At 34.7% G+C, this 72089-nt stretch overlaps 1 protein-coding gene across 1 annotated transcript; it reads right to left on the bottom strand.

Moving 5' to 3' along the window:
• Positions 1-17145: 17145 nt before the first annotated feature.
• On the bottom strand, positions 17146-63366 carry LOC117332583 (sodium-dependent dopamine transporter-like). Its single transcript, XM_033891555.1, is given in 16 exon segments — positions 17146-20978; positions 21756-21923; positions 24305-24405; positions 25036-25135; positions 25987-26115; positions 27525-27637; positions 29438-29562; positions 30852-30913; positions 30915-30956; positions 32516-32650; positions 32826-32964; positions 33458-33779; positions 34436-34570; positions 34851-35009; positions 43664-43769; positions 63203-63366. Coding segments are annotated over 15 exon segments (1899 nt in total). The 5' UTR covers positions 43728-43769; positions 63203-63366; the 3' UTR covers positions 17146-20873.
• Positions 63367-72089: the final 8723 nt, after the last annotated feature.

Below are 72089 nucleotides of genomic sequence, written 5' to 3'. Positions count from 1 at the left end.
GACGGTTCATACATTGACAATGTAGCATATATCGATATATATTGCCCGATATTATTGATGCATTGTCGATATATTTGACGGAGGGCAAGGTATTTACTGGTCCGGCAATATAGTTGTAATATCGACTGCTGATGTTTTATTGGACGTAGGCTACGCATATAGATACATTTACATATACAACCATGTATTTATGACACATTCAAGCCTTACATGAATCGTTGTTAGTTGAGCGTGTTTGGTTAAATCATATATGCAGTGCAACATAAACAATATTATCACAGTTAAAAAACGCGACAAGACATTTAATCTGAGATTGCTATGGTTATCAGCAATGTCGTTTTACTTATCCCTTGTTATATGGAAAGTGGGTCAATAGATATCTTCCTAACTTGGAGTCCAGTTTCTCGTTAAAATGATTTTGTAGAGGTTCACTATTGTAAGGTTCTGAAGAAAGACCTTGATATTTTCCTTTGTTTCCTGCTTACATTAGCATTGATGGCTGCTCCTCAGCATATGTTCTTGGAGTCAACTTCCTGTTTTCTCGTTGCTATGATTTTGTAAAGGTTCACTATTGTAACGTCCAAAAGTACAAACTTGATAATTTCCCTTGTTTTCTGCTTACATTACCATTGACGGTTAATCCCCAGCATATGTTGGAAGGAAAGGTGGCTTCCGGATCCTCTGGTACACAGGGGTCTATCTTGAGGACTGAATCCCTTTGGCAACCTTCGGTGACCCTCGGTGCTGTTGGGCATGGGCAGTCATCATCGTTTTCCCCCTTTCCAGCGGCTCCTTTTTAAAGTGTTGCTCGGTGATTGGCTTAACTTACCCTTTTCGATCTCTCATGCTTATCGATTCCTGACAACACAAGTTAAAAGGTTTCACTTTGAACTAAAAAAGACATATCATTTTTGAAATGGTTTGGAAATGTTTCCTGTGATAAATAGATATCTTTCGGTCACCGTTTCCATGCAAGAGGCAGACATTTTAGTTGAAGTCTTCTTGGATGCTTGACTGGGGACCAGTGACCATAAAAGCGCAGTACCCGTCAAACCGGTTCCCATTCTAACATTGAACGCTTAACATGCAACTATATGCGCTGAGTATCGTAAACACACCTGACCCGACAACCCTCTTCTGAAAATAAAGATTTTTTTTTTATCTCAAAATGAAAGGTTTTTTTAACTTGCGTTGTAAGCTTTAAATGACCCTGGCTGTTAATAGGACGTTAAACAAAATAAACCAAACCAAACCATCTCTAATCTCAGTTATGATGCAGACATTGGACATTATTAAAACTTCATTTAAAAATCTTAACCTGAACGTATTAAGAGAGAAATATTTTGTAAAGATTATAAAGAAAGAGGACTGAAAAAAATGATTAACATATTAACTAATAGTCTAAAATCGGGAAATTGAAAAGATTGTTGAAAACTAATCAAAAATATTTAAATCTATATCTTGGACGCTAACTGTAAATGAAGTGGTGACAAAGAAAATATCATCATGCAAAAAATGTATCAAAACGTGAAAAGTATCATTCTTTAGCTAATATATATATTCAACAGTCAAACCTTAACCAAAATCTATTCCATTATTTGAATGTTGATGTGAGATTAGTAAATTGGTGCTGTCTTGGGGGTGAAGACTACGAATTTGAACAAGCTAAAAACTGTTCATATAATTATCGGTTTGGCATCTTATACTTGTAGAATTCCTTACACTCTGAACACGTGTAACAATGACTTGCTTATCGTCCTTCTAGGAGGAAACTGCAGCTACATTTCCAGGTGTTCATCAAGTTTGAGAGGAATTTTTTCGTTCTTCAGGTCAAGCGCAGTTTTCAATTCTGGATACCCAAGTAGCTGATAAACATCAGAGCACGCTTTGTTGGTTTGTTCAAAGACACTTGGGTGGATGTTTTGTCTCCAAGCCCTTGCAGTTTTTGTAGAATTATATCTAAGAGTACTGCCCGGATCCCCTTGTGTTGGGGAGGCAATCCTTTTGGTCAGAAGAAGTTTGTCCTCTGCAGTAACTTGATAGCCTACAAAGTTGTATATTTTTTTCAATGTTTCTATAGGATTTTGTGCCAGATCCTCGTAAAAAACTGTATATAATCTCCCAGGGTAATCTCTTTGTGTTTTCATGGATTCCTGATAATCATTTCTCATTTTGTTACATAGGGACCGTGCGCTACCTGCCACAGTCTTGACCCAAGAAAGTTTATATCTTGAATTTATCACAGCTCTTGGATCTCTCAAAAGATAAACTATTTTCAGATGAGGTAATTCGGCTAGAAGCTTTGATGCCAATCCGATACTAGTCCTAAGAACTTTACTAACTATTGTTAAATTAGTTGAGCACTGATTTACAAATTTCCTTAAGCAAATCCTGCTATTTTGTTTGTTGCAATTCTTAATCATTCTTGTAGGTTCCATAGATTTAGCAACTTGCCATGGACTTAAAAGGGGCAGGTATTTTCGATTGTCACATGTGTATATCCCTCGGATAATGTCCAGTATTTGGTCATCAGTCTTGTTGTGTTTGCTGTGGAACACAAAACAAAAGACTTGTCAACAATTTGGTCTCGATAAAAACAAAAACAAACAAAAAACAAAACAAAACAAAAATGTTGCAAAATATTTTCAGGCGTTATCATGCATCTACGATTTCCCTAAATTATGTACATTTAAAGTGTCCGCATTCGTGTTTTGTAAATGCTAAAACCATTTCATAAACATTAAAAATAGTAACATAATACAATATAAGGTCCTACTAAAATACATATGGCCACCACTCACAGAACGATGGGTTGTCTCAAGTCACTACCACCACGTGACCCAATTCAGATGTCTCCGTGTATCATTTTTTTCATAAACAATAACTTAGCTCAAAATCATTTTAACCCGTCAATATATAAGTTTATCCAAAACAAATTCTACGGTATTGACTCGTGTATTACTTATGCTATATCATCATTTCATCATTAATAAGATACAATAAGTGTTTAAGAAGTATGAAGTCCAGTTAAAGTCGCTCGAAAAATGGTAAATTTGACAGGAAGCTTCCATAGGTCAAAGTTTAACCAAAATTGTGAATTAAACTCCCAGATATGGTATAATCAAATACCCTTCACAGATAGAAAGGTTTTAATGTCCTTTACCAAAATTTCATGACCCTGAGGTCTCATGGTTTCCCTTGGGAATGGGATAAAGTTTACTAAAGTTTAAATTGGGAAATCACATTTTTGACTATCATTTGTTTGATTCATTATAATTTGGTAAACATTATCAGCATGGGATGACAGCTCGATGGTATGCACATATTGGTCCCGACTCACACGCTAGACTGATCGGCGAGGCCAAAAAGTGCCAATTAAATTAAGTTAAATACTTTTAAACTCATGGGTCTTGTTAAATAAAAAGAATGTTATAATTTGTTTTAAAATCTACTGAAAAGATGATAGATAAAAACCCACCTGGAATTTGCGTCTTGGATATCGTCTTGACAAATACATATACAAATCTAAACACTAACATTTCATTGCAGTGCTCATTAGATTGATTAAAATAAGGCAACTAACCCGCAAGTCTCGTCCAATAAACTACATTCCAATCCTTGTTTGAAATATGTAAATGCTCCCAGCATGTGTAACGGCTCATATAGATAGAAGCTTTGATTTCTGAATCCAAGCAGTTCTCCTGTGAACGTAGTTCCGCCTCTTATGTAGCCAATCAGCAATACGTCATATGGCTTACTGAGCGTACAGAAACAAAGAAACAATAACACTAAAGACATGGCAAAATGAAACAGTGGTTTCACTCGAAATCAATAAAACGATGGAAAATAAGAACTAAAAGCAACACACAACGACGACATCAATATATAATTACATGGCGCCTTATGTCAGTTATTGCGTCAATCAATCAGCATGTGGATGCTGTCGCTTTTTAATTAATATGCATACCTGTACAAAATGCAAAAAGAAAAAAAATGACAATAAAGTAGTTCAAAAAGTGTACATACCTACGAAAAGCGCTCTTAATAATTTGGATGTTGGTAAGTTTTGAACATATATTTGCCGTTTTGTTAATGAATGGTCCAATATCTCCCCTGTACATATATAACAGGACGAATAACAACGTCATTATACAGGGGAAACCATATATCCGTATTGTTCCTGGGCTTGTATGCAACATTTCCGATACCAAGATGATATGCAGTGTAACGGGTCAATGTACTTCGTGTTTGGGCGAACTTTTCTCCGAAAGAACGATGTTCCTGTGTCAAAAGGTCTCGTGTATATATGTTATATAGTCTGCCCGTGCGTGTTATTCATGCATCACTGCCTAATCGGCATGCAGTAAAGTGTTTGTATTTCGGGAATGACTAAATGCGAGTCAAGATCTTTTATCTGATTACACGTTGTAATCCTTCCTCCCAGCATAGGCATTTCAATAATCATTAGGCCCATTTAATGTGGACCACGTTAGATGAAAAGGCTGAACTTATTTTGACAAAGCAAAATTTCGATATGTCTAACAATATGGTAATTCAACTGACATAAATAAAACCGCGAAATTTTCTATAACTTCTCGTCCAAACGAGAGTCAGGTGTGACTTGCATTGTTTGTTCACATTCACCTCCGGTTCGTATTCAAACTAAATTTGGTTCATAGTCCTGTAACCCGAAACGGAAGCGTAATTAAGCATAACAGGGCAATAACATGAACTACAGTAATGAGTCAAGTTCTATCTTCTCCTGTTATTTAAAATTCAATATCAGGCAAACTAGTTTTACGTCTATTTGAAAAAAAAAACTGCATTTTGTTCCATTAACCGTTTGTGACCAATTTTCCATAATAAATCAATTGAAACAAGTTTCAATTTCTCCGTTGGTTGCATACGATCAAGACATAGATGTTTCGTCAGCAAATAAAAGACCAAGCACTGACCCTTTGGACACTCCTGCTTATATATTTTGTGAGAATGATTGACTAGATGTAATAAACAAATCTTTGTTTTTTTACATAATAAGTAACTTTTGGACCAATTCAAATTATTAGCTGTCACACACCGCTGCCAGATTTAAACTTTTTGTCTCTCACAACGTCAATATTCTACTTTAAATCGACTAATAGCCTGTAAATAGAGCCCCGTATATTGATAAGGGTGTTTTGTAGTACAGCTCTGTGTCGCTTTTCTTTCGGTGTTCTTTCCAATCTTTGATGTTCATTTAGCTTTTGGTCTCACACACACACACACACACAAAAAAAACAAAAAAAAAAAGAATCTGCCAAAGCGTCTCTGTCAACCTCTCCTTTATTACATGGTGTCCCATTATTTCCATACTCTAGTCTGAGGAGGAAAAAGAAAAGATAGAGTGACTTGTCGAAACAATTATCTGCTTGCTTACAGAAACAGGCAACATTTAGTTTACTTTCAATAGGTTAAAATTTTATAATATTGTTCAGAATAATCTTATTTGTATTTTCATCCTCTATTTCATGAGTGCCATAACATTTCTCCTACTATACATTTTAAGACCGTCCTTTTTGTTTCTTAGGTCATTCATCCTTTGGTCCCTAATTTCGAGCTCATTTTGCAAGGCCTCAAATTTCAGGTTTAATTTTGAATTAACCGCATCGGCAGTGTCATCTTTGGGGAATTCAAATGACTTCATGTGTAATTGGTGATAAAATTCGAGGCCCCTTCAGACGCACGAAATGGACGAAGGATTACGAGATTAGCGACCGAGATTTTTTTTTCCTTTCTTTTTTTTACAAAGTATCGGGTGTTATTATAGACTTGTGTTGAGTTGGTTTTGATTGACCTAGTTTTGTTCGTTCCTGCAATAATCTAGCTGGCACGCCGCTGCCAGTTTTGAACTCTTTCTCTCTCACGATGTCAATATTCCACTTTAAATCGGCTAATAGCCTGTGAATAGCGCCCCGTATATTGATAAGGGTGTTTTGTGGTACAGCTCTGTTGCGTTTTCCTTTTTGTGTTCTTTCCTATCTTTGATGTTCATTTAGCTTTTGATCTCGCACTGCAGTAAAAAAATCTACCAAAGCGTCTGTTTCAACCTCTCCTTTATTACATGGTGTCCCATTGTTTCCATACTCTAGTCTGAGGAGGAAAAAGAAAAAATAGAGTGACTTGTCGAAACAATTATCTGCTTGCTTACAGAAACAAGCAAAATTTAATTTACTTTGATGTTTATGCAGTGCTACAGGCACCACATAAAGTTTCCTTTTACGACACCATAGCCCTACAGTAGACTTACAGTAGATTTACATAGGGGTTGACGAGATTTTATTTCGGCGTAAGCATACCTCGGAAGATATATACTGCTATCTATTGCCGCAATGAACATTAACAAAAATCCATTCAATTTAAATATTTACAATAGGGTGATTTTAAATAAATATATAAACTTCATACTTATTTTAGAGAATTTAAACTTTTGATAGCTACGAAAAGATGAAAAATTAATAGAACAGCCGGTGATCCCGCCAATGAACCATGCCATCGTTTACCGTGTCCGTCTTCAGTTTCCCGCAATTTTCTCAAAACAAAAAGGCACCAAATAACATCAAATACAATAATTTATTTTAAGTGAAAAGTTTGTAACGAAAAAACAATATACGGAAATGAAACAATGCCTATTTCTCTGGCATATCAATATCCCACTGATGAAATGTGTGAAATTAGCACGTGAAACGATGTTTTCATATTGTATTCATAATGTTTTTATAGTCAAACGTTTGTTGTATTTACTTGGTATGTTCATATAAAGAATCAACACAGAATGTAATCCATTTTCTTGTTGTTTCTTTAGAGTTTGGGTATGACATACCAGGTGTCTCCGGTTGTGGTAGGTCAGACATTGCTGCTGTCTCCAGTTCAGGCAAGTTACCGGTACATATGGACGATGCAAAGCATCCTATTTCAATTGAAGCAAGTATATCATTATCTCCTATATCGAATGTTTCATCAAAGTCAATGCTATCAGGTATTTCCACCATGACATCTCCGTGCATCTTTTCATCGTTGTGTTTTCTTCTATGTTTTAATAACAATTTTTAAGAAATATAACATAATAATTTGATCCTATCTTTAATCATATTTTCATCTGCAATACAAAAAAGGTTACTGGAATAGATTTTGATAATTTTTCGCCCCAACGTGAGTTTATTGTAAGCTTAGCCATTGTTTGTTTACATTCACGTTCTTATTACTCGTTTCGCTTCATAGTCTTCGAACCGAATCAGACTTTAGCCGGTTCATACATTGACAATGTAGCATATATCGATATATATTGCCCGATATTATTGATGCATTGTCGATATATTTGACGGAGGGCAAGGTATTTACTGGTCCGGCAATATAGTTGTAATATCGACTGCTGATGTTTTATTGGACGTAGGCTACGCATATAGATACATTTACATATACAACCATGTATTTATGACACATTCACGCCTTACATGAATCGTTGTTAGTTGAGCGTTTTCAATACATCACTTAATTGGTTAAATCATATATGCGCAACATAAACAATATCATCACAGTTCAAAAACGCGACCAGACATTTTATCTTTAAAATGTTGTTTTTGTACGGTATGAGATTTTTATGGTTATTAACAACGTTGTTTTACTTGTAACTTATTATGTGGAAAGTAGGTCCCCATTTACTATAATAAGTATAACCGCCCCGAAGCATATTAGCCCCATGGCTATCATACCCTATAATGGTTGTAATTCTTTGATCAGTTGGGTCCTTAGTAAAGTTTGATTTCCTTAGTTTTTCAAGAATTTCTATTTCAGTAAATTGTGGCGCCTATAAACTGATTTTAGATACATTAGTTATACCGAGTATAGCCATAACGAGTAGGTTTTCCGAGTCCCTTTTCTCAAAGATACTCTTTTTTTCATTGAAAGTTAACTGAGCCTACGGTAAATCACTTATATTTTGCGAGTACTTTATTTCGCGAACTCACCTCATTCGACTTATTCGCGAATACATAATTTCGCGAATTCTGATCTCAAAATGACTTTAAATTCGCAAATGACGTTACAGATTGGCGATATTTCCATGTGGAGAGTGAAGTGAGCTATTTTCAATGTAAATAAAGCTTTCACGCCCGTTCATATGTAGTGTTTTGTGTTATGAAATTACAATATGATATTTAAGTATATAATCTATCATTACTTTAACGGCGATGTCTGTTCACCAACTAAAGATTACGGTAGATTCAAAATGGACGCCACTTATTCTTATATAAATATTCGCGAGGGATTTGAATTCGCGTTTGACTCTCCTCGCGAATTAACTCAAAAATAAAATCCACGCGAAATATAAGTGATTTACAGTATTATTTTTACTTGCTGAACAAGTTTGATCTAATGACATAATTTCATTAGAGGTTAATTGGTTTAAGATGACACTTTCCTATCAGCTATTGGACAAACTTCAGAAAACCGTGTTGGTTCGTTAGTTGTTACCTTCCACAAACATTTGCCTAGATATTATTTTTTGAAGACAAAACAGTTAAGTTTTTTTACCCATAGGCAACCTAAGTCATAATACAATCTTACACCTTGTTTGATCAGCCAATATTGCCATAGGGTATGTTAACTCCTTCTGTTATATAAAGAAAGTGTTTTTACATTCTATCCTGCCTATGGCGAATGAAATGCTAATAATTCCATCGACTGGTATACCTTTTCCGTTTACAGCTTGTAAATTGACAGTGCTTTTTCGTTTGCTCTGTAGGCTCGTCTGATCATTAACTCCGCTACGGAGTCTACTAAAACTCTTAGTCTCTGATATAGCAGTTTAACTGTACAGGAATTAGGGCTACCTGCTAGTTCTATCTTTCTCGTCCACTCCCTCTTTACAAGTCCCCTCATAAAAGTATTCTTTATTTTCCCTGAATGAAATAACTAAGATGACCTTTACTTCGTTGGAAAGCTGCAAGGTTTTGCTTTTCCTATATCAGGATCTATGGAATTTGCATATTTTTCTATGGCCCTAGTCCATGTTTTGAGTAATAAAGGTTCCCAAGAAAATAGTCTGAAGACCTGTGCAATCCCCTGAAGTTCTAGCATAGATAGTATCCTAGGCAACATTGAATTCCTGAAACAATAGAATGGATCACTATTTTGTCATTTTGAGAGCTACTTAGGGTAAAAATAAAACCAATGTCACCTATCTTTTGTTGTATTGCCACAAAACACGCTTGACACATTAGTTTGTTGGTTTGAAGTTTATTCTGCTTTCCTTGTGAGATCGGATGTCGTGTTTATGGCGTCCATGACATGTGTGTGTCTATGTCTGTGTGTGTGTCCCATTATCTCGGTCGAGGTCAGATTTATGAGGGTAACTTTGACATTCGGCCACTGAAACCAAAACCAAGCTACTTTAGATTTAATACTTTTTAACTTTTCTGTTCAGCACTACACTCACATGAGGTGCTGCACGAGGTCAGATTTATACGGCTAACTTTGCCACTATGGTAGTATATGACAATTGGAATTAATATCTTTTCCCGTGTAATTAGTTTGATTGAACTGAGGTCCTGGTAACGCTTGACCTAGACTCCTCGAGCTATCTATGGCCGTAATCAACTGACATATATATATATGTGTATGTGTGTATACTTGTTCCATGTTGTATGTGTATATGTGATCGTTTGTATTTTACCTGTGTCTTGATAAAGGGGCAGATTGTCTCGAAAATTCGACAATATACTTATCTGTACTGTTGTTATTACTACTTTGACAATTATCTTTTTCTAGTAATACGCATACAACGATCATTTGTTTGATAGGATCCAGTACTTATATTGGAAATATACCGTCGTTATTACTTACTAGACCCTATATATCACACGATGTGATACGCATCATAATCTAGGCTACCTATAATGTGATCCGGTGTTTCCAATCCGTTATTTTTGTTGATGTATATTTTGTTGTCTGTCTGTGTACCGGTATTGTCCCAATATCACCGTATTTTGTTCAGTTTACATTATTTTGCATAAAGCCACTGTTACGACAATAATGGCCCCTTTAGCCGTGTATAAAACAACTTAGAAAGAGGTCCTACGAGTAGCTAATGTACAACATCACCTTATTAATTACAACTCGTACCTACAGGCAGACATCGTTCCTAAACCTTTTATTTATATTATTTATTTGTTTACTTTTACCATCTGTACACAACCTAAGATTTTTTCTAATTAACTACAATAGGCCTTCGGCGAATATCATTGTCGGCCGAGGGGATCGTTTTCACAACATAGCGATATTTTTTATTGTCGTTTATACCTACTATATTTGTGTAACTGTTCCATGTTGTATGTCTATATGTGATCGTTTGTAATTTACCTGTGTCTTGATAAAGGGGCAGATTGCCTCGAAAATTCGACAATTTACTTGTCTGTACTGTCGTTATTACTACTTGACAATTATATATACATGTGTGTGTGTTTATATATATGAAGTGTAACTTAGACGATATTATTGCTGTCAAAGGGGCGTGACTCGTGTTGCCTTAAACCCATGAATGTCTTTCATCAAAACAAATACGATGGTTTTGTTTAATTGAGTGTAGATCCATCAGCATGTGTAGAGTGCTTTATAGGCCATCAAACCAGTAGTATTTTAAAAGCCTAAAACTCACTGCTCTGGTGTAACTTGACAAAAGTAACTTGGTCAATTGTCAGTATGTTACATAGTTAACCACACGGAGCTTGCTGTTGTCTTATGTTTTTTAATCTGTTTGTAAACTTCGACAGATCTTACGAATAATGCATATTTCAATAGAATATAATTAGCTCATCTGTTTGTATTACATGTATTCCACAAATCAGCCATGTCGATTTGCTCATAAGTGTCTTAAGCACGCAAAATTCGCATTTTCTGGATTTTACTCTATACGTATATACATGTAGGAATATCAATTACTTTTTACCTTGAAATCTACGGCAGCGTATTAGGGCCAATATAAAACAAATATTAAATCGTACGTACGATTTACTTATTCGTACGTACGGATTACTAATTCGTACGTACGGATTACTAATTCGTACGTACGATTTACTAATTCGTACGTACGAAATAGCAGAGACATATATAGAGAGATTGGCAGCTCTCTATTTGCCCTTATGTCTACGTGGTGGCCCCTGACCTTCCCACAATCCTTTGCAGTCGCTCTGTCCAGTCTTCTCCTAATGCCATAATGGAAAAAACTTGAAAACCAGACACACAATTATGGATAATTTCTATTTGAAATCATCACCAAGATCCAATGGTGTGCTTTAATTGCATTAATAGCAAAGTGCAGAAGTGTCATCAATATGGAATATATCACATTTCTGTCAAAGTGTTCGTATTTTGAGTATGAAAGTCAAGCACACCACAGGGAAGATGGGGTTTTCGAAAATACGGATAAATGACAACAATGTGCATAATAAACAAGACCATATACCATAAGTATGATAGTTTTTGGATAATGTAGTAACTTTTGTAGTGGCCTAAATAAAACCATGTGCTTTTTGTGTGTATTGAAAATTGACGACGATTTGGTCTGACGTAATGGCGGATTACCTAGAACATGTTGAATAAGTTCCAGTACATCGATACACACATGCGCTAAGCCCGATTTACCTGTGCTCGCGTGTGTTTGATGGGACAAGACGCTCTCGATAAGGGATATGCTTTGAGTGGTCACGAATAAATAGCGATGTTACTTATCTCTCTATATATGTCTCTGGAATTATTAAATCGTACGTACGAATTAGTAATCCGTACGTACGAATTAGTAAATCGTACGTACGGATTAGTAAATCGTACGTACGAATTAGTAATACGTACGTAAGAATTAGTAAATCGTACGTACGAATTAGTAATCCGTACGTACGAATTAGTAAATCGTACGTACGATTTAAAAAATTTTATAGTGGCCCTAATACGCTTCCGTAGAAATATGATATATATGAAGTCATTTGAATCATCAAAAATGCTCATATGATACACTAAGACTCGGTTCAGACAAGACCTTTTTGGGGGGGAGGGGATATTGCACACAAACGCCACATATTAAAACTACTTCTCTTGAAAACAGACTTACAATGAACAAATGTTTTAATAGAAAGGCGCATTATTAGTTGAAAAAAATATTTGTACAATATTTGTGTAATACTTGTCATTTCAAGTTCAAAATACAATAAACGTGTGTGCCTTGGATTCAGTCAAATCGGGCCACGCGAATGCGAAAGTTCAAATACGAACGGATGTGTAATTTGATGATCTTCGCGTATTTTGTTATCTTGTTCGGTCAAAAGATGTTCATTAGTTCCTTTCAATAATTGCGTTGATATCTGTTAAGTAATTAACAAAGAGAAATTAGCAGCAGTGAGACATATAATGCTCAGCATTCAACGTTATGTATATCAAGGTAAAACAATGATTTAATTGAAATTTAGGCATCAACATTCACCGGAAGTCTGTGATGGATTTTAAAGGAATGAACAGCTCAAACTACACAAAAACACATGCATACGTACATAAATTACATAGATATGCAGAAGTTGACATTAACATAAAATCAATACTGATTAGATATATGGTAGATGAGCGATATCCATCTCACTCCTTTTAATTTGGAGAAAACAAATCCTATCTTAACCTCTGGACTCAAGGTCAAGCTGGGCTTAATGAGGAAGTAAATTCGTCGTACCAATATGATGTATTTTCTCGGAGATATAAGAGGAAAATATACCCTACCTGGTCACTGTCAAAGAAATGATTCTGTAGTTGGAAAACGGGAGTCACATGGAAAGGATGCAATGCTTATAAGAATTTAAGAGCAATGGGCGGGGCTTAACACGATTGATCATGGTTCTATTGTATATCAAAACATAGTCAACATCCAATCAAAACACCCGTTGCAAACGAATTGTGTTAGAATGCATATTAGAAAGACTCAGAACCCATGTTCAAACCCCTCTTTGACCAAATCACAACATATCAGTTATAAATATAGATAAGAAGCAGGTAGAAGATTAAGGTGGTTATCTAATTAAAGAATAAGAAGAGCGAGCATCGAGTCATTGTCTAATTTTGTGGTATATTGTTATATAGTATGTAATCATTTTATATTAGTTCATGCTGGGTACATTGCGTTTTAAGTTATAGTTCTGTTGTAATTGTCTTGTCATTCATTAGAGCAAACGATGTTGGCCCTCATCCTAGCATGATACTGGTCAAATAGCATGTATCTGGGCATCTGGGATTTTGGGAAGAAGTCGAAGCTGTGAACTATTTACGATACATAGACGACTCACAACGCCGGACAGGCGATCACAATAGGTCACTTGAGATTTCGTCTCAGGTGACATAGAAGTGTCAATTCCACAAGACAAAGTTATAGTTCTGTTGTAATTGTCTTGTTAATCTCCAAAATCGATGTACTTATGTAGTTTGAAATGCTGTAACTAAGGTGGATACCAGCAGAAAACTGACAGTATACTCACAATTCATAAATAAAATCATTTCGCGAAAGATTTACCAAAATATTTTATTATATGAATAATCCCTTCCAAAATATGTTATTCGCTGAAAACATGGTCTCAATTAACAAAAAAAATGTTCCAAAAAATGTTGCAGTTTGAGGATTGATAGATCATCATTAACCGTATCGACTAGATAGACAATATAAAAGCATTATGATAAAAAAAACTGTCAGACAAACAATGCAAAATATGTTTACCAATTTTTACTAAATTAAAAAAAATTGTCTGTAAAGTTTATAAAAACATTTGCATGGTAGTGTATAACAGTCCCAGGCGGAACATTGTAAAACTGAAACAGTTGTTTACAAGAGAAGGCAAGGCAAAGATTGTTTTTCTCCTTGTAAGTCCAAATGATTTCATCTGCTATAAAGTTCTACTCGACCGAATTGCAAAAGCACGGAAAGTTTAGATGGGCTAGTACAGAATTTGAATAAACACTATGCCAACACTATAATCATATCGAAAAAGTTGGATGTTTTCTATTCCATCCTGCACAACGTTCAACATTTACTGATTGAGACAGGTATCTTAACAAAGAAGATGAGTTGTGTTTAAAACAGTTCACCTATTTAAGAGTCTCTATACAAAGTTCTTTTGGGTCATGTTATTGTTTTGTGTGGAGTCTTAATTAGGGATTTTTTGTCTCTGTTTGTACTCATGCAAATCTTTTATCGTGAAATAAACACGTGTGTTCAAAAGAGTTTTGTTGAGTAGAACTATGCAATTCTTACCTGCAGTGTTAACATGTCTCAGTTGATTCTGTATTCAAAGGTTTTGTCCCATTATCATTGTGAGAGAAAACTGACGGAGAAATTCTCGAGTTCGATTTTGATGAAGATAAAGCGAAAGATTATGGTCGACATCGTGATCTCATATTTGAAAATATTCTTTTTCCTCATGAAATTATGAAGTCAGACGTGCCTGATACTTTTTGATATGATTAATGGTTTCGTTGTCATCACCCTAACTCTCATTTGACTAAACCCGCATTTGACCTAGATTTCTATGACAGGTGTCACTGATGAAGCAAAAGACGCTTACTCTTCTGAAGCAACTGATCCTTGTAGTTTTTCAGGCGTCTCCACGCTAACTTATATTTTTGTTTATAATTTGCTCTTGAATAATTTCGAGTTTTATTTTAAATTAATATAGTTTCGTTATTGTGTCTTTTTTTTCTTCTTCTTTTTAATATGTGCGACGATTTATTCATTTCGTGATGCGATTTCGTATGCTTGTATCAAAACGCATTTTTTTTTATTTAACAATTGATGTTTTTTCATATTATTATGCATTTAAAGGTTTTACTGTGCTTGCATGGTCTCAACTAGCACAGAGAGGTACTTGCTAGTTTAGTTTTTTGACACGTTTTTTTTTTTACATTTACATTTAAATGCAGAAAAGAAAATAGACTAATTTTAGTTTATGTGAAAATGATATTATATTATGATATTATGTGAAAATGATATTTTTTCTGAATTGTTAAAGGAAATGTTAAAGTGTATGCGGATGGGTGCGCCTGAGATGATTTAGATTTGTGTCATATATTTATATGTATATCAAAGGGTTAAGGAATATCAAGTCCATTTGAAAAGTTGAAAATCCAATGATATAGTACTGTATTGATGTGGGTTTTTTTATTATTCATAACGTGTTAACATTACGACAAATTTCGTTTTTTAGATACACGTCAAATTTGTTCTGTTACTGGTAACTATAGCATAACGTATCTATGTTGAGTTTTTGTTAATGCAATAATACGTTTCTGATGTTCTGTTTCTCGTTCTTGCTACTACTACAAAACGTTTTCTTTGTTCTCTTTCTCGTTACTATAATAACATGTTTTCTGTATTCTGTTTCTCGTTACTATATAAACACGTTCGATGTGTTCTCTTTCTTGTTACTATAACAACACGTTTTCTGTATTCTGTTTCTCGTTACTATAGAAACACGTTCTCTGTGTTCTGTTTCTTGTTATTATAACACCACGTTTGCTGTATTCTGTTTCTTGTTACTATACGTATACGTTCCCTGTGTTCTCTATTTGTTACTATAACACCACGTTCGATGTGTTCTGTTTCTTGTTACTATAACAACACGTTCGATGTGTTCTGTTTCTTGTTACTATAACACCACGTTCGATGTGTTCTGTTCTTGTTACTATAACAACACGTTCGATGTGTTCTGTTTCTTGTTACTATAACAACACGTTCGATGTGTTCTGTTCTTGTTACTATAACACCACGTTCGATGTGTTCTGTTCTTGTTACTATAACAACACAATCGCTGTATTATGTTTCTTGTTACTATACCAACACGCTCGATGTGTTCTGTTCTTGTTACTATAACAACCCGCTAGATGTGTTTTGTTCTTTTTACTATACAAACACGTTCGAGGTATTCTGTTTCTTGTTACTATACAAACACATTCGATGTATTCTGTTCTTGTTACTATAACAACACGTTCACTGTGTTCTGTTTCTAGTTACAATAACATCGCGTTCTCTGTGTTCTGTTTCTCGTTACTATAACAACACGTTCTCTGTGTTCTGTTTCTTGTTACTATGACAGCGTGTTCACTGTGTTCTGTTTCTTGTTGCTATAACAACACGTTCGATATAGTCTGTTTCTTGTTCCTATAACAACTCGTTTATGCTACATGCATACAATATATAGGCGGTTTCAAACAACTGGCCCAAGGGCCTTAACGGTCACCTGTGTTCTGATATGTACGCTGAAAGATTGTTTTGAACTTAAACATAAAACACATCTCAACCCGGTAACCTTGAAAGTGGGTCAAGATCATCCATTTGAACCAAAGTGGTAGGCCTTCATGCTACTTGCCCGTTATCATATTCCTTGGCCTCCTGCGGATTGAAAGAAAAAAATTGTTAAAAGATCTTCATTATAACCCATTTGACATTGAAAGTAGATCAAGCTCATTCATTTGAACCAATTTGTAGACCTTTATCCCAGAATACTACTGGCCTGATATTATGACGTTATGGCTCTTGGTTATTGAGTAGAATTAGGGCTTAAGTCTTAAAACCCCTGTGATGTCGGAAGTAGAATAGGTCGTTTATTTAGATTTGGTAGGCATTCATCCCAGCATACCGATTGCCTTATATCATGACCCTGGGCCTCTTGGTTATTGAGAAGAAACCGTTTAAAGACATATGACCTATGTGACCTTAAAAGTAGACCAAGGTCATTCATTTGAGCAAAGGATGTTGGCCCTCATCCCACATGATACTAGTCAAATAACATGTATCTTGGCATCTGGGGTATTAGGAAGAAGTCGAAATTGTGAATTGTTTACGATGCATGACAGACAACTCACGACGCCGGACAGAAGGCAATAACAATAGGTCACGTGCTATTTCGTCTCAGGTGACATAGAAGTGTTAATTCCACAAAAAAACTATAAAATTGCAGCTGTTTCTTTTAAATAGTCATCCGTCATCTGTTTCCAATAGTTTTAAGGGAATGTGTTTCAGACAAAACAAATGCTCTTGATATCAAATCTTAAATCACATGTATTTATGCAAACATAATTAACAATAAATGGTTTTTTGTCATTTTTTATTCCGTGTTGTGTACAAAATTCTATAATATGACACTGATAGAGTCCATCGATACATATTAGTTTATATTAACACGCAACACACATCACTGTAGTGATATGGAACACTATTACGATATACATTCTACACTATTTCATCAATCATGTGCAAAATCGCATTCAATATCAATATATTCTGTATCAATATTCAAATATACATTATTTTCATCAGTTACAGCTATTATGAAATACATTTTGAATCAAAAGTGTGCAATTATGATTATTTTCAAATTGACTTTTAAATGCAGTTAATTGTTGAAGTGGTACTACAGGTTATGTTTAAAGTAGATATGAAATCACTATTTTTAAGACAATTATTTGATTTTAATTACAATTATTTAATTACAATTATTCAATTATAATTATTTGGTTCTTACATTTTTTTTAAATGAAGGCCATGTATCATGTATACAAAATTCGGTATATGATCTAATTAACTGTCACAAAGCTTGTTTTGTTTTGTTTTGTTTTTTTACTTAAAATATATAGCTTGAACTCCTTGATAGAAATATACAAGATTTGAAGAACGTAACTGTAAGCATGACGACGACGTCATAGGTATATGTGACTTCATAACGCTTATGGTGTTGTCTGAATATAACCACGTAGGCCTGTAAAAATCTAACCCGTAGTTTTATTGCATTATCGGAAATATATTTATGTATTTATATTTCATTCGCCATTTTTTTAATATCTTCTAGAACTATGAATTTCGATTTTAAAAGAAAAATGTTTTAAAGAAACATAAACTAATATGCCATCGATGGTTACGTTTGAGTGGTTTATTTGTTCATAATCAGATCTATATTTTAAACATGAATACAGCCATAATAATGATATTGTCTATTACGTCATACGTTGTTAAATTATTGCACAAGCCGTTCAAAAGTCGTCCAAAGGAACACAGTTAATCACTTATGATATAGTTAGTTTGTGGATATCTGCATATATATGTATAATTTATCCATTTATCAAAGTTTATGATATAGAATTAGTTTAAATACCTCCTTATAGATATATATTTCAATGACGTCATTTTAAATGTCATTTATGTTATTTTTTACAATAAGATACATATATACTGGATTGATATAGAAAAAATACATTGTTCTCACAGTCATACACGCTACATATTCCTAAAATGATATAAGAATATGGATAGTTAATTAGGGCGTAGTATGATTCCACTACGATTTGTTGCATTGACGTAATATCAAATGTAAAAAAAAATGACGTCACATTTTTATTAAATTGACTTATTGATACGATTCTGTGGTATAACTAGATACATGATTTTTGTATAATATGTCATATGTAGGTATATAGATGTATATTATGTATCATCTTATTCTCTCACAATATCAAACCCAATTTTTTTAAATTACAAACACATATGTACATAATTTTGCAATGTATTTACAATGAGTTACAATATTGTAATCTACATATATCAAACATTACAACACAGTTTACGAGCAAACAGTAACATGTAGTGTCTATTTCACACATTATTGCCATCCATACAGCATATTGATGAAAATCATTTTTGGGCGAGTGATATACCTGATGCAAGACAATGCCAATTAATTATATATTGCTGCATTTTCAAGGAAAAACTCTTAATTTCTATTCCATATCATATTTTTTTTCAAATGGAAGCTTTCTATGCGTAAAACTACGAAGACAAAAAAATCACAACTTAAAGATTTTCCTTTCCGTATACATTTGTTCTACTACATCATTATGGCTCACCAGCGACACTCATATTCAGTTGATTATTTAACAAAAAAAAGTTAGAATAAAAAGATTTGTATGCTATATTATATATAATCCATCTCAGTGTAATGTATAAATAGTATAAATTTAATCCAATTGTTTTCCATTAAATAAGATATTTGTTACATTATCCTCAATATTATGGTACACGTTTGAGAAAAAAAGAATATCTGCTTATTGAATACTAAACAAAATTTACTATTACTGAAAACAACAATTTTTGGAAGATACTTTTTTTTTGTTAAAACATTTGTGAAAATCAAACTCATCAAATGAACAGATATTTCCTTGTTGGCATACCTAACATTTGCAATATAATGCAATAATATAATCAAATACATTTTCTCGTCTGAAAAATCTGTGAATGTAGCATTGGCCTATAACGTATTCTTAAACAACCTTACTATAATATATCTTGAGTTCTTTATTGGTGCTGGTTGGGGAGTGGTTAAGGTGTCCCAACACTTTAACCGCTAGCCCTCAACCTATGGGTCGCGAGTTCGAAACCCGCGTGGGGCAGTTGCCTGATACTGACCGTTGGCCGGTGTTTTTGTTCTCAGGGGACTTTGGCTTCCCTCCACCTTTAAAACCTGGCATGTCCTTAAATGACCCTGTATGTTAATTGGACATTCAACAAAATAGAACTAAATAAAGCTAATACTCATTTGGTGTTGCAATTAATTGATAGTTACGGAAGTAAATTCATGTATTATGACAAATGCAGTGTTATATAATATGTGAGGTAGCACATATCTGCAACATAGAATTTGAAACTGAAGCTGTATTTGAGGATGCTGAGATGTAGCTATGCGACACCATATACTATTATTATAACTATTGCCATTGACACGTAGTTGGAAATCAGTTAATAGGCTAATTATATATTTACATCTCATAAAATCCAATTGTTTGATCAGCCTCACACATATAGCTGACAACACACTGCTTAAACACCACAACTTTATACATGACATCAGATCATGGTTGTCTAAGAATCACACCTGGTTGTGTATGACGTCACGCGATATAATTACAGCTGATCAGGTGATGATGATCTTTTTCACGTCACATTGTCACGCTTAATGAAAGAAATATTTACGCGATAGTAAGTGAAGGACGTCTCATTACAAATAATTGACGTGATATTGTACAGCTGATGATCCATGAATGACGTCACATCGTGTAGAAAGACGTCACACGATATACCTGACGGCACGATTGTATAGTGATGATGTTCCACAGTTTATACAAAATGCAGCGCACGACGGAGTGTAAAATGGTTTAATGACGTCACAATATGAATGATGTCATATTGAATACGAATGACGCTGTTTGAGGCCTAAAGTCTATTGGTCTTTGCATAACTACACAGCTGCATAGTACTACAGTTACAACACAAATCTATCGCCTACTGCTACTACGATGTCCGTCCATTTTAAAAGACGTAGTCTATCTAATTTTCCTCCAAAGAAAGGTAGACCTATTGCTGGTACTGCAATTTTACTCAATCCTCCGCCACGTTCTCAAAGGAGTAATCAAGTACACTTCATATTCATAAACTCTACATAAATTGTCATCTATCAGAATTTCCCCATAAGTCTCGGTTTTGATGACAAATATGTTCTCCTCTAGAACCACTTTTCACTAAATCCACTTAAGAAATGCGACTAAATCTCAAAACCGCCATTAAAGGATTTTCATTACGACCTCCCAACAAGAACGGGAAGTTCATCTTTTCGTGGATATCTCTTTATAATAACGAGTGTAAATATATCTCCCTTCCTTATGGTTTTTCCGCATGACAATCCACGATGGGATGATACTTCCAGGCACATTTGTCATTGTTGTTGATGCTACGCTGTTTTGGGTGGCTTTTTATGAATCATGCCCACGATTTATACTCGGTCGCCAATCGCCCCTCCGTTCAGTCTCACGTCAGTCCAATTTGATGCTGTCTGACGATTTCTATCATTCTTAGGCGTTAACAAAATATGTATTCTCTGAAATAAATATAACTTGTTGTTAATCATAGCATTAGGTTTACATTTTAAAGCTCAAAAACAGAGAACGCAAATGATAAGCCTCCCCCTATTTCAAAATACAATGGCATTGTACGCTATTGTTTGGAACATAAGTTCTGAATTATGAAATGTTAAACAAGGTTATCAACATATTTTTAATTTGCTAAAGCCATAGTAAATATTTCTAAAAGGCTATAACCATACTTTATAATTTTCTGGAATAACCATTCCTCAATGTATATGCATGTATAATGTATATGTAATTTAAATAGATCTCCGTTGTGGAGATTGGGAATGATATATGGGTGTTGAAATACTTATATGTTTGCTTTTTTTCTCCTGGTATCTTATTAATAAGATAATTCCTTAAAATGTTGATTTTACGTATATAAGGATATATCAAGTTGGTACAGCGAACAAAACTCCTGGTATGATAATACATATGGTGCATTATCTATATTATAGGAACATTGATATCAGTCCATTTCCAGAGAGAATGAAAACATATTTGGATATAGACGAAATGAGTAAGACATGACATTAGCAAATTACAAGCTATCTACAGTACTTATTTTACCTCTACATTAGAAGTTAAAAATCTTTATTTATCATACTTTCAGTAAAACCATGTAATATGTAATGATCAAAAAAATGAAAAATCGGTTATTTTTATTTTTTCAGATAAAAGTGCTGCCATACAATTATGCAATACTGATAACCGTAAACCAAGGGTGGTGGGAAGTATCATTGACTTACCTCAGACAAGGTACCGGGAGTTGTTATTAGTCCAAAGATCGCAAACCCAGGTATACATAGGATAGAGGATAGAGCTACACACCAGCCAATCATGTTAGCAGGCCATGGGTACACGTAGTCCTCGTATGTAAGTGGTTGGTACATCACTAGGCCGAATATCATGATGAACTACAACATGTTAGAAAGACAGTGACTGGTACATCACTAGGCCGAATATCATGATGAACTGCAACATGTTAAAAAGTCAATGACTTGTATATTGCTGGGGCAAATATCATAATGGACTACAACATGTTAAAAAGTCAGTGACGAGTACATCACTTGGCCAAATATCATGATGGGCTACGTGTAAAAAAGTCAGTGACTGGTACATTGCCAGGGCAAATATCATGATGAACTACAACATGTTAAAAAGTCAGTGACGAGTACATCACTTGGCCGAATATCATGATGGGCTACGTGTAAAAAAGTCAGTGACTGGTACATTGCCAGGGCAAATATCATGATGAACTACAACATGTTAAAAAGTCAGTGACGAGTACATCACTTGGCCGAATATTACGATAAACTTCAAAATATTGAAAAGTCAGTGGCAATTGAGCTTGCCATCGACAAGATTGTTACCGATCTATTCGGACGTACTTAATTCGATTTGTTTAGTAATATTGTTTCTTAAGTATGTGAGACAGTAGCATATATACTTTAATGCCCTGTACATGAGGTTAATTCTAGTATTTCTGTTATAGAATTGGAATATAATTGTAAACATTCGTTTTCAACTCGGGATCGCGCCAGTAGACTTCTCGGGTTGTGGACATCTAAAAAGGCGCTTTCTGGAGTGGGCCTTGACTACGTGAGTTTTATTGTTTTTATTTGTATTTTCGTATAGCTGATTATGTGTTTTTGTTCTTTTGACTTTTTCATCGACTTAATCATTTAGAAAATGCGGTCTATAATCAACAATCGCTGATTTTTTATACAACTTATTCTACCTCCGATACTCGATACATATCTACGATGTAACAATCCTGTAATACTTATTATAGTTGGTAACAGATTTGTTTTTTTTTTTTTTTTTGCGTGCTTATATCAATTAAAATAAAGTACGAAGTAGTTCATTGTATGGATTTTTGTATATTTAATATTTTGATAAGTCTAATGTTCAGATGTAAAATATATAACTTCTGAAATTCTTTTTAGCAGTAATTTCAGTCATGTATGTTTAGTCACAGTGTATGGATTTCACACCACGGCGAGTAGCAATGTAGTGTCTGTTGTTTTAAATAAAACATCATTCTCTGACATGTTTTCATCAATTTTTGATTTTAGATAAAACTCTACTGCCGGCTATGTTTCGGAGACACTACATGTATCTCGCCTTCATGAGGCCAACACTTATTTACACAAGGTTCTATGATGTCACTGTTACAGTGATGTCAACAATTTATTGGTCCATTTATGACATCATTATTTTAGAGGTCCATCTATGACGTCTTATTTACAAGGTTAAATAGTAATGCCGTTAAATGTTTCCTAGGTTATATGCAAGAGATTGGTGTACTCGATTACATGTGTTGATTAAGTCCAATATGATGGGACAGTTTATTTTTTTCTGTATTCCTATCACTCCATGATGTTCAAGGTTGTGATTTTCACTGTTAAAATGATTCAGGACAAGTTCCGAGATAATATTTCTTATTCTAGATAAGTGATTCTGCATTTCCTGTTTCCCAAGCATTGTTAATATCATTACAATTGTGACATATTATTTGCGTAGATGATATTTACCGTTCTGCAGTTGATGGTATTAATTAATTTTATATTAGATTCCAGTCCTTTCCATCAAGTTTCCTGTTTCCCTGGGACAGACATCGCATCTTTTTTAACATGTCACGCTTTCCTCCGTCGCGGTAATTTAAACAGTTGGCTATGTTTGTAATTAATAAATTTATATTAACCGCGATCAATTGTATAGCATGCGCTCAAATGTGCGAAAGCCTTTTTCACCGAGTCTGCACATCGTACAAAGTTTCTGCGCACACCGGCAGACATTATGTGTGAAATCCACATCGCGAAATGTTGTGCGACCCTACAACGGTTGTTCACTAAGGCGACGTACACGATTAGGTGACGTACCGTACATACCAGTACTAGGGCGACTTACAGTATTTTTAGTGCGACGTACATACCAGTATAATCACAAGAATGACTAACATGTAAATAACAATTTTAGGGCGAGGTACATACAAGTAAAAACACTAGGGCGACTTAAAAATAAATAAAAACTTAAGGGTGACGTACATACCAGTAAAACACTTGGGCGACTTACATATATACCAGTTAAACACTTGGGCGACTTACAAACAAGTACAAACTTTACGCCGACGTACACACTAGTAAACACACTGGGTCGGCGTATAAAAAAGAACCAATCGAGCTCTATTGCGACGTATGTACCAATGAAATCACTAGGGACCGTACATATCAGTAAAGTACCAAAGTGACGTATATATAAGTAGTAAAAACATTAATTAGGCCGACGTACTAACCAGTAAAAACACCGGGGCGACGTACTTCCAGCAAATTCTCCAATAATGACCAGGAGGGAAACCAACCATCAGACGGATGTCTTCGGAAAATCGATCTACACCTGAAGCAATTGACCAGGTTCATTTGACTGTATTTACATTGGCATTCGGACCAAATAAATCTACAAAAATGCCCTTACTGAATTTTAAGTGCATCGTCAGTGTAATTTAATTATTCAAACCTTCAAACAAATAAATTTAATTTAGCCTACATTTGGACGCCAAAAGTTTTATCCAATTGACAGTACTGTTGTTTAATAAGTGTACCCGACAAATGCTTTATAAACATATGGAAAATTAGCGAAAATTATTGTTCATAAGAAAATGATAAGACATCGATGTCACACTTTCAAATTTGTCATGGAATAAAATTAAAATATTGACGTTACAAAGAGATGAACAAGCGTTATATATCGAAACATTTTTTTAACACACAAAATAACTAAAACAATAGGAATTTATTGCTAAAAATATTCCGTATGGATGCACTTTGTCGGCATTTGTTTGAAAAAAATAAAGTATACCGATATAAAAAAGAAATTCTCTGCATGAATCTTTGTCGTTTTCGCTCCATTTGAAATTCAACCTGTTGATACGTGATATTTACCCGGCAGTATTAAAACGTTTGCTACACGCGACATTGTCCTAATTTACATAATATGATCGTGCCTGAAGACGAACATCGTACTTACCATACGCCCAGGAAACAACCAGTGTCTCAAAAAACACCGCCCAGAGTATGGAGTATCCGGCCGCGAATTTGTCCATCAACTGTACCACAAGTGCTCCCCCCTGTGGTGAAAAGTTGGCCGAGCATTGATAAAATGCATTATTAAGTGTAATAGAAGAAAACAATCTACCTTGGTTGTTTCAAAACAAATCCACCAAGAACAATGTAAATTGGTTGTGAAGCTTGCCATTTCAAGTTTTCAATAAAAAAACACTTTTCGCTTCAGATAAATGATTTGATATATCAACTTTGCTGAAAATATTTGTAAAACAAGTTATATATATATATATATATCAACTTATAATAATCACTCCTGTATTGAACACGCGTGAGGTCGAATACCGTGTGAACGGCAAGTGACCAGTTTCCAATGCACCAGCTGACCATCCATGTTTATCAAAAATGTAGCTTTCCTAGACTTAAAATATAAAATATAATTCATAATACTACGCAAGGCATAGAGATACATTTCAGATTGGTGTACCCATGGTGTGCGACAAAACACTTTTATATCAATATATTATTAAGAGCATACTGTTTTATTTCATTACGGCAAGGATATCACAACATACATGTTTATATTCTTTGATAAATTCATTATAATCCCAAGCTGTTTAATATTGCTTTATTTTCAAATTATTATATATTTCAAAAATAATCATAGGGAACATGCTATGAGCTTTTCTCACCTAATTCATTATAATCCCAACTTGTTTGAAAATGGTTTATTTTCCAATTATCATATATCTTAAAAATAATCATAGGCAACATAATATGAGCTTTTATCACCTAGTTCATTATAATCCCAATCTGTCTGAAAATGATTTATTTTTCAATCATTTCATATCTTAATAATAATCATATGGATAACATGAGCTTTTTATCACCGTAATTAGTTGGCAGCCATACATACCTCTGTACAGAACGATAAACCCACAATGAAGTAGACGGAAAATAATGCACCGACAAAAAGCTCTCTGTGTCTGCGCAGGACCGGAAACTCGTCAGACAAAGCCGTCAGGATAGCCTCAGATCCACCAAACTGAAAATTGTCAAATCAGGAACTGAAATCATGCAGAAACGATATTCTAAATAATGTTTTAATTACTAGGTAAGTTATACAAATAACAACAAAAATATCGACATAAAAATAAAATCATACTTTATATAGTCAAAACTGAAGGCAAAATACAAAAACAAAATTGCATGAAGACTTTGATACAGTACAGGAAAAATATGAAAGGTGTTCAAGGCGGATAAGCATTGACTACTTCATTGACAACACTTGACATTTAAATTTATAAATCTAGTATTACTTGCAAACATTTCTTGGATTCAGGGAAAAGAGAATATGCTTCCTCCGTTGAATACATTTGCATGAAGACTTTGATACAGTACTAGGAAAATAAGAACATGTTGGACATGCCTGTCCTGTTTTCCAAGCATCTGGTGAAATGTGTGTGTGATTTTTGAAGGCTAAAGTATGATCGAGTTTGTCTCCCTTTGATAACGCAAAACTCGTGTATACATTATAGCGCTAAGTGAAGTAGGCTTCCAAAGACATCTAGCATAGAACATGTATTGATTGATGAACGAACTTTGCTAAATGTCTTCTTATAATTTTATTCTATATTAACGCTTTCGTTGGGTTCCTCCATTTTAACTATATCCGTTAACTGTCGATGTATTTAATGTCGAGGCTATGATGACATCGTAACTTGATGACACAAGAGTTCTCTTTCTTATTGTAGGAAGATACAGAATACGGGAAACACACTTCCGTCGACTCACACGGAAAATTAAATGAAAACAATCCAATCAAATATTTAAGCTACACTCAATTTAGTATCATATGAAGTTTATAAATTAATCCGCTTACTAATAGTTCTGCCAGTATATTTACTGCCTTGCAGATAGGGCAAGGAATTGTAAATGCTGTTCCCATCGCATGACTGTAAGAGGCGACTAAATTTGTAATATTGTCTTTTCTCTTCTAAACAACTTTCTTCTTCCTAATGTTTTCTTTGACACCGACTCACTGCTTGCGTTTAACTGAGCATTCGCCCCAGTATGAGAAAGGCTTTGGGTTCTGTCCCCTGGCCAAGACAAACCAGAGTCTTTAAAAGTGTAGTTGCTAATCCTTCTTAACACTCAGCATTTTGGGAGCGGGACGTCTGGTTCGTCCATTTTCGGTTCAATGTGACCAATTGCGATGTCTGCTGGATGTCTTTGGCAGTAGGATTCAGTGAGGTAAGACTATAAAATTGATTTCTTCAGTTTTCCCGCTACCACAGGGAGACCAACATGAACAAACCGCAGATTCCAAAAGCACACACACATTCACTGCACACGTGCAAACGGCAGAAACCTTGACCTTTGCTGTTGATGGGACGTTAAGCAATGCAGAACAAATCCAACCCTGTGTATCTAAAGACTTTAATAGTAACTTACCGAACTGTCTAATCCAAGGGTCAACAACATCAGGAAAAATATGATCGCCCAAAATGGGGCCCCAGGTAGCGTAGCGATGGCTTCTGGGTAAACTACGAAGACAAGGCCTGGCCCTGAAACAATTAAAAGGGACATATATACTGCTTTTGGAAAACAAAGATGATATACCAACAAAATAAAAAAAACTTTCAAAGACATTTAAAATTCAAAGTCTATTTGTGTTAAGATAGAATTTCCCTTTGTCGATTTCAAGGTTTGATGTGTTATTTATTTATTTATCCTTTATGTTAATTCTTTAAATATTGAATTCAATTTGGAAATAGTTTTGTTTGGAAACCCGCATCTTGCCGTGGACCTGAATTCAAATGTCTTTAGATATGCGCAAACGTTACATAAATCCAGCAACATATTTTGATAATAACACATACCTATTTTTGTAGAAATATGCATGTCTCGGTTGTATCACTACTCCTCTAAATGTAATTTTATATAAGGGGAAGGCGTATATAAATTGTTATAACGTGTGGCTAGTCCTTTATTAGAAGTTTAACAGAAATAGGTTTTGATAAAAAGATCACATCAATTATTTTCAACTTGTTTTTGAGATTCATATAATGAAAAGTCAAGTCATATTGCGCTCAATTTATGACTCAAATACAAGAAAATTAATTTGACACGTTTGTTCATAACTAGAGAGATGTGCATAAAGCTACGAGTTATACTTAAATACTGGACCCTGCTCATGTCTATGACAAAATAAAGACGGCCAATTTTTTTTCTTAATATTGTGAGTATTTTGTCTTTTGCTTTTTTGCCTTATCAAAAAAAAAATACCACAAAAACAACGAAACATCTGTAACGTATAATCTTTTGTTTTATAAGTCTGATGCTGTAGAATTTGAATGGATTCATTCAAACAGACAACATTTAATAGTGCTACTGAGTCTAACTTGAGCAGAAAATAAGAAATGATTTTCTTACATCTTATTAAATCCATAATTTACACTAAATGAGAGCACAACTGCTGAATTAAAATATCATTGTTAAGGTACATTTTTTCAGATATATTTTTCTGTCTACATTTTCATTTTTTTCTTTTTTTCATAAGGAAATCACAAAATTGAAGTCAGAAGTTTAGAATTAACAAGTGAGCTTCTCGTTATTTTATTTTATTCGATGCAACGAAATTAGGATGTAATGTGACACATCACGTGCAAAAGTGCACAATTAACTTTAGGTTTTGATATAACGAATCTGGGGCTGTTTTAAACATGGAAAATCTAGATTATTTTTATACTCATAACAAAGTTACAGACTTCACGCTAATATATTAAAGCTTCGTTTTCATTTTTGTTTTTGATTTATATTGAATAAATCCATCGAGGTCTACCTCTATGTTTGCTTCGTAACATCCGGTCTTCTGGTGTTACGGACGCAAGTACTTGGGGACCATTTTATTCATGTTTGTTTGATGTGGAATGCTTCACCACATGAACTCTGTTACAGTCCCCGTTGTTTTCGGGAAGTTACATACATAAGTTGTCATTCTATCGGTGATATATCATCTTTAATGTAACCCTGAATACTGACTTAAAACACAAAAGTACTGAAAAACATTGTGATTTTTTCGTAATCTCGAATTCATAGGAGTCGAGAAGAAAACATGTGTGGTATCGATTTAACCGAGTGTATTCTATATGTTTTCTTCTCTAACCATTGAGTTTTTACTTAAGTTGACAAAGTTTTCAAGTTTTCAAAGGTCGATATAACGAAAATTTACTTTAGTAGTTAACGTGTTAAGACCCCTAAACGTGTCCGGAAGAGACTCTACCGTATGTTGATGTAGAAATCTGAGTTCTCCCTTTATTCTATAATTGTATGACAAAGACATTTTTTAAGATGACGTCACTAACCGTCCGTTGCTACGTCTTCGATATCCTGATTGGTCCGCTGGGCCATGTAACCGAGGATCATGAAGATTACAAACCCCGAAAAGAAGCTGGTCAGACAGTTGACGGCACTCGTTACGAGGGCGTCTCTGAAACATGGAAATATATTGAATTCATTATCTCGATTAATATCGATAAACATCGGTAAGCATCGGCAAACATCGGTAAACATCGGTTTCTTAAAAAGGAAATTAGGAGTGATGTGAACAAATAAAACATATAAAACCTGTGAAAACCGTATATATTTCTTAATTAATTTTAGTACGATACAATCTTCAGAAAATTATATCGCAGATGTCTAACCTAATGCTTATCTGGCAAAGTTTACCCTTTACAACTTAGATTAGGTGATAGTAAAAACATTTTAAAGGACATGTACAAACATCGAAACAACCCTGATATCTACCCTGGCCAAACCGCATAACATCTATAATCCAGCAAATGATCTGTTACCAAATCAGCGAATTGCATGTTGGTTTCAGTCTTAAGAGTATGGTGATGTTCTAAGCTAATCTCATGATGTTCAGGTTTACTTGCTTGCAAGAAAATTTCAATGCGGAAAACAAAATGACGGAAGCAACATCTCTTTACCTATGACGTGATTCTGGTATCTAAGATGATTGTGGTTGAGACCGTCTGGGTAAAACGCATTCTGGGTCAGTGTTATAAACTTAAATGCCGCGAAGCAGTAATGTGGTGGAAATAAAACGTTCAGAGGATTTGGTGGATCATGGTTAAAACGGCGCTTTGTTTAACGAACCGGAACTAGGAGTAAAAGGATTCATTAGTAAATCTTGTTACTACGCTCCGGGGCCGTTTCCGGTTGTATCTAGTCGACATTTCAGACCAGTTGGATTAAGGGCGAAAGAAATATGTGTTAATTCTGTTTTAGTATCTATCGACAAGCACTTGTGTACTAGAGAAATGTCGATTTAGTAGTTAAGGACACTATTAAGACCGGGCTAGGCCTATTATACGGACAGTTTAGCAGGACGCAATGGCAATGATAGACTAATGGTTTAGGCTCAATTAATCGAATGATTACCAACTATCTGTTGGACGAATTATAAGCTGCCATGTCCCCTTTTACGTTTACATTTGTATCGTCTGTTTCCGAAGATTCCAATGCATAGAAAAAAGGCAATATGTACAACTACCACGAGACAAAGCAGAATTGTTGATTCTATGGACAAAAAGAAGGGGAAATGTTTTGGAAATTTTCATATGTTTAAAATATAATGAACGGAAAGAAGGGTTTTTAATTGTTTTATGAATTCCATAGCATCATGTATAATCCTCTTTCAACATAAAAACATTCTTTTGTCAATCACATATTCTAATATGGTAAACAACAGCTAAATGTATACTATTTACTTACCTGTAGACGTTGTTGTTGAGTTTGTTATAACTAGCAAACGCCAACAGTACACCGAACCCAGGGACCTAGTGAGAAGAACACCTGTGTAGCAGCATCTACCCACACCTGGTGAAACAAAAATATTATTAATAAAAATTTCGATTGTTCAGTTACTCTACTGTCCTGTTGCTCTATTTATATGTTAAAATAATCACACTGCTTAACGATCTCAAAGAATCCAGTCACATGAAAGCTGGTAGTCGCCAACAGAAATGGAAAAGGGAAGCACGTTTAAAGGCATTATATGGTGTAAAGACTCCCCATTCGTCGCCACGTACATTTGCGTTCTGCGTGCCTGGTATCGGTTTATCTATTGCTCCCTAGAAAGAAGACATTGACGAAACTATTTATTCTGCAGAGACACAAATCGAAATGTCTTCCAATAATATGTTCACTTGCCATAGCAACTCTGTAAAATTGCTTTTAAAATCCTTATATCTGAGGCTACATCTACGCTTCTATCTTCTCGAAATGAAAAAAAAAAGATGCCAAAAACCATCTTTATTTATTATACAACAATTACGAAACAAGTTTTATCAACTTATATTAATCACGCTTTATGACTTGGATGCAAGTGCGCAAGGACTCAGTGTGGAAGAAACCATAGTACCAGAGAAAACCCACTTGGTCGGACAGATGACCCCTCACCTTTTTACGTCCTATCTTTTTTTATACACTTTTAAAAAATCCTCTTCAACTTCATTATTGTAAATGGGTTTACGTCATTATTTTATTATTGACATAACTATTTTTACTGTTTCCACTATTAATATAGTATTAGTATCATCTGCTGACTTTACTGCAAGTAATCTACGGGCCATAGACATACAGGATGGTTGTCTGTGGCTCACCATAACACCTTTTCTGTTTGTCATGCCTGTCTCACAAAGAATTTGGTTTTGATTTGTTTTAATTTAACGTCCTTTTTACAGCCAGGGTCATTTAAGGACGTGCCAGGTTTTGGGGGTGTAGGAAAGCCAGAGTACCCGGAGAAAAACCACCGGCCTACGGTCAGTACCTGGCAACTGCCCCACGTAGGTTTCGAACTCGCAACCAAGAGGTGGAGGGCTAGTGATAAAGTGTGAGGACACCTTAACCAACCGGCCACCGCGATAGGGAAGGCGGATTGATATAAGTACGTAATTACTTCTTTTAAAGTGTTGTAGTGTTCTCTGATTATGTACATTTTAATTATCCTTTTGAATAAATTAAATGCATGTACTGTTTAAAAACATAGGACTTAGGAAAACATATGATACTCTTCCGAAGAGAAACAAAGATATGCCGTAGATGATCTATAGAATGCTGTGTCAGGCACTTTAATCTGAAGCTCCAATCAGGGCGTCATTATCACCATACCATTGTAATAATATACCCAATTCAGGGGCACACAGCATTTTCAAGAAGTTGAAAAAACAATGGACTCCTGTGATGTGAAATTGAAACCAACACATTTAGTATTATTGATAATGTGATCATTATTTCCATGCTAGGTAGCAATAGCCGGCATCAAATCAGAAACTACATTCTAGATTCCAAGACCTTAACAAATAAATCGATTGAAACAAAGAACGAACTCTAAATTTCAGCATTTACAGGTCCAAATGAATATATACATGACCCACCTCCGAATTAGCGAGTCGAGCAAAGTCCGGAGTTAGGTAATATTCGATACCTTTCCCAGCCCCCGGGAGAGTCGCCCCTCTGATCATCAGGATAAACAACACAACGTATGGAAAGAGCGCTGTAAACCACACAACCTGAAAGTAATCCCGATTTAGTACATTTAAGAAGTTAAATGGAGGATTGCGAAAACACGTTCAGTCAGAAATGTATTCACGATTAAGGTAAATATGATACGATGTCATGGTAACAAATACACAAATGTTTAGCCAAAATACAGAGAGACAGAAAGGCAGACCTTTCAATACTGACCTTGCCTGAGGTTGATATTCCCTTCCACAGGCTAAAGTAACATATCACGTATACACCTAGAAGACATAGTACTATTTGCCACTGGACTGCTCCAGCCTCAAATATCCCATTACTTCTATGGAGGCCAAGGAAACTCCGCCTGGAATGGGGAAAAAGTTATCATTGTGAAATATGGATGAAATATATAATGTTGTCTTTGGAAGAAGAGGAACACAAAGTTATCATTGTAATAGCTGGATAACAAGGAAACTCCGACTGGAAGGATACACAAAGTAGGTATTGTAATATCTGGATAACATGTATCATAGTATATGTGGAAGAAGAGGACACTCCGGATGGAAGCCTACACAAAGTTATTATTGTCAAATCTGAAGAGGATATATAGTAGTGTGTGTGGAGGACGCGGAAACTGTGCATATTGAAGCAGGGGACATTTTTCATTGTCAAAACAGCAGTTTCTGTGATATGGTTATTACTAACTTACCTGCGATAATGAGTGAAAAGTACTTTCATATGTTACCATTGTTAATGATTTCATCATGATATAAATAGCATATATACATATTTTGTCGACTATTAGTAACGAACCGTAATAAACAAAAGTGTCACAATGATTAGATTTGTATACTCACACAAAATATTCCTCGGCCGGGGAATATCGGGGTATCCTCGTGGCATTCTGAACAGTCTCGTTCAACAATGACCCAACGGTAGTCATTCCAGCCAGCATTGGCGAAGCAGAGGTAAGTTCGTCGGTCATATTTACACTAGAGTTATCGGCCTTTGTTCTATTTTTACCGTCGTAACAGAATTCTGTATTCCATTCATTACCACATGACGCCCAAGGGAGCTCACTCGTGAATGACCTGATCAAGTAATGAAGGGCCCAAGCAATGATGACGTTATAGAAAAAGTCTGTGTAAAATGCTATCAACACTACTGCCCATCCAATACCTGAAAAAAGAAAAAGAATATTAGTGAAGAAGCGCTAATAGTACACATCAAAATGAATAAAATAAATAATGCATAAGATGAAAATATATTTACAATTTTGTTTTGCCCAATGCAAGACTGATCTGTTTTCTCCTTGTCTTACCTCTTAATTATGTGTTTTATTACCTGACCCTCTATGAAAATGTTAATTAAAAATTCTAGACAAGCATTCAAATGATTATGATGAAGAGTATGGCTTGTTCATGGCGATTTGAGAAGGGTTCTTTTCGTTTTCTTTTTTCACTTTTTCTTTTTTCTTTTTTTTTTTCTTTTTTTTTCATTAGTTTAATTGCTTATATCTGATGGTTTTAGGATATTCAGGCAACAAAGCATTTGTCTTAAATGTCTTAAATATCAGTAAAATATCAAGGATGTTTATTGGGACAAACGCGATAAACGTTTCCCCAAGGCCGCAGTGATAAGGGTATGAATCGACAGAATATTTTTAATGACAGAATATAGCTAGTTTTGTTTATTCGCACAAATACCTACAATTGTATAGAGTCCCTAGATATGCCATTTTGGAAACAACATAACGAGTACCAAATGTTGGCGTGCCTGCTTTTAGTAAACACATTTTGTCACAAATAAGCACAAGCTCACGTCGGTATGCTTACCTTTGAACAGCGGACACAGTCTTCCCCAACAAGTGATGGCACCGGATTTGTTGTACTGGCCGAGAGCCAGTTCCATATAAAACAACGGTATACCTCCCATGAGCAACATGAGACCGTATGGGATCAGAAAGGCCCCTGGAATAGCGTTATGCTTATTCTATAAATATAGTCTGTTAATTTTTTTAACAAAACTGATACATGTATATTCATAATATTCAATACCACAAATATATTATCAATACAATTAATTCGACACTATAAAATACCATAATTTTTATATTATATATTATAAATTATATCTTACTTATTCAAGCATCAAAACATTATCTTTTTTATTTGAACACATTAGAAGATATACAAAAAAATGTACTTATATTCACGTGCGTCATGTGATACAAAAAAAAGTAAAACTTGCCTCCGCCATTTTTGTAACATAAATACGGGAACCGCCATACATTAGCTAAATCCACAGCGAACCCAATCACGGAAAGAAGGAAATCCGCCTTTTTGCCCCATGTTTCTCGTTCCTCTTGATGGTCCGCCTCCATTCCAGGGGACTTTTCCAAGAGTGTACCTATAATGAGAACAGGAAACATAACCTCGATATAACGACCGTCATTTCGTTACACTGTCAACACAGCTCATTGTTTTATTACTTCTGAGGGGTCAAGGTCGACAAACCTTGACCATGATTGGGCTCATATATGTCACGTGATAGTAGGTTGTTGCGAGGCGATTGGAATTTGATGTCATGTAATGTTTTGATAATAACATCTGAAAATAGTACTGAAAAAAAACAAACCATGATATATCTCAGGATAAAACATCATTTCTGGGATATATATTATACTCCTTTATATATAAAAAGAGACACTTTAATGGGAAAAAAATAAATGTTTGATCAGCAACTCGATCCGTGCCACGCATAATAGGTCCTTAATTTTTAAATAATTTCAAATAAATTGATATTTATAATTATAAATGATCACCCCTGGAAACATAAAACTCGTTTCCATACCTCATACTCTCAAATTCATTTCTAAATCTAGCAAAACAATATTTGTCGTACGTGAAAACTGTTTAAAAATTACGATTTCATTCGTCGTTTCTATTTCTAGTATCACCCAGTATCGACTTTTAATGTTATTGACAGTGGTATCTGGCGTACTATGCTTTAAAACAATTTAACACCCAAGACCGAACATAGCTAGTTTGTATTGATCAGGAAGTGACGTCACAAGTTTCCGGTTGGGAGCAAACAAGTAAAATGGCTGCAGTACATATATTCTAATTTAGAGCAATATATTCCGATCCTGAACAGAATTGATTAATCGCCCAAAGTGAATTGCCATAATCAAAATCAAATGACAATTAAACCAAATAGTTTCTAAAGGGGCAGTTGACAAAGAATATTTGTGTCGACATTACTTAAATAACAATCATCGCGGGAGGTTTCTCTGGTACAAGCGTTTTTCGAAAAGCATCATCAACTTCATGCTGTTATTTTCCTGAAAACTTTCATAAAAATCTAATACACTCTGAAATATTTTGTACATATATTGTTTAAACGTGTAGAAAAACAATGGATATTTGATGTTACCAGAGCAAACAACGAGGAAAAGGAGTTATTTTACTGCAATTTTGGCGAGTTAAGCTAACAATACTTTGAAGGATTTAGACGTGACTCGATGAACGGTTGTTACAGGCAACACCATGAAAGAGTCAGTATTCAGCAATGCATTAGCTGTATCGCCATCTGGACCTCCGCGATCTCATAATGATCGAAATAATATCACTTGTTAAGCATATCGTAATAAATAAGTTGATTTAGTTTCAAATTGTTTATTCAAGGTTGTCCAAATAAATCATAGTTTCAAATCGCAAACTGCGTCTGGTCTTTTGTAAATATTTTCTCAGTCGACACATTGTTCAAACATTGGAATAATTACTACAGCGCTCTAAGCCTCTAGTAAAAATATATAATTCAAAGTCAAATGAACCTATTCAGGTAATGCATCAGACAAGTAAACAACCGAAAATCACTTCCGAATTGTCTTTCCAAGGCTAGATAGAGTACCTGCCTTACAAACATTTTCCCTGCTGGGCTGAAATCTTTATACAATACATTATATATTGATATTTTTATCGAATGTTGAGCATCGCAAGAGTCCTAGATAATAGTTGTTTTGTTTTGTTTTTTATCGCAAAAGTGTCGAATGTTTGCCAAGTTTCGGAAAATTCCATCTTCTGTGTTAATTTCAAATATAACACGTTCTACTGAGTATTATTACGTAATATTACATGTATGAACAATGTTATATCTCAAACATTGAACTGCAGCTTTCAGCGTTTGTTGTTTCTGGCATTATACTATATTGTCAAGATATTATCCAAGTCCACGTGTATACATTTGCTTAAACGGATATTCGTTTTGGAAAAAGGTAAACAATACGATATGTAAACAATAGGATATGTAAACAATAAAATATGTACCCATGCTTTAAACCTTCGTATCCCTATGAAATGTGTCATCATTGGCTGTTCTCTGTACTAATCCCACTAATTGATCATCCCGAAGTCGAGTCATTATTACTAAGTTTTGGCAAGGAAATACAATACGAATTACGATTGATGAATAAATTTAGTATCGAAAGGTATTCCAGACAATTACACAAACTATTGTTTCCGGATAAAAGAGAAAAACATTAAATCATTTGATTTAAAATGTGTCAGAGTTTTAAAATCATAAAATTGTAATAACAGCCTGAGTGATTTCATAAAGTTTTTAACGCAAGACTTTGTTTGGGACATAACACCGATATTCAAAAACAAACAAACAAAAACACAAACAAACAAAAAACAAACAAAAGCAAACAAAAAACAAACAAAAATACATCAGAACTAATAATTAAAAAGAAGATCAACAAAAACAAAAAAAAACAAAAAAACACACACACACACAAAAAAGCATAACAGAACCCAGAACATAATCATGGGTTCCATGTACTTATTCAAGATACAATGAATTAGGAGTTGTCATGGTTAATTTAACTCAGCAATTATACCGCTACACTGAGTACCAAGAACATTATTAATATGCAGAACAAATTTGTCAAGTCATTTGTTTTTTGAGCAGTATTAAACGTAATCATGCTGTTACATATGCGACAGAGCTGAACAGTTCCATCTTACTGGAGCAGACTCGGAAATGTATGAACACAATATTTGACAATTGTGCAAAACATCAAAGCATGTCTACCGTATGATTGGCAACGTAACTGAACCGAGTGAAATATTACTCAATTTACGAAACTACGTCTGTAAAGTAATCATTTGTTTTCTGTTCAATAGTTGCATTTGGACAAAATAGTTTAACTGAATTAGGAAGACCCCTTGAAATACGAAAGCCTATTCGGTTCATTTTGAAAAGCAAAAAGAAAAACATGTATCTCGTTAAAACGCGTTAGTTATCTCGTGAAAACGCGATAGTTATCTCGTGAAAACGCGATAGTTATCTCGTTAAGACGCGTTAGTTATATAAGATATATACGTACCTATATCTATGATTTAACATGATATCTAACGCGTTTTAACTTCATAATTATCGCGTTTTAACGAGACAATTATCGCGTTTAAACGAAATAACTAAAACGTTTTAACAGGATAATTATCGCGTTATAACGAGATAAAATCATACTTACGCGTTTTAATGCTATACTTACCGCGTTTTAACGAGATATAATTTTTCAGTTTACATTTCAAAATGACCCTAATTAACTTTCGTACTGAAATCCGTAGCATTATCATTTAAATTTATTTTAGCGTTATGTCCTTTAAACAGTTATACACACTTAAATACAGTCTCTTTCTCTTTGTATGAGATTGAATGACTCCGTCTGATAGCGCGGATGCCTGATGCCGATTTTTTTCAGTGTTACCTCACTGAAGCATACTTCTGAAGACACCCAGCAGGACACCTCACCTGGTCACATTATACTGACAACAGGTTAACCAGTCGCCCCGCTCATGCTTATGGGTATCAGCCACATACCACCGACATCACTAAAAATTGTTGCGATATTTTCATTTAAAACGGAATTACATTACATTTTTCTTTGATCTTTTCAGACATATTTGTGTCTTTATAAAGGTACAGCCTGCCTTGATAATTCGACAATTTACTCTTCTGTTTTGTTGCTATGAATTCATTGATCATATGTTTTAAAGACTAAACAAAATCATTAATTTTTGGTTATTATTTATATCTTTATTATCTAATAAGGCCATGCTTAAACTAAAAAAACATAACAGTATTATACAAATTAATTATCCCTTGGTCTCTTTTAGCACTATCAGCATGCCGTCCCTTTAAAAGGATTCCGTTTGCAAAATGGCTTCAGCGATACAGCCGACGAGTACACACAAACGGTATGTAGCTTTCATTATATTGACGTCCAATAATTAATAAGAGAAAATTGTATAAACTAATGGGTTGTCATCTCCGACAACAAAAGGAAAGGTTCAGATTTCATCGATTAATTAAACCCACAAACTGATTCAATAGGACACCTTTTGTCATCTGTAAAACGATACAACTAAAGTTCTGTTTGTCTAAATGACTAAGTTATTCTCGGCGTATTGGTTTCTTCAGTAGGGAGCTGTCTGATGATATCGATAGCTACACCACTAATACCATATACTGATGTTTTATACTGAAAACCATGACTTCATTAACATTTCCTTTATTTTGATAATATTGATAAACAATTACGGATGTTTAAGAGCACTCTCGATAAAGAGGGAAGCTGAGGTCCCAAGGTTACGTTTCAGTATGGATTCCATTTAGTACCAGTTGAACGAGAGGAAGTCATAGTACCAATTGTGTAGCTAAAATTGATTAATATCTGAAGTTTTCATTTAATAGATAATTTAGTGAATAAATAAAAGCATGTATGATTTAAATTTCCCACTGTAAGCACAGATATTATTTGAATATGCTTGTGTAGCCAAAGACAAAAAGATCAATTAATTCAATAGATAGGAACATCTACTTTGCTATATCTTTTTTCGAAAATGCTGAATTAGATTTCCAAAAAATTAATTTGTCCCTTTGTGTCAGTGAAGAGTACCACAAGGAGCCGTTTTCTTCAATATTCCTTGAATTAAGGAAATCATATGATTTAATATTGTGTCGTATGCTTTTGGTTTTTATGTCCTGCAACAAAATTAGGTTATTGAACGGTGGTACAGGATACTAAAATATAGATATTAAATCATCTTAGTTGTTTAGTTTTCAGGCGGATAATATAATCTCAATAGCACCGGTCTAGATTTCATACTTTTGTCATAAAGCAATTTTTTGTATTATTATTATTTTCATATAACTTTCGTTATGCTTTTGAAAAAATGGAACGCCAAAGTACATATTTATTAGTTTCCATAGTACGGGCATAGTATTCATACTACGGGCATAGCATAGAAGAGTATCAATATTACGGACGTTATGACCATATTTCGGGCATAGTATTCATATCATGGGTATAATATCCATGTTACGGACACAGTATCCATATCTTAATGAACTGCGTAGAACTGCTTCATAGCTGCCATAAGAAATACTCCAATCAATATGAACTATAATTCTACTACATTCACAAAATATATTAATGACTTAAAATGAATCAATTATTTTGTGAAGCGTTAAGCTTGCTACAGGAAGTAATGTATACCTGAGAGGAAGTGTTTGACCTTCATTGAACGTAAACAAAACTAGTTCAGTGAGTTTCGCGATATCAGCTTTGGAATATTATCCTTGATTATGAGGTACAGGATTGGTGTACTCCTCGGCTATCTTGTTTTTCACACGAAACAAACATGGAAATGAGTTGTATAATTAACGAGTCTTGCAGGAATGAGGTAATTTTGTGAAAAGAACACATTTCTGAGGAAATACGAGGACTACACTCGGGCTTTCATAACTAATATTTGAGGTTGTGGAGTCTGTCATCAGGATGGAATCTGTTATTTGGACGGAATCTATTATTATGATGGAACTATAATTAGGACGGAACATATAATCAGGACGGAATGCGTAATAGGAAGGAAAATGAAATTATCCGTAATGAAGACAGAATCTGCCAATAGGACGGAGTGTGTAATTAGGACGGAACCTGTAATTAGGACGGAATCCGTAGTTAGGACAGAATTTTTAATGAGGACGGAATTCGTAATTAGGACGAAATCCGTAATAAAGAAGGAATCCGTAATAAATTATCACATTTCACGGTAGTTTTAACACAGTGTTTGGCGGTAACATATCTCAACAATCCTACCTCGAAATGTAACACTTGAAAATATACAGCGGTCAAAAACGCCACCCGATAGTTCTTTAAGGACAGTGAATGGCTTTTGCAGAATGTGTTTTCGCGCCTTGTGTTGACATGTGACGTCACAATATAAACAGGTGCTTGCATTGTCGCCTTTTTCCTTTAAAATTCCCAGAATTTCATATGCAAAACAAATGAAATGACACTATTGATTTTAAAGTAAATTCCACACAAGCTTCGTTGTTTTTGGCACTATTTTTTATGGCACATGTGCACTTGACCAAGTTTTTGGTTTTTAGTGATGCGGCCCAAAACGTTGATCGATGAGCTGGCTGAACAATGAGAACAGGACGAAACAAAAGTAAATTAATGCCATATGATAAGTAGAATCTGTCATGACAGATCCACCGTGTCTTGTAATTATATTGTAGATGTGCCTGTGATTTTAAATGTTTATATTATGGAGTTATAACGTAACAAACTTAGCGTACTCTAGATAAACCGCGAAGCGCTTTATGATGAGAGCACACTCCGGTTGTTTGGTGATAAAACTCCATAAAATAAACAATATATTCAAGTCAATCCTCATAATTAAATATTTACCCTTCAAAAATTCATTTTATTGTAGATGTAGATCTTAAAGGAATGACAATCAAGTGTCATCAAACAAGTTAAATCAAACTTTCAATGACACGAAGACTGTGAATCTGTGATTAATGAACTCTTTTCTTTTACAAATCATTACGCTGCTGCATCCGCCAATCAAAAGCGACGTTATAACGGAAACGTCATTTTTACGTTATGGACTGATAGCGTAAATTTTCTAAACCAATAAAAATGCTTGTTACAAATAAGATCAAATTATATAACCCTTACCTAATCTACAGCACCGGTAACGCCTTGCATGGTCATGATACGTTTCTAAGTTGTATTTTCCTAAGGTATCATTATCGATATTTCTGTATCCTGCATTCATTTAAATTGCATAATGTCTGCATTATTATTACACCTTATACATCCAAGCAACCGTAGTCCAAGGAAATGACTGCACTTGATTAAAAGTGTACCTGTCAACTTCTCTTTTGTTACCCGGCAGTTACTCCCGCCTCTTTCAGCAATACCTTATTCTTACAGGACATGACCTACCTTATTCCTACAGGACATGACTATACTCACTTAGATGTGCAAATCATGTTAAAATATATTAAGGTGTGAATACCACTCCCTAACTTACGATCAAGGTAAATATTCATAGATTGGCATACCGAACTCACTGAACTAGCTTTGTAAGCGTCCATTGAAGGTCGAAGACTTCCGGTCTAGTGCACATGACTTCCGGTGGCAAGCTCACTGCTTTATAAATGTATTGATTCGTTTTATATTCATTAATGATTTGTGAATGTTCACGCGTTTATGAATCAACTTAATGTTTTATAATGTTAATCAATACGATTATTTCTAGTTGAAGTAATGCAGCTTTGCAGGAGTCCAAATTTGTACACATATGTTATTAGTGCATTTGCATCCAGTAGGGATCAATAAATTTCCAAGAATGATAGAAATCAAATTTTATATCTACAAACAATCTATAATGAGAAAGGAAGATAATTATTTATTAAGAAAAAAAATAATACATATTTTTTTTAAATGGTGCCTAAAAAGTCGTTACCATAACACCACTACTACCACACGTACATACAGTACTACTAATCACTACTACTATCACATGTACGCACAGTAACCACCAACAACAAAACTATTCGTTAGTCAGTGTGAGCGACATGATCAATAGTATTTAATTTCCAAAAAATTAAACTCAACACAGGAAAGGAAATCCTTGACACGTATGGACTCTCAACGCAACGTCCCGTTATTACACAAAACCAAAAAGAAAAACACAGATTTAGCTATCGACTGCTTCCCATGCAAGTACAACGGTACTAAATTTCCCGGGATATTCTCCCATTCGTTCAGTGACCAGTAGTTTGGAACCATTTTATGGACGGTAGTTTGTTAAACTTGTAGCCGTTTCTGTGTAAGGCAACCAGCCAAGGAAACTAATGGGGCGTGGAACAAGTTGGAATTGTCACAAGGGACGAGCCTCGTTATAGACGACGGTCGAGCCTCGTTTTGAAGAGACCTAAAGAAATATTTCGAGTTCAGCTGTTCAAAGATTTGTCAACTTATCGGATCATCAATGAAAAAAGAAAAAAAGATTAAAGCTGCTTTTAAAAGTTATGTTACTGGCAGGAAGAATGAAGACAAGTATCTACCGACTGTAAAGACGAAGAAAAAAGCAAATTAAATAATATCCTGTAACCTCGATTTTGAAATTTGGAATTGAAAACCATAAAGCTTGATAATACGTAGGAGACCGTGACGTGGTATGCTCAGTTTCATGTACGGATATAAATCTTCTAATGTCTTACATATCACCTTACTGGGTTCTGAACATTGCATTTTGCGCTCCTAAATCCTGCTTTTTACTCAGTTTTATGCTGAAAACAAGTAGACATTTAGAGGGTTGTGATACCAACTTTTGAAGAAGAAAAAAAATCAAAAAATACCCGACTACACAGTTCCAATGTGTTTTTGTCGTTTATAGTCGTTTTTGTTTTTGTTTTTTTATTCATGCTTGGAGTTTTTCGAAATTTTTCATCAACAGTGCCCACTAACATCACAAACTCAGTTTCGAGTCCCCATACAAGCAGCACGTACCATACAGTTCAATGCTCTTTATTCGAGAAAGAATTTAGTAAGTAAGATCTACATTCAGGGGATAAATAAACATCAAATGTCTTTCATCTATCAAACCACATTCTTTCAATCATTCTATACCTATGGTGAATTACTTCTATTTTTTATTTTGAGTTCTAAACAAAAATGATATTACTTCACTTACCTTGCACCGGAATATTCATTATTGGAGTATTCTGCTCCTTATCCAAATGTTCCTTCTCTCCCATATTTGGTTATGACGTCATTCACACGTCATCAAACCAGCAAACCTTGAAAAGAGAATAAATGAAGATATATAAGCCTCCTACTTTCTTCAATATTTGTACTCTGTTGTTTCAACGCTTCTATCATCATTAACAAATAATCCTTATCCGCATACGCTTGAAATTACAATTTTGTAGAAAAGCTCCACCTGTCGGTGAAGTTTAAAAGTCTCAATCATCTCAACGTTTGACTATTCCCAGAACGAAATGTTTTAGGATAAATCCTGAATATTTAAGCAGGCACCACTTCTTTGTTTGACGGCTTATTGTTCTGTAGACGTATGGGTTATATTAGACACCATTTTATCCTAAACAGGTTTGAAACGACAGTGTATTATACCATCCTCATTTCCAAACTATTTTCAGCGTCCATCTTCGGTTTTCAATTTTATAGACATAACATTGTTGAACGTTTTTATGCCGAAAAGCTAATGAATTAGTTAGTCACATATTTGAATTGGAATTTATTAAGATTTTCTTGACATTTTCAAGAAGAATAACAATAAAAGAAATAAACTGAATTTATGTTTTAGATTTGATTTGTTTTTTAAATACTTACATAGATGAAAAAATCTATTAAGGAGGCTACCTGTTTGAATCTTGAAATTAAATTACTGCAAGTAGAAATTTTTGAAAGAGCATAGCATACGTGTGTATTGCACTTTAGACTGCACTTATTGACCAATCAATTACGAACTATAAATAGGTTATCAAAATAATAAACTTATATGTATCACTTTAATATAAATAAATTTATAAAATAAATCTATCTATTAACATTTTCCCAAGAAATTAAGAACTCGACCGTAGCACAATGCAACAATGCATTTTATTTATTTACTTTTTTATCCATGTTTTGCTGTTTTAGATTTTTCGCCTGTGTACTTTAACATTGCCGTTGTGATAACAAGCCTACACACAAGCAACGCAATTAGATACATTGGGTGATAACATTTGATTAATTGTTTTAATCTTCATTTTATTGCTTTCTTTGGAAGCAAATTGATCGTTGTTCGTTTGTGGAATGCCGTGCTATCTGAAAGTAAATCCGCAATGTGTTTTGATTGCTAGAAAGACCGAATTTCTCAAGATCTTTCTGCTGAAGCAATATTTACTTTTAAAACACGAGTCAATATTTTCTATATTTGTTTCGTTTAGTTTGTCTTTCATGATGTCTGATTCAACTGATTTAAATGTTTGCTGTATCGGCTATCAATTACACCGCCGGTCCATCACAATGTTTCTTTGTATATAACAGGCTACCCATTTTAATATCTAGGTAGTATATAGTAATTTATCCAAACATTTATGAATTGCAAAGGAAACATCGCTTATCCTAACGATAAATAGATTACATTTCAATTCGAGAGAGTATACCTTGTTGTTAATTTTACTACAAAATTGTCAAAATATGTATCTTTCCAGCCAATAACCCTCCGTTTAACATAAAATAGTCTGGTGCTTCAACTTTGAATGTCTTAATGTAATAAATAAATCCCAATTATTTTTGTAGTTACTTTTGGTTTGTTTTGATGTCATCGAGTTCAATAGCGGATGATGGCACTTCATCGTCGGATACCCACGGTTGATTACAGTACGCTACGATACATTGATCAGACCCGTCAGACTAAAGGGTATCCCATGATATTCTACTGAAAGTGCTTTAAACACGTTAATATTAAATATCTGAAATACGTATTCGAGACAATTCCCACCAATGTCGTCGATATACAGTCCTGTAAAGCGTATATGTTACCTTCAATCTGATTGGCTGAAATTCCGATAGGAAAATGTGACGGAGCTAATCAAGTAGCATCTATTGAAACGAGGATTTCTCCACTGAGTTGACCTAGGTGTGATAAGGAATCCGCCATGGGTATTCGACGACGATGATACCAATAGTTTAACATTAAATGTCAATTTGAATATTCATCCGTCCTGAAATGACATCACTCTCTGTCATTTTGTTCTGATTGCTAAGATATGTCTCTTCTAACACAACGTTATACAAGACGTAACAGGGGGGAAAATCAGAATTCGGCCGCTTTTGATCTCTCCGTGTTACGATAAATGAAGGGGAAGGGATCCGGATCGTCTTGTTAATTCCGGGTTAATGACACGTGAAGTCAGTGACAGTCTCGAACAATGACAAAGGCTCAAAGTAGTCATCACGGATTTTGAACTTTGAAAAGTAGCACTGGTGATTCAAGTGCAGATAATAGCATTTAGTATGTTAATTCTAAGCAATTTTTTTTGTTAAGCCTTGGTTTATTTCTTGAAACGGAATTAAATTAATATATCTAATACCATAATACGTTAATCCTACTACCATTACGCCAGAAATATATGATAACATAATACTCTCACGACACTTAAAGTGTCCATACATAAACCTAAACTGTCGAGTGCTAAAATGAACGCCATTCCCACCTGATCAACCTAGCAGAAGCAGAAAATGATAATTTATGAAACAATCTTGATTTGTAGGATTTTGTTTTATCTCAAAAATAACTTTCCTTACCTATTGGATAAGCTAAAATCACCGTACTTACTTACTGGATAAGCTAACAAGGCTTTAAACAAAATGACGCAGAATGATATTCATTAATTGTTAATTACTACAATTAGTACAACAATGACAGAGTATCAATTACTATTCATACAAAGCTTATTGAAGTATCAATACACACGCATTATCAACTTAATAGTAGTTCTGTAGAAATCGTATATTTTAAATACGTGTGAACTTATAAAATACATTTAAACATGTATAATACAGAATGGATTTTAATTGATTTTCGCATGTGTTACGGCTAACGTATCCTTTAAAAAGGGCAACAATTGGATTTAGATTTAAAATTATTTGTTTCCCCGATAAAAGCTGAAAGTGCTATATCGAATCGGAAATATGAGCTCATAATTGCCGGAACAATAACATAACTTCCTATTGCCGAGTAAGAAGTATCATTTACGATAAAAATGTCAACACTTCTCAAGCAAACTATATAATATTCTATATTTACGAATACTACACGTGCAACATCATAATGTATTGATCTATTTTCAGGCTGAAATGTGTCCTAATTTTAAAAATACGAGAAGTGTTAGTAGGGAACCCTGTCTAAACCGTCTCTTTTAATAAACACTTAAGTATTGTACTGATGGGGCCAATCAATATCCGCTAATAACGCGACGTAATGGGCCCGAGATTTCTATACAGAGGAAATAGAAATGCTGCAATGGTCCGTCGCTAATAACATACTCTAACCTATAGAATATTCATACCGGCGAGCTGAGAGGTTAAATCCAATGGTTATCCCGCTCGTGAGTATTTAGCTATTAGGATGGCGATATGTGACCCTTAGCGAATTATGAATAGAACAAAGTCGCGTGTATTCTCATTGGAATTCGAGACAAAACAAAATACTGTTTGATCAGCTAAATACCGAATCATATTTGTAATCTGATCTTTTATCATTGTGTATTCATATAATTGTCGTCAAACTTTCCGGAGTTTTGGCCCGTCGTGCCGGATCATACATTAGTGTGTGACCTGGCATAGATGTACACAAAAGCAGACTCTCGAAATCGTACACTAATCATAGAGTACCATGCAGTATTGCATTGCATCCCTAGAGGACATTTGTAAATACGGTGTATAAAGGAGGAGCCGGACGGTCTCACAAATCCGGACAGATGATACCGTCGACATTTACATATTCTGACAGCATAGACAATGTGTTAAACATGTGCATTATTCCCTCAAATGCAGAACTGCACTCTCTTAATGTTGATGCTAAAAACAATTGTCGTTAAGGTAAATTGATTTTTATCTGAATATAATTACATGTAACTAAATAGATAATAGCCATTTATACTATTTTGGGAAAATGTTAGAACTTTCAATCGAAATTGACGTTTCTATATTGTCAAGAACTTGAACAAATTGTTAAATTGATGAAGACAGAGACCAGACAATGAACTACACATGTAATAAACGGAATAGTTTATGTATTAATTTAATGAGGGCACTATAATGATTTTAAAACTGTCCAAAAGCTATCGGCCCTTTTGATATGTAATTGATGTAACATCTGTGGTACTAACATTTGTGTTTCATTAGTGTCATCTAAACGTTTGCCGCACATGCAATGGTCATTCGTCATATAGCACTAGAGAAAAGACTGGAAATGACGTTGATTTACTCGCGTCTATAGCACTTTGAATGTAATTCCGTCTCGTAGTGTTTGTGCTGAGACTTACAGAAAATATCTATATGCATTATGAACTTTTCCTCTTGTTTTTTTTTTTTATATAAAAAACGATAATCGAAGAGAAAAACTAACTATATTATGTTGTGTAAAACAATAAGAGTAAGACAAACGTTGAGTTCATTAAACGATTATCATCTTAGATATCCTCGCTCGGTACTTAGAAGAGCTTTGGAAAAGGACATTTCTTTTTCGTCTTAATATTTTGGCGTGCTATGTGAAGTCCCAGTCAACGACGGCACAGACTGAGCTCCAAATAAGAGTCTTGTAGGCGAAAGTTTTGTGTATAGATAAAGCATATACACAAACAGCTTATAGTAGTCAACGTCCAATCATTTTCCCTCTATTTTCAAACATTTTTGTTAGGTATAGGTGATGGTCTAAGGTAAAGGGGATCAGATCAGTGTGATCGAAAGCAAACATGTATTCTCTTCTCTATCTTTGGTTCAGTATCTAGTAATTTGCTCTACCGAAAGTTGATGACAAATGGAGAGGTTATCTCAATGCTAGTAATTTAATTCCCGAGACCGCATTAATGTTTTTATTATGTTAATGTGAGAATATTCCTATCTTGTTTGTAACAAGCATTTTCATTGACTTTGAATTACGTAAAAAGATGACGTCGTGGTTGTTACATCGTTTTTGATTTGCTGATACAGAGGCGTAATAATTTCTGAGAGAAAAGAGTCCCATCAATAAAGGTATATTTTCATAAGGATTCTGTACAGTAGATTTTAAAAGGAATAGTTTAAATATATTTTATTGTTTTGGAGTCATAAAACAAAAACGGGAGTCTGCTCTCGTCAATAACGACATTGCGGGTTCATAGAGTGCTTGAAAACAGCGATGCTTCATTGCTTTTAAAAACGTCTTCGTCGATATCAGAACGAAATGGTCTTCTTCGGAAATGATTTCAAACATAATGCATACAATACTGATGGATATACTGAAGTTTTAGCAACAATCTCAATACACTAAGTGCTTCATAAACTACACGGGAAAAGAATTCACGTCTATTCAACTAATACATTTTGAGCCCTGATCTCCAAACATGAAAGAACAAAAATATATTCAAAGTAAAATAAATATATTCGGAATGGTTCTCATAAACTTCCTTTTCCACTTTTGGTTTCGGGCATGTCCCATTAAAAGAGTAAGTTATTCTTTTTTTCTCCAGCGTGTGGAAAGTCTCGTGTTGAATGAGAATTTGTTACTTGCATTAACAAGCCATTTGGCAGGTTCTGGGTTGATCAGAATTGTATATAGACATAAATAATAGTAATCAATATCACACTGCAGCCTTTTATAGGCTTTTAAATGTATCCTTTAATATCGATCGTATTCCAGCGAGGGAACATTCACTTCCGCCGGAAGTCGAATATGGTCCTCACCCAGTGTTCGATATTAACAAAAAGGGCCATTTGAGGGCAATGTAAACAAGCATTGTCATTGAAATTTCATGAGTTCAATGAAGATATGTTTCATTTATATATAAAATACCCTGCAGGGAACCTCCAGTTTGTTTGTCTACATTTCGATTAAATAAAATATATTCCTCGTGGTTTTCAACAGTTAAGAGACTGAAATGGACCATGTAGTGAAAGCCATTGATGATATATGCTATAAAGTTGATTAAAAGCTACGTTAATTCACATTTAGCTCACAAAGTGTATAATCCACTTTCAACATTGATTTGTGTAAATGTTAAATTGTAAGGCCTATACAACATGTGTGCGTATTATCCAAGCTATTTATAAATCAATCCGAATCAATCTGGCGGGAGTTTTGGCTGGAGCGAGAGAAAGATACGAAATAGCATTTGAATTACAATGTTAAGCTGTCTAACACTAATCATATTGCTCCATAGTGATTATCGTGGCCATTACAAAAGCTCTAAACACACTAAAACCCTCCTTCTGACAGATTTACGCGCCAACTTTACAGTCCTGGTAGCTATCGTGTCGTCTGCTAGCGGCCGCCATCAAAACACGAGCGATTATCCATTATGGACTCACAATAGGCGACGAAAACATAAATTCTTCGACGTTGTCAACAAACCTTCGAGTTGCAATAACTCCATCAGTTTTTCCTGTCGGGTGAATTGTAGTATTTATTGTTTAGATAATGAGCTTAGTCCGTTTAATAAGTAACATCCCCTTACATCACATTTTTTCCGGTAGGTGTCGCCCTCTTTACATTGATGGCAATATGGATATCTAAGTATGGCAAGCCAAGTTGTAATTTATTCGCGGAGCAATGTTGATCCATTATTTTACCAAATTATGTAAGATATCTGATATGTTTATGAGATATCTTATATGTTTATGAGATATCTAATAAAGTATATAAGATATATCATTAAAGACACAAAATATCTTATATAATATATAAGATATCTTATAAAGAACGAGACTCATGTGAGACCGGCAAAACCTAGTTCGAGAATAACTGCTCCCTCTGTAAGGTAACTTCCGCTTTCGTTGGAAGACACGCGGAACATACACAATCAACCCTCTGTCGCGACCACGATCGGCTAGGCACGGAGCAGATGTCATTTTCGAGCAAACATGAATATATCGCAATTATAAATCTGTTTCAAACCAGTATAATAATGTAGTTTCAGCTTCATCTCATCTCCTTCATCGATTGGAGGAGAGTTCATTGTCTCAAATTCAAATCTCGTTCTTTATAAGATATCTTTTAATTGAATTATATAAGCTGTCTTATTTAATATATAAGATATCTTATAAAATATGTAAGATATCTTATTTAATTTTCTTTATAAGATATCTTATATCTTTTATGAGATATATTATATGTTATATAAGAGATCTTATAAAGAAAAGTATACAAGATATCTCATTTATTATATAAGCTATTTTATAAAGTATATAAGATCCCTGATATCCTTGAATTGGTGGCTTTCATACCTCACTTGTCCAAACATTCTGAAAGTAGTACAATTAGTAGAAATGGACAAAACAGAGACATGTATTTTATAGAATACTGACGTAATAACGAAACCGTAATGTTTACGTAAAATCGATAAAACATGTGCAAAATACAAGCAAAATATATATTTGCATGGAGAAGCAAGCAACACTTAACCCTGTCTCTGGTCAAATGAAGACAAATTCAGAGGTTTATTTAGCCAATCGGTGTTCAAATTAAAGTGCTGTCCTACTGAAATGTCGTATCACTATCATTACTATCACGATCACATTGTAAGCGACACTCGGCTGTTACAAACACTTATTAAAAAGTATACATTAACAAATATAAGCTGAAAGGCTCATACGGATTGAAACAATAATAAAGATAAATATCCGAAAGTTGTGATAATAATTTATTTGGTTCTCTCACTTTGACATTACTGAACGAGAATGAAAAAGTCAAATGGAAAAAACAAAACAAAAATCATTTCAACTATCGAATAAGGCAAGTACTGTCATTTCGAATGTAACATATAGTTTTCGCCAAGTTTCGAGAATGTATTATCCAATATTCCTTAACTTGATAATCAAAAACTTCAAAGGCAGCATTTGGAATAAGTATCAATTATTCATAAATATATATATAGATATATATATCCAATAGGATTTCTGGTATGGTAGGTATGACAGGTATTGAACATGCGGAATCGCATGTCAGATTACATATTGACCAAACAAAGCATATCAGTTGCCGTTTTCAAAGGGAGTAGTCGTTAGCTGGGGTAGTCTTTCTTCTTTCATGTTTAAAGATATCCACTTCAACAATTTAAGGCCATACATGTTAAGTCTTCGTTCTCGTAATATGCAAAAGCTTCAGTGAGCTCTTGTAATCGTATAAGGTTGGTATTCTTTGAAGGCTTGAGACTGGGAGTGTACCTGTTTGCAATGTTTTGAGATGATAATACTGCAGTATCTAGGATAAAACAAAAAGCTATTCCATACGTCATCATTGCGTGATATACAGTCTATCGGAGAATGATATCAGAGAAAGCGACTGACTCTGGTTCCAAGCTGATATCTTATTAACAGAACAGTGGGTGAGGATAAGAATTGTACCTCGTAACTCTTTATTGAGCATGCGCGTGAATAATCGTTATTAAAGGATTTTAAAATGATCAAACTTATGCCTGATTTCCTTCTTAATAAGTAGATATTTATGTCTAAGGATACTGTAAATCATTTATTTTTCGCGTTGGATTTATTTTCACGTTATTAAATACTCGATAAAAGTCGCATTCAAATCCTTCGCGATTTTTTGTTCAAAATTAACACTTCTGTGTTACAGCCAACATCCCCAGGTGCCAATACAGGAGTCCTGCGGAGTCTCAGACTCCGAAAGCTCATTATTCGCGAATTAAAGTCAATTCTGGATCAGTGTTCGCGAAATCATTTATTCGCGAATATGTCTGAAGAAGAAAGTTCGCCGAATAAAGTATATTGCACATCAAAATAGATCTTAGGGACGGATGTACAATGCCTTGTACAATCACCTCTTGAAACAAATTTGCATAGAAAATTGATGATAAACTCTACGATACAAAAATATTGATTGACTAAGTGCGCCTGCCGCGTGTGATACAGGAAGGGAAATTTAAATATCATATGTAAATTGGAAGTCATCTTTCCATCAAATGCAAATTCTATGGACTACCACGTGCGGTGCATGATTGCTTACCTGACAGGAATAAATTGCTTCATTTCCGGTTATGAAATACGATTCAGGGATGTATATTACTGATGTTGATATTTCACAATGTTGATGTACTTTTACGCTAGAATAGCTATCTCGTATGCTTCCTATTGTATCAAAACTTTAATCTTTATTGTTATTTTGTCATTTTATTGTCCTATAAAATGACCAGACATAAAATTGATTGCATATTTATGCATATAAATGTGTGTAGGACGTGGTACATAAGTCAAGACTAGTATGCTTCATTTCAGAAACCAACACAATTTGCAATTTTGATAAATCTATATCGAACTTCACCATCTGGATAGACAGCAATTTCGTCTTGGGTGGTCGGGTGGCACAGTGATAATACACTTGCCTTTCACCTAGGCGGCCGGGGTTCGATTCCCCTATCAGACGTAAAAAAGATATGAGGTGATCTACGCAAACACGGATTTTACCCGGTTACTGCGGTGGACATAACTTGACTCCACATACTCGTAAAATAAATAAAGTTTATGTTTACATTTAGTATTTTTGTCGTTAATTTTTAGGGATTCATCTCGGAATCCATTACATGCATCCGTTTACATGCAAGGATATCATTACAAGTAGAGCTCACGATAATATAAAGACACCAGGAATGATACCGGAAGTTACACCAAGCCAAACCGGAAGAGGTCATAATGATTGGGTGACGCAGTTGACGAGGGTTCATCGTTCACCGGATGACCCTACCAAGTTTCAAATATAGGTAGGTCACTCCTACATTTAGATTAGTGACATAATACTGAGTTGTATATAGCTAGGCCACTCTTACATTGAGATCTGTGCCATAACACAAAGTTCTAAATATAGCTAGGTCACTCCTTCCAAGTTCTAAATATAGCTAGGTCACCCCAACCAAGTTCTAAATATAGCTAGGTTACCCCTATCAAGTTCTAAATATAGCTAGGTTACCCCTATCAAGTTCTAAATATAGCTAGGTCACTCCTACATTGAGATCCGTGACATAAATACCGTGTTTTATATCAAGCAAGGTCACCCCTTCAATGGGATCATTGTTAGGTAAAGATATGACTTCATACAAAATTTACACGAAAAAAATGTTATCTTTCTCAGTAGTGTTTTCGTAGTAAATATAAAAGGTACAACTAATGGTTTACAAATGAAGATACGTAAATACGCTAGGATTAAAAAAAACACTTCACGTTTTAACATTATGAGATTAGTAATCATATTCTGACGTAATGTTTCCCAAAGCAGATGTACTAAAGGATTTTGTTGGAGAAATATTATCTGAACATTACCATGATGAATGGAGACATTGAAATATTCCATTAAACATTATATAACCTTATCTTCCTCCATCATGATTGATTTAATTTTCTAATCACACGCTTTAAGCTTCACAAGCAAGGAAAATATTCGCTTATCTAAAACATTAAACAAAACTAATCTTTATTCTCAAGGCAGCAGAGTTTAACATTAAAATTAGAATAAAAACGTTTTGACATTCCTATTGAGATTATGAAAGACGTAGTCATGGCCTTTTCTCATATTAAAGTTCACATAATTCAGGTTTGGCCACGGACCAATTGTTGACGGTTGCTAGTTTGATGTAGGTCAGCGCGTGTACGTGAGAGCATGCCGTACATAAAAGATGTATTACATATACACTTGTGAGTTTATTACGATTTTCCCATAGCAAAATTTCCATTGAAATAATCATAATTCCAATTTTGATTAATAAATTCAATAACCTCTGAATATCATTACTACAAATGTACATATCTTTTCGTAATAAATGCATTGAACTAAATAATAATTGCGCTTATTTTGATACATGTACAATATAATTTTTCTTTAATAAAAAAATGGGTACGCTATCATTTCACCTTTTATTTTTTGTAATGCGTGAAAATTTTAGTAAGCCAAAATTGGTACACTTAAAGTATCATATTTGATTTTTTTACAAAACTAATTTCCACCAAAATAAAGTGAAATATAGTATTTATGAATATAGCACGTTTCGCAAAATTTCACTATGTTTGATAAAGCTTGATATAGTTGAAGCCATTTGGGAGCACATAGCCACAGGCAAATCTATCATAGTTAGCAGTTTTTAAAACTTATATCCTATTGGGGAAACAACCAACAAATTCGTGCAGATTATGTTCATGACCAAAGATATGCAATATATAAACCTTCCCAACTGCTGAACTGGTATTTGCAAGTAACTCGATTAAGCAATAAACACTAACCAACATGTGATCGAAACTATCTGGGGAAGAAGTAATGTTACTGCCAGTAACTGAATTTAAAGGTGGAAAATTGAAATCCCCACGCATAAAAAAACATAGCTAAATAATTATCATCACCATCAACGTACGCTAAATTAAACAAGACTAAATAGAATGTGTTTAATTACCAGTGTGCTAAGAATGTTCCAACCTTCATGAAGTCAAATGTTTAGAAAATAATACATAATGGGCACATTAACTATTTTTAACAACAACCTTTCTCTCGGGAATATACTCCGTCTGTAGATAAGCTAATATTCTATTACTATAAGTAAGTTTAAGGAAATACGCTTTGGTAGTATGTAAGTAGTTCATGCTAAGATATCGCTTTTCCCAATATGAAGGATGCAGATTTGGGACAAATGTAAATGTGGACATTGACTTCTTAAAATACGATTCCGCACGGTGTCGGGTCACTTAGACACCATCATCGTCACAACAACAAAATGACAGCATATCAGGGAACATTTTCATCATCAATGGACCGTTTAGAGACTGCCGTGGAATGGGAAAGAGCGATAAATGTTTGTAGCAGTAATACGGAGCCTGCAGATCAATGTTGGTCTCTTAAATAGCCCATTAGCAAAATGCAGAGGATAGTGCCATGAATTACTGTTGTGGCCATACAGTGGGACTCAGTGGACCTTTGTACGAGATGCTTACTCTTAAATATATTCACATAACATCAATGTTGTATAGACGGTAGGTTAAAGACCTATATGAGCGTCCACAATAGTAGTTTATATGTATTTAAAAGTATCATGATCATTAAACATTGTAGAATTGACATCGTGAAATGATGGTTTTCGATCAGTTCATCAGGAATTGATCAACTGCACTTTAAGATTTAGATTAAATTGAAAATGATTTTAGCTACTGTTTCAACATTTACACGAAAACAAAAAGACAATGCTACTAATGATAACTGACCTTTAAGAACAATTGCCGGTTTCCTGAACAATATGTTTGACCCGTCATGACGTCATATGTAAGATCTAGGAAAATATATCCCTTCTGAAAAAACTTGAGACGTGACCGACCCCTGGTTCGTTTAAAGCCAGGGTTAAATGATTGGTGGGTGATCAGGGAGACCACACCACTAAATTCCATATATGAATACTTTAATATACAGCATGAGTTTATTATTATCATTAATCAATAACACTTTTATTATATTGCAAATGGTCTTGTTTTTTTCTCTTTTTTTTTCTTTTTTTTGAGTGTTGATGATGTTTCAAGATGTTCCTAAACAAGACTTTTGCATTGCATTGTCTAACGACAAGTAGTCAATGGCGGCCAAACTCGGCACAAATCAGCTCATTTTGTATTTTTAATTAAAATGTCTTGTGATCCCTATCATCCCTGAAAAGCCAAAAAAAGGGACAAAACAGCTGCAGGCTACCATTTCATACCATCACTCGGGTCGGACTGCATCAGTTACTAAATTCATATTGAAATGTATTATTCACAGCTTCTACAACACAATACTTTTAACCTGAACGGGATTCCCTCATGCCAAGTAGTTCTCTTTTCAAGTTAGTGAAAGAAGATACACTTTCAACTTTTCAGCAATTAATCGGCACAATGCATAGACTACTATGATACGGAAGATTCTTTCGTCATTAGAATTTGAAATTGCAGAGCGTCATACAATGTTATTGGATCTGCGATGTCTCCCTGGTATCAGGGGGTGGAGGTCAGGTCTCAATCAAGGGCGTCTACATAGATAAGTCGTTGAAACGTTACTACAGCTAAGTTGTAAAAGGTTACATGCACTATTATCTACAACGCGTTGTCTCTTTGAAATAATTACAATCATTTTGAGTCGGCCATCAACCCAATCCTCCCCCAGTTTTAATGCTAGATAATCCCATGTTACATGTTTCCTGAACAGCAAATCAACCCTTACAAAATACACTGCATGTATTTACGAAAATGATACCGGTATGATCTGAATACTGTAAAAGTACTTTTCTGGCGAGTTCAAATATTGGCGCATGACCTGATTACAGCAAATTAGGACAATTATGACTTACCCCATCAATAATATTTGTCATTAACAATACCCAAATACTGCAATTAGCGGGATCAAAAATTCAGGGAGACGCTTTCAGTGCGAATATCGCTTAAATAACGGGGCATTGTATTAATAAAATTACACATACACTTACAGCATATACACCAGGATTGTTATTGCATTGTAAATATTATCCGTTTTTCTCTAATTGCAGGGAAAAGTATATCAACTAATATTTAGCTGCCTCTTTGCCCAGAGGGAGACGCTAAAGGCGTCTAATTGTGGAAGGAACACGGAGCACTCGAAGAAAACCCACATGATCAGGAGGGTAAATTTTCACTTTAATCCGGAAGTCCCACTTTTCACTGTTGAAGAAAAAATGCGAACATCTATCAATAAAATAAGATATTAAAAGTCCAGCACACCTTCATAAGAAAAAACAGTCATGAATTTGAAGATTCTGTTGTATTTGTTATGTCGAGGATATCTTCATGGGAGTAACTTTTCGGTGTGTGTTGTTTCGTTGTAAAATTAATTGAGTTATAATTTTGCAAGGCATTAATCGACGGACGAAACACAAACGTTTTCGTTATGTTAGGCATCATTTCGTATATACGGTCTTTATGTCTATACTGTAGGGCTGCCGTTAGAAATTCGGCAAATGTAGAAGCGTTTGAATGAGAAATCATATTGAATGTTATGTGGGTGGCAGCTAAAATGAGTTGCATAATACCGAGGTACTGATTAACAGCGGAAGGTATTTTATACAGGGCAGGCCAATAGACGCCTGTATTATATATGTATTTATGGGCAAGATATTTTAACTGCTTAGTAAGTTTTAAAACAAGCGTAGTTATCCATTACATAGTGAGTCTATGTGTATCTATATATTTGATATATATATTTATTTGCAATAATTATAAAACTACCATCAATTGACCTACCGAAATAAGTAAATATCGGTTGATATTTAGATTACCCAAATAATCACGGCAGATAAGATCCGATGTCAAATGACACTAAATATTCACAACATATATCAGTCGATGTCAAATAGACCTGAATATCCACAGTAGATATGAACTGATGTCAAAGTGACCTAAATATCCACAGCCAATATAAGCTGATGTCAATTTGACCTAAATATTCACAGCAGATATAAGTTGATGTTAAAATTTACCTAGATATTCACAGCAGTTATAAGCTGAAGTCAAAGTGGCCTTGATATTATCAGCAAAATTGAGCTGATATCATTTTGACCTACATTTAAATATCTACATCCGAATAAGCTAATGTCAAATTGATCAAAATATTAACAGCATATATAAGTTGATGTCAATTTGATCTAAATATTAACAGCAGATATAAGCTGAAGTCAAAGTGGCCTTGATATTATCAGCAAATATGAGCTGATGCCATTTTGACCTAAATATCTACAGCCGAATAAGCTGATGTCAAATTGACCTAAATATTCACAGCAGATAGGAACTGATGTCAAATTGACCTGAATATTCACAGCAGATATGAACTGATAACAAATTAACAAAAATATTCACAACAGATATGACTTTATGTCAAAATGACCTAAATACTGTCAGCAAATATCATCTAATGTCAAATGGACGTACATGAGGCGATGTCAAATTCACCTGAATACCGGTATTAACAGCAAATATGAGCTGGCGTTTAAGCAACCTAATATTTTAATGTTAATATGTATGGACAATTGATGTCAAATAGCCTACTGGATGAACCACTGAAACGATTCAGAGTACTCATCGTACATAAGCTGAATGCTGTTGTTTTGTTGGGTTTTTTGTTTTTTGTTAATTTTTTGTTTTTTTTTGCTTTTTTTTTTGCTTTTTTTTTACATCTTTTTACTACAATGTAGCTAAGATTAAACACAAACACATGAAAACCTTCATCTACTTTATTTCGAAAGTGATTTTTTAGCGCTGTTAGGGAGTTTTCAAAACTTGATATAAGGCAATGCATGATTGTGACGTCACAGGCACTTTAACGTTTGAGCTTACAATATCACATTGAAACGCTGTCCGTACATTGGCGTTTAATTCACGATTAAATTTCTCTGCTTCCATTAAATACCAATATATCATTTCTAAGTCTTGTTTATTGTTCTTCCAATACATCTGTGTTGCCGACAAAATGGCAGCTAAATGCTGCTCTCTGCAGAAATAGAACTGTTTAGACGTATCGCTTGGGTATTGTGATTAGCTATTGAGCGAAAGGATATCTCCACTATTTCAATTATTCGATTTTATTTCATGTGCATTTTATTGTTTTATAGTGCTCCCGTGTATTGAATATTCATAAAGGTAAAAATAAAATGAAAATAAAAACATACAAAATATCCGGATACTTTATATATGTATCTTCTCGTAGATTTGTTACAGACAATGGTTGCATGAAATATATATACATGTATAATGCATTTGTTATATATGACTTATCTATAGATGTTGTATTTTCCAAATAATGAATAAAGAACTGCACCATACAGCTGATGGAAGGAGCCAAAAATTTAAAATCAGGAAGAGAAGTCAGGAAAATGAAAAATGGTCTGTAACAATTGTTAAAATATACAAAGGGCATTAACCGCTTCATTTAACCAATTCAGTATTTTTGGATATTGATTTATTTAAGAGCGTGGAATAAATATCATAAAAAATGATTAGTTAACTACCCTCAGTCTAATACACTGCCGACTAATATTAGTCAAATCGAACGTTAATATTATTTTAGCTTATATTATTTGAACGTGGAATAACTTATGATTACTAATTCATATCAGATATCGTGTATATCTACATTAACATGGGACTCATCACACATCAATTTAGCTTTGGTGTATAATTGACACGATAACCAATTTAAATAATCAACTAATGACTGAAGTCACATTGTTGTGATAATGTACCACGAGGCTGTGATATTGACTGTCAAACGGTTACCTGTCAAAGTGTAACTATATCGTCACCAAGTGTGATATTGACTGTCAAACGGTTACCTGTCAAAGTGTAACTATATCGTCACCTAGTGTGATATTGACTCTCAAACGGTTACCTGTCAAAGTGTTACTTTATCGTCACCTAGTGTGATATTGACTGTCAAACGGTTACCTGTCAAAGTGTAACTATATCGTCACCTAGTGTGATATTGACTCTCAAACGGTTACCTGTCAAATTGTTACTTTATCGTCACCTAGTGTGATATTGACTGTCAAACGGTTACCTGTCAAAGTGTAACCTTATCGTCACCTAGTGTAATATTGACTGTCAAACGGTTACCTGTCAAAGTGTAACCTTATCGTCACCTAGTGTGATATTGACTGTCAAACGGTTACCTGTCAAAATGTTACCTTATCGTCACCTAGTGTGATATTGACTGTCAAACGGTTACCTGTCAAAATGTTACCTTATCGTCACCTAGTGTGATATTGACTGTCAAACGGTTACCTGTCAAAATGTTACCTTATCGTCACCTAGTGTGATATTGACTCTCAAACGGTTACCTGTCAAAGTGTAACCTTATCGTCACCTAGTGTGATATTGACTCTCAAACGGTTACCTGTCAAAGTGTAACCTTATCGTCAGCTAATGTGATATTGACTCTCAAACGGTTACCTGTCAAAGTGTAACCTTATCGTCACCTAGTGTGATGTTGACTGGCAAACGGTTACCTGTCAAAATGTTACCTTATCGTCACCTAGTGTGATATTGACTCTCAAACGGTTACCTGTCAAAGTGTAACCTTATCGTCACCTAGTGTGATATTGACTGTCAAACGGTTACCTGTCAAAATGTTACCTTATCGTCACAAAGTGTGATATTGACTCTCAACCAGTTACCTGCCAAAGTGTTACCAAAAGTAAGCGTAAATCAATACGATTCGACTCTTAATCGGTTACCTTTCTAAGCGTTACGAAACGAAAGGGTCGCCCAATGCGATTTGACTCTCAAACGGCTACCTGTTCAAGTGTTATAAAAAGCACCACCCAATGCGATTTGAATAGCCAAACTTGCAATAGAGAAACCTATCTTGCAGGTCCAAGAGGTATTATGTTGATACAGATACAGTTCACGGTGAAAATCCTTCAACCGATTGCATTTAAAGTGATACAGTAATGGAGGTTATAATTACATTCTCAGTTTATAACGAAATCCCTATGATTTAATGGGAAATATCAAAAGTATCACAGACGGACTCTTACCACAGGCTATCTGTACAAGTACACATATTCAAAAAATTGCATTTCATTATAACATCAATGTGACTTTGAATCAACTAGAGAGCTTGCTCAGTTCGAGTTCAATGATTGCCAATCGTAACGTAATGGAACAATTACAACAGCTGACAGAATTATGTAGTCTTATCATGGATGCTAAGTATCTACCACAAATAACTTCATAATTAAGACCTTCTGATCCATGGCTTGATTAGCTAGATCAAGAAGATGATTCAATATCATTATGATTTTGAAATTTTTTTTCCCGTGATCCTTTGTAATTTTGTTTAATCGTGCATTGGCCAGCTTTTTTATGATGTTCGTAATACGTCATAGGAAAGCCAATCGTGGGCTTCTTGATGACATTTTGAAATAGTATGAAAATTGATGGAACTTTACTGTCTCTTCAAACAAACATATGAGGAAAAGAATCTCGAATTCGATTCAATTTTATATGATATTAATAGAAAGAAATATATGCTTATGTGATCATGAACTCTTATCCTCAACTCAATTAAAATACACGACGGACAAATATTGAGCATTCATCTGTAGTCAAACTCCTATATCACAAACAAAATTATCTCAAATATTCAAACATGTCAGTTTTTGTTATTTGAATCAACTCCAGTTATATCTTCTACAAATTCATTTAATAAGCTCGATTTTCATTTTTTTTATCTCGACAGTGATTCGACGGGGCGAGGTTCAGCTGTAATTTAAACAAACAAAGATGGATTTAACCAATAAACAACGTCACCTGACAACTGCTACAGACTCAATACCGGAAAGAAATCGATCCTGTTTGTGTCATCCCAGATTTTATTTACAAATTTAAGTGTAAATATTTACAGTACCTGACAACATTCGGCGAATTGGATTTTCACATCTGTAATTGTCCTATAGAGAACAGGTACCTAGCAAATACAGTGTATTACGGTAGGTAACGCAGACCGTCTGCGTTACGACAGGCGTGGCGAAAGCTCTGTGAAAGCTTCCTTTACAAAATATATTGCAGTTATTTGTCTAGGTGTAATTGCAACATCTATCAGGAATACAACAGTATGTTTTCTCTGAAAACAAATCAGAGTTTGAACGCTTCGAAATTAAACTTTCAATAGCATCTCACCTTTGCATTAAGTCTTATCTACAATTGTGTAAACAGTGGCCGATTTGCCGGCTGGTGACAAGGTCTCGTACACAACGGTAAAAAAAACTTTAAATATAGATTTAGTAAATAATGAAACTCATGTGAGTCATCAACATAAACTGCACTATGCAGATTTTTTTTTCTTGGGCCCGTCTGTGATGCTAGGAGCTAATAATGTATGTGTTTCTTGGGCCCGTTTGTATGCTAGGAGCTAATACTGTATGTCTTTCTTGAGCCCGTCTGTGATGCTAGGAGCTAATAATGTATGTCTTTCTTGGGCCCGTCTGTGATGCTTGGAGCTAACAATGTATGTCTTTCTTGGGCCCGTCTGTGATGCTAGGAGCGAATAATGTATGTCTTTCTTGGGCCCGTCTGTGATGCTTGGAGCTAACAATGTATGTCTTTCTTGGGCCCGTCTGTGATGCTAGGAGCTTATACTGTATGTCTTTCTCGGGCCCGTCTGTGATGCTTGGAGCTAATAATGTATGTTTTTCTTGGGCCCGTCTATGATGCTAGGAGCCAACAATGTGTAAGTCGAGAAGAGAAGTTAGGAAAGAAAACTTGTAAAGAAATTACAGAAAAGGGGACAGGAAAGCAGTGAGAAAAAAAGAGACAGGCATTGAAAAAGGTAGTATACGAAAGGAAGGATGATAATGATTTAGCTTATTTCAATTAAATAATTGCAACAGTGTCTCTTCAAAGTAGTACAATGTAGTTACATAAAACATCGCCTAGAGTAAAAATAACACTGTCCTCCTCTACAATTAAATTAATAAAAAAAAAATACCTTGTAGACTTTCCCTGTTTTCAGTAGTGTTTCCTCCGTCTTGGAATGGTCACAGCAGCATAATTCACGTATGTTCTGTCCATTCGGAACTTTTTCACACACTCTCTGAAACAAGGATGATAAATTCCGTTAAGTTTGTTGAGCGGACTTTTTTTCGTGCATACTTTGGCATTACTCGACATCTAACTAATGAAGCCGTGATGGTATTGATAATAGTCACGTGACCACTTTATGCCGTACAAACAAGCAAGCGAACTATCGGCTCTTTGGAGGTGGTAGTGTCATTACCGAGAGGCTCCCTACAGGGAAATCACGGAGATAAAATATCAAAATAAAAATACCGAATATAATACTTGTAATTCCCGCTCCAATTATTGTTCAATTGATAAAGTGATGTATTTAATATGAACAAAGGTTTATAGCAATATCAATGTTTCAATTGCGACACGTTTAGATTTAATGACAATTCATTTGTCATGAGCCGATGTGAAAGGAGTTTTCCAGCGTTATGATAGAATATCGATTGCCCTTTGCCTCGCCTCAGAATAAGCAGTCGATAAGTAATATCGGCATTTTTACGATTTCATACATAGGTCCTTTAGTGTTTTTTCAACGTTTGATGCAAGTCTTTGTGTATTCGACCTTACATACAATTAAATGAACAATTGGCGGCCGTTAAAGTGATGATAGCCGAACCAACCAATGGCAATACGTTACGGAAGACAATAGAGTATATAGCAAAACTAAAAGGTATTTAGATTAATTCTGCATTGTTCTCTTTAACTCATATCGATCTTTGTCAAAATATTATTTTAAATATATTCTTTTATTGACTCTTCATTTTCGATTGAAGAATGGAAGCAATGTCACTAAATAAATCAGAGATAGCTAGGGGGAGGGGGAGGGAGGAGGGGGAGGGGTAGGGGGGAGTCTGCATAAAAGACTACTGTACCAATTTATTCTGACTTGCAATTGTGATACTGTAACCAGTATGAGTTCTGTAACGTCATTGACCTACTGCAGTGGTTCCAAGTCCAGATCCCATTCTGGTGACATCTAATTCAATATAAACAAGACTCCCTAGGGAGTTAAAGGGCAACACGAGTACGGGAGTGTAGAGGACCCATAAAGTCCCAATCACAATGTGTGAAGAATTTGTTTTCTTCATTGTCCCCTAAGGGAAAGACACACGAAACAAAACAGCCAATTATTCATAATCCCACATTAGTCGCCTCCTAGGTAATGGGGCATTTTAAACAGACTATTATTTCAATTATGATTAAAAATGACAAAGTGCAACTCTAATAATTTAAATATACAATGATATGTATACGCTTCTCCGATTCAGCCAAGCGTATCGACCGCCATTAAAACATCATCATCATCATCATCATCATCATCATCATCGAACATGATGTAACAAATATTTAAAAAGAAAGTGAATTAAAAAGAACACATGTAAGAACTTATGATATTTAATGGTGCATACAAGTTGTACTTCACGGGTCGTGTCAACAAACCTGGAAACTTCAGTTGACGGTGGTTTATTTCACCTTGTAGAGGTAAATATCGGGAGATCATTAAGTCATATAAGTTAGATAAATATACTTGTAAATTATCGACAAGTTCTTACTACAAAGAGGTTGGTTAAAGACGATCTTTGGAAAGGTTTGTTTTCAATATTTGGTTCAGGACGATATTTGGAAAGGTTTATGGTCAACATTTGGTTTAGGAGGATCTTTGGAAAAGTTTGTTGTCACCATCATGATTTCATTTTGATTTCTACGACAAGAACTTTTAACCTTTCATTGTAATCTTTAGTGAAATTTGTTGATTAATTCTGGTTTCCGCGGTTCAATCTTTGAGGAGATGGTATTAATGGATAAGAATGTCATGGAGGGCATCGGAAGTCACGCAGAAAAAAATATTTCATAATTTTCCATATTTTTAGGAAAAAGCAGTTTCTTACTTTTGTCCGTGTTAATTTCCTAATGAATTCCAATTACGGTTACGTAACCAACATTCTTGAGCTCCCAAATCTTCAGAATCCGATGTGGTGCCTTATTGTATCTAGAATACTCAAACCTTTGAAGAATAGCAGCGCCATCATAGAAAGCCTGGATTTATGTTTACCAAAGATATGACGATATGACAAGCTGATTTTGCTACTATAGATAGTCAGATGCAATTCCATCTGGTAGTGAATTTTTGTACCTATTGTAAAATGGGTGTGTTAATATTAAAACATTTTCAGTGTTCTCATATTTTCAGCAATTTTTTGTCAGCGACACGTTCAAAATGTGAAACTACTTATTTAATGTTAGACTCCAAGACTGTCCACATGCCCCCGTTCCTATTGATTTCAAATTTGACCCATAAAAGATGGCTTAATTCATAAATCCATGCAGTATGATGGGAACAACGCCATTCCTTCCTAAACATGAACATATTTCTTTAGTCAGGGATTTCTATATTTTCCACACAAAAGTTTCTTTCGTAGTCCTCATCAATATTAAAAAGTATGTGTCGTTAATACTAGTATTAATGACAGTCGATATTAAGTATACAATTATAACCTCTGGGTGAGGTCGATACCTTGATTTATCAGCCCAAGACAAGATTATATTAACCGAGAACATAAAAAAGTTTCTTTCGTAGTTCTCATCAATATTAAAAAATATGTGTCGTTGATACTATAGAAATGATATGTGTTAATCAGTATTAATGACAGTAGTTATTTAGTGCCGGATAACGTGTCTATATGTCGTTAGGAACGTTATCATCATTTGTCCCCGTAGCGATATAGAGCTGTAACACAATTTACACCATTAGTAACCAGTGTTACCTGCACAAAATATCAAGAACCGTCTTAATTTACTTAAACCACATCAGTATAAAGTGGCAATATTAATTATTCTTGATTAGAGGAAATCACTATTTCCTTGTTTATTGTCAGAACAAGATAAAAAGACTATATAGGATAAATATAACTTCTGTGGGTTTTTTCCTGTAAATTAATTTGACGAGCTGTCGATTTCGATCTCATTGTTCAGATGCATTGTTGATCGGAGTGGGTTTTGAGTCTATGAATTCCTGTCGTTGTCAATTTGTTTATTTTGGATATTAAAAGCAGTAAAAACGAGTTTTTTTTTAATTTATCTTAATTTTGGTATTTAAAGTATTTACATCACACTGGAGTAATTCCATTAAACAAGAGGAAAGGCATTGACATAAAGGCATAGATTTGAGAGATATATTTTTGAATGTTGATATGAGGCTGAATATTTGGTTTATTTAAGCCGACGAAACAGAAGTAAAAATCATCTATAATTCTACTTTATGCAGAATGTCCACATTAGTCGCCTCTCACGATATCCTTGTAGTACTGTAGTTGCCAGTGATTAAATTAGGCTTCAGGAGAAGACTTAGATAGACTTGTGCCTGATTTGTTGTTGTTTTTGGTGTGGTGTTTTTTTCTGTTTTGTTTTGTTGTTTTTTTTTTTTGTACAGAAGGCATAGATTGCAGTCCAAAAAAAGGATTTTTACCTTCATTTATGTCATAACATCATTAGTTGTATGTCGAACTCTGTTAAAACGAAATCGAGTTGGTCTTAATCTTAATCGACACCCATTTCATCCCTTGTATGCTATTTGTCGTATAAACTTTAATGGAGGATTGTAATAGTAAAACCAGGCAATAAATCACTGGCTCTTGCTGTTGAAACATGCATAATGTTAAACTTGGAAAAAGTTGTTTCTCTTTATCGTTGGGAGCTTATAGTGAAAACCGGAGACTGCAAAATAAAAATCAACACGCTGGGAGAATGCACAGCTAAGCCATCCTACATTTTATTGCAGTAGCAACGCATTACGCGTGTGTATTTTGAAATAGTTTTACTCGGAACACAACAAGACGTTCGTGACGTTTCTGCTCTGATTACTCTCGTATCATTAGATCGGCGGACGTTACGAGGTGTAAATTTTCCATCTGTGCGAGTAACGATATTTAGTGAGAGGCATGCACACGATGTAAGATGTAAATAAAACATTAAAATACACCTTTTGATGTTTACCATTGGCGCTGATTTAAGTGTCAGCCACTGGGACGGAATTGGACAAAACCCTAGCACACAATAGCGAGAACGCAAATAAAAACATTAACAGGTTCACTTCACAATCAATTTAAGTATCAATACGACGAACTATTCGTTTGCAAACTCGACATTTGATGTTCTGTTCTCATTACTCACAGCTTGGAAGAATCGTTTGTGTTATTTTTGAGGGTTGTTGAACACCGGTATATCAAAGATATCCTTCCCAACATGACCGGGAGCTATTTCAACATTCGGGTGAACTGTAGCAAATTTTGAAGAAAATTAATTTCGATTACAAAATGTTCATTACAAAAGTATTTGTTAAAGTTTGAAAGTCGAGGAAAATTAAGAAATACCAAAGGTACCAAAAGAAAATATTCCGGGTGCCATTGATGCAGAAACATTGCATGTTGAGGCGAAAAACCGCAAATGAGAAAATGGAAAATTGGATCAATCACATCATATCTATCAGTTTATTTCAAAATAATTTTTTTTTTTGTTCATCCATTTCGAAACAAGGTATACTAACATATGTCAATCACTCCGATCGGAAGCATCCGATGGGCCTACTGAGGGATGAAACTGGAGTGGCCTTAAAAAAAACCAGGTGGTCGGGTAGGCGACTTCAAGACTTTCCACGTCCTATCGAGGAATCAAACCCCGGTATTTTAGGTAAAAGACATGTGTGTTACCAAGAAATAACTCAATAACCTAAGCGCTTAATTCCAAGATTTTGTCATCTCCAATGTATATATGGCGCATACGCATGTATAGTACTGTATAGTTCATCAATGAAACTTATGAAACATATATCTACAATCAATACAAGTTGAAAGCAAATATTAATTTCAATAATATCTAAAACTCCTTGTTCTCAAAAGAAATTGTTGCATTAACAAAATGCAGATTAGCAACCCTGAAGAAACGTTATGCTCAGATATGAGTTATAATGACTATAACATCACGTTTCTATCAAGAACAATATGACCGCAATATAGATTGTGTTTTGATTGGCACTCAAGGCATCGTGGTTTATCATCAAAGCTCGCTATACGCTATCATGCCTCATGTTTGCTAAGTTGACACAAAATCTCATTGTGTTTAAAGCAAACACCTCTTAACAGTAGTAATTAAGTGTTAGGTAATTTGTTTCAAGAGTGAAGTCAGTCCTAGCAGCACAATTATGAAATCACCTAAATCATTTACCATTCGTCTAGTTCATTTAATAGGCCATGAAAGCCTAGGGAGATTTAGGGTTGATTGGCAGATTCGAAAACATCCAAGCTTCAACGGTCATCGTTTACTATAAGATCGATTGAGGCCTCCGAAGGGGTCACCACTCGGTAAAAAAAAACTGTTTATGATATAGTTTTAGCATCGCTAAGTTTGACGAAATTCTACTGTATCAACTTCGACATTACGAGACTTAAAAGCATATTGTAAAATCAACTTCGGCATTTTCAGACCGCCATGATATATCAACTTTGACATATCTCGAACAAAAGTATATGCTGTTTATGAATATCATTTCGGTATAAAAAGGTCACAATGATTCACTTTTAACAAAAAATAGTTCGAGATAACGACACTCGAGGCTACACGGTTGTGTTGACTTCGTGAAATCGGGACTCAATTGTAAATTTTTATAACTTCGACATTTCGAGATTATTCGACATCCTTGTGTAAAACACAAGGACGACACCGAAAACGGCGAAAATACTAACCTCGCTGCAATTTGTATATTTACAGTAACTTTCCTCCAAAAGATGGTCTTACCGGGTCCAAAAGTCACTCAGACCTTTTGACCTTTGTAAAAGCTCAATTAAATCAGTTAATCATTTGGTGTAGGTCGAGAACACGTAAACGGTAAAATGGACAGTTGTCAATAAACTATATCTTTAACATACACTGAAAGTTGTATTTTTTAGTTTATATTGATATATTTGTTTATTTCGTTATGTTTAACGTCCTCGCAACAGCCAGGCTCATATAAGGACGGTTGTCAAGGAGACTACAACAGCCAGGGTCATATATGGACGCTTGTCAAGGAGACTACAACACCCAGGGTCATATATGGACGGTTGTCAAGGAGACTACAACACCCAGGGTCATATATGGACGGTTGTCAAGGAGACTACAACACCCAGGGTCATATAAGGACGGTTGTCAAGGAGACTACAACACCCAGGGTCATATATGGACGGTTGTCAAGGAGACTACAACAGCCAGGTTCATATAAGGACGGTTGTCAACGAGACTACAACAGTCAGAGTCATATGAGGACGGATGTCAACGAGACTACAACAGTCAGGGTCATATAAGGACGGGTGTCAAGGAGACTACAACAGCCAGGGTCATATGAGGACGGTTGTCAAGGAGATAACAACAGCCAGGGTCATATGAGGACGGTTGTCAAGGAGACTACAACAGTCAGAGTCATATGAGGGCGGTTGTTATGGAGACACATATGGAGGAAAAAAATAGAAAGTAATTTAAGAACCCAAGTGATAGATTGCGACAAGAAAACTGTTTTGGTCTCTTTAATTCCCCGTAAAATGAAGACACGGGGGAAAATCCCAGATTTTTCAAGGGCTCAATTTTTGTTGCCGTCTACGATCAACATGCATTGAGATATAACAGACCGTATTCTAGGACTCTCCAATGTCCACTGAACAAAAGACAAAGGAGAAACCACCCGCGACACGGCAGGGGACCCTTACGACATGCAGTGAGACACAGCAGGCATATTCAATATATCTATAACTTCTTTATTCAAACTATAAAGTCTTTGTTTAGAGTATAACTTCATTGTTTAATTTAGATTATTAATTTGTTGTTTAGTTTGGACTCATCTTTACTTTTTGAGTTTAGTATGATATTTTGTTATTTAGTCTTTCCTTTTTTTGTTTTGACGTTTATTAAGATACGTTGTAATTCTTTGGTTGTTAAGCTTATAAAGTATACTTTCTTTGTTTAATTAGTATGTTTTGGTTGTTTAGTTTATAAAATTTCGTTGTTTAATTTGAAAGTTTCGGTTATTTAGTTGATAAACTTTCGTTGTTTAATCTTTATGTTTTTATTATTTTGTTAATATACTTCCGTTTTTAATTTGTTTGTTTTGGTTGTTTAGTTTATAAATTTTCGTTGTTTAATTTGTATAATTTAGTTATTTGGTCTGTATAATTTCATTAAAGACTTTTCTTGATTATTGTATACACCACCTGTTCTGATTTGACTTTCTTCCACTCGTGCAGGACACAGCATACTACATTTCCACAATACATATTATATGACATAATAAAATTGATATCAAAAGGAAAAACAAAAAAGACCCCCAAAAAAATCATAGCAGCAACAAAGAAAACCGATACGAAACAGAGTGTCTTTACTTTAGGAGTACTTTCACGTTTTACCCAATTATTCTATATTCCCTCGGGAACAATTGCGTAAACAAACAAGCGATTTGATGGAGGAATCCGCTGCACTTATTAGCCAAGGGGCAATACATCGTAAAAACCTTGAAGAAAAACCGTGTTTATATAATTGATTGTCGCATCAAAGCTATGTGTCCTGACTAATATCCCTACGCTATGGCGCGTGCTTCCGTTCCGGACTCCTAGTGGCGCCCCCTAGCGCGGGATAAACCCCCGGCCAGTCTATAGACATCATAAATCCAAGCATGGACGGAAGTTTGACACTTCAAATGCAAAATACCCGTGAAGGAATGACCACTGCATGGGATGCGGTCCTACCGAAGGATATTGACATATTGTCAACGAGTAATATTGGTCCATGATAGATTTTAATAAAGCTAGAAGTGGTCTGCCCACTGCTTTCTTTCTAAATACCCGTTTGTTTGATTGTTTGTTTTCAAAATGACGTTCTGATCCATCCCACTACTCTCATCAGTAGAAGACGAAGGTACATTTTCTTTGGAGTTTCCTAGGACGTTTAATTCCCTGAAATTGGCATTGCATGTTGGACTTTATTTATCATTCTGAATTGATAAATATTCATGTAAATACATGGAATTATGCTTTAATTCTTGTGACTCGAGACCCTAAGCTTGAAACTAAAATCAATATAATGAATAGATCAAAACTTGTTGCTTTCAAATAGAGAAACACAGTGAATGGTTTGAAAAGGTTGGGACGTGTTTTCAAAGCTCAAACTAAGCGATGGCTTGTTCAATGTTAGTATTTCAGCCAAACAATCGGAAACTTTCCGGTCGGAAACATCGAAAATTACCGAGGTGTTCCGATGGATTATCTTTATTTTAGAAGATAAAGTGACAACTAAGGATTCATATACCATAGCCCTAATTAAGACTTTTGAAATCATATTCACAATGACACATTTAAAATGAAAAGTGCACAGAAAACGACAACAAATCAGAATGGCACACACGAAATAATGACGTATCTGAAAGGTACACAAGAAATGGTGACACGTGGTACAGTAGTTAACTATTTGAACTGATAAAAAATATCCATCATGATAAAAAGATAGTGACACAAAAAGAAGATACAAAATAGATGATATTTGTTGTTTTTTATTTGTTTATTTATTTATTTATTTATTTATTTTGATTTTTTTTTTAAATATACATAAGACATAAGACTCAATGACATTTGCAACGACAACATATAATTGCTTGTTAGGTTAAGAAAGATAATCCTACCACAGACAACGACAATATTGAAAGCGCATTATCGCATATGCATCCTTAAATTTAACGACAATAATGGAATGATACAGGGTTTTAACATTCGGCCTTTTGTCGTGTTATACAG

Source organism: Pecten maximus, chromosome 8 (assembly GCF_902652985.1).
Source record: "Pecten maximus chromosome 8, xPecMax1.1, whole genome shotgun sequence".
Lineage (NCBI taxonomy): Eukaryota > Metazoa > Mollusca > Bivalvia > Pectinida > Pectinidae > Pecten > Pecten maximus.
Note: the sequence above shows the minus strand (reverse complement) of the source record. Positions and strands in the feature narration are given on the sequence as shown.